Raw genomic sequence first — 72,089 nt, 5'->3', positions numbered from 1 at the left:
GTCCAGATCACGGGAGGTGATGGTACTGCTTTACTCTGCTCTGGTTCGGCCTCACTTGGAGTACTGTGTTCAGTTTTGGGCACCCCAGTTGAAGAGGGATGTTGACAAACTGGAACATGTCCAGAGGAGGGCAACAAAGATGGTGAGGGGTTTGGAGACCAAGACATATGAAGAAAGGCTGGGGGAGCTTGGTCTGTTTAGCCTAGAGAGGAGACGACTAAAAGGGGATCTGATAACCATCTTCAAGTATTTCATAGGGTGCCATATTGGGGATGGAGCAGAATTGTTCTCTTTTGCCCCAGAGGGACAGACCAGCATGAATGGGGTGAAATTAATTCAAAAGAAATTCCATCTAAACATCTGGAAGAAGTTCCTGACAGAGTTTCTCAATGGAACAGTCTTCCTCAGGAGGTGGTGGGTTCTCCATCTTTAGAAATTTTTAAACAGAGGCTAGATAGCCATCTGATGGAGAGGCTGATTCTGTGAAGGCGAAAGGGTGGCAGATTACAGTAGATGAGCAATTGGGATGTGAGTGTCCTCCATAGTGCAGGGGGTTGGACTAGATCAGGGGTAGTTAACCTGTGGTCCTCCAGATATTCATGGACTACAATTCCCATGAGCCCCTGCCAGCAAACGCTGATAGGGGTTCATGGGAATTGTAGTCCATGGACATCTGGAGGACCACAGGTTGACTACCCCTGGACTAGATCACCTATGAGGTACCTTCCAACTCTATGATTCTATGATTCTATGAATGGAGTACCTTTGCAGATGACACTAAACTGGGAGGGGTAGCAAACACACCAGAAGACAGAATCAGAATACAAGATGATCTTGACAGGCTAGAAAACTGGGCTAAAATAAATAAAATGAATTTCAATAGGGATAAATGTAAAGTTCTTTATTTAGGTAGGAAGAATCATATGCATCGCTATAGGATGGGTGAGATTTGTCTTGGCAGTAGTACATGTGAAAAGGATCTGGGGGTCTTAGACCAAATACTGAACATGAGCCAGCAGTGTGCCTCAGTGGCTAAAAAGGCAAAAGGGATTTGGGGCTGTATTAAAAGAAGTATAGTGCCTAGATCACACAAGGACCGTTTATGCACTGGGAACTTCACTGCCCCGGCTCCTGTGCAGGAGCACAAATCGGGGGCGGATGAGGTGCACCAGCCCAATTGCTCCCCGGTGTGGGTACAGGAAGAGGTGGGGCAACCTGCCACGACTAAAACTCCAGCCTGCAGCCCAGCATGAAACCTCCAGTGTATAAACGGTCAAGGTGATGATACGGTTTACTCTGGTAAGACTTCACTTGGAATACTGTGTTCAGTTTTGGGCACCACTACTGAAGCAAGATGCAGAGAAACTTGAGCATTTCCAGAGAAGGGCTTCAAAGATTGTCAGGGGTTTAGAGAGCAAGTCATATGAGGAAAGGTTGAGGGAGCTTGGTCTGTTTAGCCTGGAGAGAAGACGACTAAGTGGTGATATGATAACCATCTTCAAATACTTGAAGGGCTATCATATAAAAGATGGAGCAGAGTTTTTTCTGTTGACCCAGAGGGTCAGACCAGAACCAATGGTTTGAAATTAATTCAAAAGAAATTTCTGATAATAAGAGCAGTTCCCAGTGGAACAGGCTTCTTCAGGAGGAAGAACTTTGGATGTTTTTAAGCAGAGGCTTGATAGTCATCTGACAGAAATGCTAATTGTGAGTGGGTGGGCAGGAAGGGATGTGTGAGGGCCTTTTTGCACGGGGATCTTTGTTGCAAATTGTTTGCGGAATGAAAAATCGCCATTTAAAATAGTGGAATTCGTCGTTATGCATACCTGCCTTTGTAGTGGAATCAGTTGCGTTTTTTAGCGTTTCCCACAGGCTTCCGGTCTCGGCAGAAATCGCTAGAAAGGAAGCGCTATTGCCAAGCTCGTCCCGCCCCTGGCCGTCAAGCAGCCAATGGGCAGCCGTTAGCATGCTCCCAAACAGCCCCTTTCCCTTTAAGGAAGGTTTTTTTAAAAAAAAAAACAGACCCATTGTAACGAATCTGGGTAGATTCGTTGCAACGGAGAGACCCATCCAGCTGCCTGGGGTGTTTGAGCTGTCGTTTGATCGTTTGATCGTTAACACGCTGGCTCAGAGTGAAAAAAAAAAATCCCCCCCCCTCTCACGGGCCCGATTTTCGGCTGAATGGAATGTGTGAAATGTGTGTGCTTAGTGACTGAAGGGGAGGGACTGAAGCCGGGAAGCCTCTGTTTGAGCTGTCATTTGATCGTGGCCACGCTGCCTCCGAGTGGGAAAAAAAAATCCCCCCTCCCCCCCCCTCACGGGCGCGATTTTCAGCCGAAACAGTGTGAAAAATAAAGGGAAAATACATCAGCAAACGGGCTTCTGCGGGCTTCTTGTGCTTAGTGACTGTAAACAGCTCTGAGGAGGGACTGCAGCCTGGGAAGCCTCACTGGCTAAACGGAGGCTCGCCGGTGCGTTGATCTCCACTCGCTCTTGGGAAAAAAAATGGCGATCGCTTCGCCGGAAGTTTGGAGGACAGGCTCAGGAGGAGGGACTTTGAAGAAACCGCAACAATGTTAACGCACAGGTCTTTATCGCTATTGTTGCAGATTGGTTGCAGGAGTGTATCGCTTTCCGGAGGGTGAATCCACTTTTTGGGATTCCCCTGAAAGCGCTACAACGAAGCGCTTTTTGCTGGTCGGTTTCAGGAGTGTTGCAGATTGTCTACGACGTCGTGCGTTAAGGCAAATTAGTAGCGTTTTCAATTAGCAACCATTGTGCTATTTTGAAGCCGTGCAAAAAGCCCCTCAGTATCTGTCTCTTGTGGCCCTTCTTTGCATACCCTGGGAATTACTGATTGCCACTGTGGGATGGTAGGTGAATTTCCTCCAGGCCAGGCTGGATTCTGGAGATTTGGGGGGGGGGGGTCACTTGAGCATGAAATTGTGGTCACTGTGGGTGGGCAGGTAGTTCTGAGTTCCTGCATTCTGCAGGGGGTTGGACTACATGACCCCAGAGTTCCCCTCCAACTGTATGATTCTATGGGACACTCTAATCTTCATAATAAAACATTTCAAACATTAAACATTTCACACTTCAAACATTAAGCCACGTTTCAGAAGATGTTCAGCAATTCTACGTTTGTTAGGGCAGAGATGGAGACACAGCACAGTGGTATTGTTCCCATTTCAATTGGGGGGGGGCTGCTCTGATTTGGAAGTCAAGCAGCTATTGAAAATTGAGTATGGCACCCAACAGTACCTTGTTCCCTAATGACCCAGTACAACATCCTCCAAATGTTGCTAGCCCAAGCTCAAATATGCCCTCACTCAAACAGCAGTTGACAGCAGGTAAAACATTTCTGGTCCCAAAACCCACCCAAAGTTACAGCTTGAAAATATTCAGGTAATAAAAAGAGATTTCCCCTTTTGTTGCAGAAACACGACAGCAACTGAGGTCTTTGCAAACCTAGAAGTTGACTAACATAGAAAAGAAAGCAGAGCACTTGTAGATGTGGTCCAAAAACTATATCATGTACATTTCCTTATTATATCTAGTTCCAACTTCTCAATTAAATGAATTTTAAATGCTAATTTATATCTCTGTATTCTGAATTGAAACTCAACACCAAGAAAACAAATATCATGGCATCCGGCCCTCTCAATTCCTGGCAAATAGATGGGGAAGAAATGGAGGTAGTGACAGATTTTATTTTCCTGGACTCCAAGATCACTGCAGATGAGGACTGCAGCAAAGAAATTAAAAGACGCTTGCTTCTGGGGAGGAAAGCTATGGCAAATCTAGACAGCATCCTAAAAAGCAGAGACATTACCCTGCCAACGAATGTGCGTCTAGTCAAGGCTATGGTCTTCCCAGTTGCAATGTATGGCTGTGAAAGTTGGACCATAAGGAAAGCTGAGCGTCAAAGAATTGAGGCTTTTGAACTCTGGTGCTGGAGAAGACTTGCGAGTCCCGTGGACTGCAAGGCGAACAAACCGGTTGGTCCTAAAGGAGATCAGCCCTGACTGCTCCTTAGAAGGCCAGATCCTGAAGATGAAACTCAAATACTTTGGTCACCTCATGAGAAGGAAGGACTCCCTGGAGAAAAGCCTAATGCTGGGAGCGATTGAGGGCAAAAGAAGAAGGGGATGACAGAGAATGAGGTGGCTGGATGGAGTCACTGAAGCAGTTGGTGCAAACTTAAATGGACTTCGAGGAATGGTAGAGGACAGGAAGGCCTGGAGGATCATTGTCCATGGGGTCGTGATGGGTTGGACACGACTTCGCACCTAACAATAACAACATTCTGAATTGTATCATTTCTGGCAGTCAATAACATTTATTTAACATAGCAGGAAATATTAACTGGCCCGACAGCAACCAGAATGCTAAAACCTAATACTAGTTATTCACATGGTCTTCAGTAGTATAACCCTGCCGCATAAACTGGAATACCCCTACAGTGATCCTAGGCCACAACTCCCATCCCTCATCACATGAAATTATTTTGCCCCGTTGAGCATGATTCCCCTCACAAGAGAAGAATGAGAAGTAGGAATTGAACAGTTCTGTACTCATCCACCTTGAGCCTCAGTGAAAAAGTGACCGTAAATAAATAAATTACTGACCATAAATAAATAAATTACTTACCTAGAATGATATCGACAAAGCAAACATTCTGACACCACTCTATCTTCTCAAAACCTCCTCAGAGTAACTTTGTGATACCACAAGGTCTGGTAAATCCTTCACTTCTTCAACCCTAGTGCCTTCCTTGTCCTAAAAGATGTGACTGATGCTTTGCTAGGGTATTTCATGCCCAGTACACAAAAGGCATAATTATATTATGCCATATAATGTCACTGGTATTGCAAAAAGATATTCTGATGTTAAGTGTTGGTATAATTATCAAGGGGCTTAAGCAGAACAAGCAAAAGTTGTTAATATTTTGTAGCTATATAATGCCGAATTTATTTATGTACTTCCCTTGCCTTTGCTTAGATCAAGCGTAACCTTTTTGTGGGTGAATTTCTACTCATGTAACTCAATTTTGTTTCCTCTCGCTTACTTCTTTAGCAAAACTGGCATGCACAATCCTAATTGCTCCCCCCTGTTTTTTCTAGATTTTACACTGAATCCAAATCAGCTATGTTTATTTCTAATGGCTGGGAGAGAACAGCTTGCATAACGTTTGGAGATTTCTCGTACTCTTAGCCACTATAGCAGCTCTCGAGTGTTTTGTCAACCATCCACACGAAATACTATAAAGTTTCATTTTCCAGAAAATACTCTGAGCCTGCCGCAAAGATGTTTTGCCAGGACAGCAAACTTTTTAATGTGGTAAGGCTGAAAGAGTCTGGCAAGACAAATTGAATAGGTACAGGTCGGAGGTATAATATTCCCTTTCTATTCCATCAGGGCAATGGACACACCTGCTCTGGAAATGTGAGTCACCTTCACCAAAGCACATTCTGTTGGTATTGTCAGGGGGGGAAATGCATATGTCTATTTGCTGAACCTGCTGGAATTAAAATGTAAAGTTTGTTGCCAAGAAAAGTCCCCAAAGTTAAGACATGATTACAATCCCCCCCCCCATTTTGATAGTACCTACCATTCCAGGATTCTGTTCTGTTTCAAATTCTCTCCATGTTTCTGTTCTTCTCTTCAGAGTTTCAAACCTTAATGTTTCCAGTCGCCTAAAATTCCCCAACATTAAGAAACAACACTTAATGCATTGCTTCAGTTACACTCATATGGATTATATGGGTCATTTAAGGACGGTTATAAAATGGTCGATGTATTACTGCCCCCTCCTAAATACAGTACGAACCTAAAACAAGTTACACTATTCTAAGCCCGGTGGCTCCATTGGACTTGGAAGGGTGTAACTGTTCAAAACTGCACTGTCAGTTTCTCATTATGTTCTATTGTCAGGCAACTTTAAGCAATTATCTGGAGCTAGTTTTTATAAGTCAAAAGAGGGCAGTGTGAGGCACTATTTATTTGTTTAAATTGGAACGCTCTGGTTCTTTTTCATTTATGAGGTCTATTTGTGGTTCCAAGGTCTGGAAGATGTTTTTTAAAAACCCACAAATTGTTCTTGCAAGATCTAGTAATTTTTGTATGTCTTTACTCAGATTAGATGATACCTTTTCCCTGTAATAGTTCCATTTGGAATCAATTCAGTGCAAATACTGAATCAAGCTGCTCAGTACTACCAGCCATAATTTCATGAATAAAGAATAATTGAACTGAGCTCATAAAAATCAATACACATAAATGTCCACGCTTGCAGATTTCTGAATCTGTTCCAGCAGATGAACCTAACTAAACACTCGGGACATTAGCACAATGTTGTGTATTTTAAAAATGAGAGTGTGAACCCCCCTTTGCAGAGGATAATTTAGAGCAAAGAGGCAGTGAAGAAGAGGCAGCATTAGCCCTTGCCTTCCACTTCCACTTCTTCCATGGGATTCCAAATATATTTACCACACAAATTGTTTGGAATGCCAACGTTCCTTCCTAAAGTAGTTTTTTAAGGGCTTGGGGAGGGGCTGTCACATGCATTTATAACATTTAGTTAAGCTTTCTGGGTTATTATCTTCCATCCCCTTTTCCAGCGTACACCACCTCTGTGAGTGTGTATAAAATGTATGTCAAAGTACTCTGAAAAGTAAGCTTGCTTTGCTACACTGTACAATTTGAAACAAGTAGCTATCCTGCACCAAAAGTTGCAAATGAAATACAAGTATTGTAGGTGTGCCATATCTTAAGAACACTGCAAAAACAAAAAGGTAACAGAAACCCAACCAGGACAAAGCCAGGAACTCAAAAAGTTGAGCTGCAAAACAATGTTGAAACAATATTTTAAAAATATTTGTTGTTAGATGTTGTTAGTTGCAAAGTCATGTCCGACCCATTGTGACCCCATGGACAATGATCTTCCAGGCCTTCCTGTCTTCTACCATTCCCCGGAGTCCATTTAAGTTTGCACCTACTGCTTCAATGACTCCATCCAGCCACCTCATTCTCTCTCGTCCCCTTCAAGGATTGCTACCTATTCATGGCAAATGGGCTTGCATAGCTCGTTGAAGCTATGAGCTATGCTGTGCAGGGCCACCCAAGATGAGAGCTCTGACAAAAGGTGATCCACTGGAGAAGGAAATGGCAAGCCACTCCAGTATCTTTGCCATGAAAACTTTATGGACAGTACCCCAAAATTATTACAAATGTACAAATGCATAAAGTGCACTAATAATATATGAAAAACAAGGTAAAAACAACACATATCTAACTGCACATGAAGAACAGACCAAATGCATTTCAACCTACAGTGGTCACTATATACTATACAATGCTCTTTTGTCTAAAAACAAATTCTAAAGTTTTGCTGGGTGGTCAAAAGAATCTGTTTGGTGTAGCCCCAACCAACCACTCTGTATCATAAGTGAATTTCATGTATGTCGGTAAAAGCTTTTCATGTGTGTCAGAGTGTATTTCATGTATGTTAGCTTTGGAATCCTATCTAATTTAAATGTTACCAGCTATTCACATTATTCAACATTCAGCTTTTAGCAAAAAGAATGCATAGCATGCCCAGCTTTTGTTATTTTTCTGTGTTGATTTATAAATTCCAAAGTTCTCTGACACACATGAAATGTACTCTTGATACAGACTATAGCTGAGAATGGTAGTCCTAGACAATATATATTTTAAACAGTTGTAAGTAAGGCCTTACACATGCATGTACATCTAGGGTTGCCATCCTCCAGGTGGAGTTCTTCCAGATTACAATGGGAGAATTCCAACTTGGAGGACAAAAGTAATGATGGACTTTTAAATGCTGCAACTTCTTGAATTATTAGACTAACCTGACTAAATATCATCTTTAACCCCCCCCCCGCTCCAGAGGAGTGGGAGGAATAAAAGAGTAAGGGCAAGTGGGGAGGAGTTAGGGCGGGCCCTGTCCGGGATAAAAACTCGGGGGGCCCAATCAGGAGCCGCAAAGCAGCGAAGGGGCGCCTGGGCCCGGCAGAAGCCTCGCCCGCCGCCGCCCTTTTCCCGGCTTCAGCCGGGCCCAGGCGCTTCCTTGCGGCCGCGAGGGTGTGCCTGGCCCCGGAACAAACCACCAACCTTCTTAGGCTTCTGCCAGGCCATGGATTTCCCTGGGCCCGGCAGAAGTCCACCCAACACACACACACACACACTGCTCTTCCCCCTGCCCAACCCACTCACCTCTTCCTTAACCCTCCCTTCCCGACCCACACACACGCACGCACACACACACACCTTTTACCCACACAAATGCGCGCGCACACACACACTGCCATCTCCCTCCCACTTCCCCCCTGCCAACCCGCCCCTTCACATATACCCCTCTCCCATCCCATTCTATCTACCTCCCTGCCTGCCTTCTTCCCTTCCTTCCTTCTTTCCTTCCTCCCTTTCTCCATCTCCTTCTTCTCTCTCTGTCTCTCCCTCTCACTTACTTCCTCTCTTAATTCCTTGATCCCTTCCTGTTCTTCTCCCTTCTATCCATCCCTGCAAAATCCTCTTCCCCTCCTTTCTCCCTCCCATTCCTCCTCCCCTCTTCTACATTCCTTCGCGACATTCTTCCTCCCCATGCACTAGCGCCCGCTGTATTTCCCTTCACAGAGGGCTTTATTTCTAGTTTAGGATAAGTATAGAGTTTAGAGTTCTGAGGGTCACGTGTTTTCACTGTTTCTTTTTATCCCTGCTCAGCCTGATGCTTCAACAGTCCATACATACTCATTTTATTTTGGTTTATTAAACTTCCTTATATGTTGAATGTTTGAAGACTAATTTCTGAAAACATACCACACCTAGAGTCTGCACTTTGCTTTTTATCCTCTCCCAGCTTGAATAAACCCTCCCCTCTGCACTGCATTCCATTTCCATTTTGATTTTGGGCGCTTCAAATTTTCTCTCTGCAACATATATGATTGATCCACAGTGACCCTACCTTTCTCCAGCGATATCCAGGAGTGGATATAAGTCACTATATTTAAAGACCCGGCTTTTAAAAACTCCAGTATAGTTTATATATAAACATATAAGAACCAACTCTTCTTCTTCTCTTCTTCTTAAATCTTCTGTGTTGTGCCAGATCAACTTCCTGCAATGCTGACTTAAAGAAGCAGTCTGTCCCTGATTGGCCAGGATGTCAGTCAAAAGACTTCCTGTTTCCCGGTTGCAAGGCTTCCCTCTCAAGACTTATTTTTTCCCTATTTTAAAGTGACTGTGCTCTGGAAGCCCACACATCTCTCAGCAGAGATTTGCCTTGTTCTCTAAGAGGCTGCTGCTGGCTCCCCCCTCCCCTCCCCACCCTTCATGAAAAGAAAAAAGCAAGTAGCCTCGGCTGCACATGGCTTCTCTCCCAGATTGCTCTGGCTAATAAAGCACTCTTTAATGCCACTGGACTTTACCAAACCACCCCCTCTCAGTCATTCAGGAAAAGAAAAATAAACAAGTAGCTTCATGACCACAGCTCTCCCCCCCCCTCCGAGCTTCCCCAATCAAGTGTAAAACACTTCCGATATAGCCAGGCACACCAATTGTGATAGTGTTTATGCTTGAGACAATCGGGTACCCTGCATTGCCAGGTTTCTGGATTTGGGGTAGAAGATAAAAGGTACCATGTGGACCCCAGCAGATGGTTGCAATGCCACACTGGTCCTCTATGTAGAATGCCATAAATTACTAACATTGACAGTTTTATTTCTCCAAAGTTTTTGTGAGCTACAACTGAACTCAAAAGGACTTATTAGCTGTTTTAATTATCATAGAGCATAATATGGCATAATTTGGATATTATGTCACAGTTTACTAATTTGTCACTAATTTACCTTTGCTTTATATCTGTATTCTTATGATCCTTGTTCCATTTTGTCTGAGGAAGTGTGCATGCTCACAAAAGCTCACACCTTGAATAAATCATTGTTGGTCTTAACGGTGCTACTGGACTCAAATTTTGTTATCATAAGACATATCATATGATACATGACAATATTCCAAAAAAGGCTTTCCTTTTATGCGTAGATTTGCTGCAGCTTAGTACTCCCACTGATGAGCTGTTCCAAGTATCTAGTATGTGTATCACGCCTGCCTGTCATGTTTTATTTGTAAACTCCTCCATTGTTAGAAATGGAATTCTGGACTAGACCAACCTCTGGTTCAAAGCTCTTTTTATATTCTCATCATTTTGGTTTAGGGGGAAAGTCTATGTTCCAGAAAACCTAACAAGGGAACAGTTTTTCGAATTGTGAGTTGGCTAGCTAAGTGGCCAACAGGCTTCCAATTGGCAGAATCAGTTTATGAGTTTGGATGCTACTGCTGTTGCATTGAGACCAATATTGTGGTTAATGTAACACTGCAAGTCCTTGTTTTGAGCTCCTGCAATATCCAACAATAAATGTAGAAGTAATTAGACTATTGCAAAGTCATTGTAACTGTCCAATGCTCTTTCCGCAAGAAGAACAGGACCACATGAGAAAGGAGAAATGCTTTAATTAAATTTAAATATATATATAAGCCGGGGACAAGTGGAGGTGAAGAGGCAATCCTACAGGACAGCTCTGCATGTCCTAATTCCTGTTTCACTGTTAATTAAACTGCAGAAATTCAAAGTACTGCTTTATCACACATTCCTCAGTACTGATACCTTGTCCAGTTCTGTTAGTTATCTCATTCAAGATCTAGCTAATCATCAGTTTCCATTGAGGAGACATCCACAGCCACGAAAGACCATTATAAAACGTCTCTGTTTCCTTTAAGCCACACAATAATGATAGACTCAGTAATCAGACAGGGAAACTACAGTAATTCACAGTAGCCAGACAGCAAATGACTTGGGGATGGGTCTACTCCCAGAGGAAACTGATGGGACAGATAGACATCATTCAAAAACATATCAGTCTCATGAAACAATATCCTCAGAAAAACAATAGTGAACAATGTACTAGGAGTTAAAATAGCCAGCAGTGCACAGTCTAAACTAAACTAAACAGAAGACAAAAAGGAAAGATGAGTAGGAGGAAGCTGGGGAAAACTTTGCTGCCTGCTGGACCAGACAAAGGAAATAAATAAGACAAAGAACTCTAAGAGGAAAGAACATTCAAAATAATTTATATTTCCTCCCTTATGGAGGTAGGTTACACTGACAGTAAGGCTCATGTTCTCCCAGCAAACTTCCATGGTGAGAGTGAGGATTCAAACCTGGTTCTCCCAGATTTATTTATTTATTTATTTATTATGTGATTTATATCCCACCACTTCCATTCCAATGACTTGTGGCAGGTCACAAAGTCCTTGATAAAAACCCATTTATCTCCATTAAATGACATTCCAAATATAATAACATGATAAAAATACAGCAAACAATGTGATAAAACAACTCAATCCCCACGCTCAGAAATCTAATAACCCACTATAGGAAGGGAGGGAGAGAGAGGCCCTAGCTGACAACAATCCAGCACTACAACCTTGTCTGGCTCTTCAGCCCTCATTAAATACCCTCCTTTATAGGAATGAGCCTCTTGTGGCGCAGAGTGGTAAGGCAGCTTTGCCCATAAGGCTGGGAGTTCAATCCCAGCAGCCGGCTCAAGGTTGACTCAGCCTTCCATCCTTCCGAGGTCGGTAAAATGAGTACCCAGATTGCTGCTGGGGGGTAAACGGTAATGACTGGGGAAGGCACTGGCAAACCACCCCGTATTGAGTCTGCCATGAAAACGCTAGAGGGCGTCACCCCAAGGGTCAGACATGACTCGATGCTTGCACAGGGGATACCTTTACCTTTACCTTTATAGGAATAGTCATGAAAACAAGTGTGGTTAGAAAAAGCAGGCTGATTTACTAGTTGCTAATATCATTTGCATAGCCAATTTCATTAGATTTCATTAGATTTCTAAGTCTGCATACTCAAAGCCATACTAGACATGATGGCGTCCTCATAGCAAAAGACTGGCAGGGGTCCAACTGAGCCCACAGTCTGGTACTTTTGTCACCTCTGCCAAAACAACAGGAGGGAATGGCTAATAAGGTACATGGGAGGAGCAACAGTTCCTCAGACCCCCCACACTGTGGGTTGGGCACACACTGGATTTTTAAACCATTTAAAATGGTGGTGTTACCCTGATCTGGATAGCCCAGGCTAGTTTGATATTATCAGATCTTAGAAGTTAAGCAGGGTCAGCCCCAATTAGTATTCAGATGGGAGACCACCATGGAATACCCAGGTAATGACTCAGAGGAAATCAGCAAAAAATAAAATGATGGTGGATCCCTTGTGGAGGCCAGGAGGATGCTCTAATTTTTAGTTCAGCCCTCAGATCACCTCACTGTGGTGTTCTCACAGGAGTTTCCAGTGGGCTTTTGTCTCAAGTGAAGATTTTCAGATAAACACAGCTTACCTTCCACTCCCTTTTAGTCTCAGAACATAACTCCTCTTGCCCAGATATAGCAAGTAGTTCAACAGCAGAAGACAAGCAGAAAGATTCAAAGATAAACTTACAAACACTATATGGGGAGATGCTTACTTACGTGGCCCGGGAATTTAGAAATATAGTCCCTTACTATTCCTATCCATTTCTCCTAGTACACTCTGGATACAGAAAACTTCAGTATAGTTAGAGAGGCAGTGGTAGACATTGTACCTATGTTTACTTTTTTAAATCTTGCACCTGCTTTGCTGATGTTGAAGAACTTTGGAATTTATAAATCAACACAGAAAAATAACAAAACCTGGGCATGCTATGTATTCTTTTTGCTAAAAGCTGAGTGTTGAATAATTGAATAGATGTTCATTGGTCTGCTAAGGCATAGCTGGTAACATTTAAATTAGATAGGATTCCAAAGCTAACACACATGAAATGCACCCTGACACACATGAAAAGCTTTTACTGACACACATGAAATGCACTCTTGATACAGAATAAGACTATAGCTGAGAGTGGTGGTCCTAGACAACACATAGGATTTCCATAGTTAAGAAAATGCAGTTTCTGTTCTAGAGAGGTTCAGGTTAGGTTTCATATATGCAGGTCACCTTTCCATCATCTCTTTCACATGTCAAGACAGAAGCAATGTTGCCATTTTATGCATTGCATCCACCATTTGCTGAATATAGAGATGAACACTTTTTTGTTTTTATGTCAGTTGAATATGAGAATGATCAGTTAACTATGGCCCTCTATGCACTGGGGCTTTCCTTTGCTTTCACCCTGCATTTCCCTTGGGCATATGTTTCTCTTCTGCATGCTGATTCATTTTCACTTTGAAGGAACACTGAGCTCTCTATTTCATTTTCATTCAGTTATTACCCCTTTTCCCTTTTCTTGGCTCACAAGGTGAATGAAATTCACAAACAGAATGATTCCATCATATTGTTGCCCCTACCCAGAAGGCCATGCCTCCACCCCCAGCATTGTGCTGCAGTCTGTGCTCATTGGTCAGTTTCAGGCAGGGGGTGCATTTTGAAATTGTAAGCAAAGACTCTCAAAGAGGTACTCTGCAATTTGGAGGAGAAAAATCAGAGAAAGAAGAAATGCGCAGAGTGTAGGAACAGGATGTGAACAGGATGCGAATTAAAGGGATACCAGCTTCAGTTCAGTGATGATTGAAATTAAGCTGTGCATGCGGAAAGGGTTTTATTGGTTCTTCCCTTCATAAGTATTAATCCTTTTTCAAATATTTTTAAAAGGTGGATATGTTTAATTTAACTCATGGGATTATCTGGCTGTAAAGTCTCTTTTATTAATAATTACTTCATTGTCATGATTTAGATTTCAGCAGCTGATCTTCATTAATTGTCTTGGATCTTTCAACCTAAAGCACTTGATTTGTATGATGCAATGGCATAAAAAGTTGGCTCCCACCAAGCCTCCCACCCACAAAATCTAAATATGGAACATGGCAAATCTCAGCAGATTCCAGAGACAGGCTGTGCTTAAGACGTGCTCCAGTCTTGATTCCCACTTGATCACATCAAACAACAAAAACATGTGCTTCCCCCGCCCTTCACACAAGAATAATAAATATGACTCAGATGCACATGTTAGCTATGTAAGCCCTTCATATTGGCTATTGTTTCATGGCACAATGAGAAAGCCAAAGCAAATAAAAATTGTTTTGAATAAATATTACATTTCTAGAGGATGAATAAGCACTCTCTTACAGCCAGTGTATCACTAATGGGAATAAAAAAATCTGATTCAAAAGAAGGAAGCAATTACCAAATTATTCCTCTCCTTGCAGACAGACTAGAGCCAGAACCGTTGGTTTGGACTCATCAATACAAGTGTTATCAGAGTTAATTCTGAACAGGGTAGAGTAAGGCACAATAGGAATGGAATTAAAATGGAGGTTACAGTTCAAGTAGAATCTGCCCTTTGCTTTTGTGAATGAGACTGCAAACAGGTTAAAAGGTCTAGATTCTAGGCTTTGCTCCAGTCCTGCAAAATCTACACAATGTGATGTGAATTCTCACATGCAAACCTCAGCTCCACACCACTACATTCTACAATAAATTACATTTAGTAGCTTAATGAGATGGGTTCTCTAATTTCCATGTAGTGGTTTCAAATATAGCAGACATCTGTAGCAAACATTAGTACTGTAAATGGCCATGAACAATGAACAGCTCAGACCTGAACCTTGGATGTAAATGCCCATTCAGCATAAGTGCACAATACAGGGATGCCAACTTCCAGGTGGTGGCTGGGGATCTCTTGCTATTACAAGTGACCTCCGGGTGACTAAGATCAGTTCATCTGGAGAAAATGGCAACTTTGGAAGGCAGCTTTATGGCATTATATCCCACCCTCCTCAGGCTTCACTCCCATAATTTCCCAATCCAGGGCTGAATCTGCACTTACTTTGTTTATTCCTTTGTCAATCCTGTTGAATTCAGATCAATTTGAATTCGGGTCTTCCTCTTCCTCCCCCCCCCCCACTGAAACAGAAAAATGTTCTGCATGTGCTTAGGGAGGTTCAAAAGGGGAGGGGGGAGGCAAGCACAGCCTCTTTCTTTGTTTTCTTGAAAGGGGGGAGAGAGAGGATTAGAGGAGCCAATCACAGATGGAGCCTCTTTCTTTCTTTTCTTGAAAGGGGGGGGGAGGATTGCAGACAGCAGAGAAGAGAGAAAAAGACACAAATCTCTAGGCTTCTGCTGAGAAATTAGGGGCTTCCCCTTTAAAGCAAGCTTGTCACCTGGGCAGCCTTGGCCAATCAGGGCTTTTCTACCACGGAGCTCATGCTTTCTCAATTCAAGCATGAGAATATTGAAGGTTATTTCCACTCCTAAATATTCCAGGATAAAGGTAGGGTCACTCCGGATCAATCCTGATTGTTGCAGAGGGGAATTTTAAATCGGACAAAGTCAAAATGGAAATCACATTCAGTGGGGATGGCAGGGACTGGGATTGGAATAAAAGCTCTGTGCAGCTTACACTCAAAGCTGGTAACCCTATCACCGCATGAGCAAGAATAACATGGTGTCAGGCTCAGTTCTCTAAAATGAAAATATTAACCAACCAGTTCAGAAAATGCATACAGGGATGAAAAAATAACTGCTACCAAAAATACTAGATTGTTTGCTGGCTCTCTTTTGTCTCATTTAGTGTTTTTGTTTTTTATTCCCATTTACAAAACAGATATGAAACGCATTGTCATTACGCAAGAGGAATTTACTCAGTAGTGGCAATAAACAAGAGTGATGATGGGTCAGTGATAGGATATGCACCCAAAGCTAAGCAGCGGTTAGCTTAGGACCCAGTGCAAAGCAGATTTCACTTTTTTATCTTGGCAGAAGGACAGTGGAAGGTAAAGACAGCTGCTTGCCTGAGACTTGTGTTTTTATTGTTACTCCACCTTTCTCCCCAGTAGGAACCCAAATGGCTTCCATCATTCTCTTCTCTGTTTTGTCTGCACCCAAAACTTCTGTGAGGGAGGTTAGACTGAGAGGGTGTGACTGGCGCAGGGAGCCTCCAGGGCACAGGAAGGGATTCAAAACGGAGTCTCTCCAGTACTAGTCCACTGCTCTTAACCAACCACACCCCCCTGGCTCCAGACCTGAGGATGTTGTTCTGAGGGGCATGTGAGGTAGCTAGAAAAGGGAACAGCAGGCTGTTATTTCCCTTGCAGGTCACTTTCCCTGCTCGCTCACCTGCCCCTTTGTTACTACTGCTTCTTTCTCTTCCATTCTGGGGAGAAAAAGCAGAAGAGTAAGTGAGTATTCTTCTGCTGCATCTCATCTCAGACACAGGGTCAGCCTCAGTAGAATGACCAGTCAGTGGAAAATAATGGCCATAACAGATTGGCACTTAATTTGTGGATATGCTACAGCCACATATATATTAAAAGAATATTCACAGTACTGCAGGCCTCTCTTTATGTTCAGTTTCACCTTAATAGCATATAAAATCTTACTGGTTTAAAAACATAAACTATGCAGATAAATTACAAAGAAATGCCTTATATAATACCTTATATTCTGCCCGTTCTGGGTTGGGAAATACCTAGAGATTTTAGGGATGGAGAGGTTTAGGGTAAGGTGACCAGATTTTAACATTGGTAAAGTGGGACACCATTGACCCAGGGGGGGGGGGTTCTTGATTAAAATTTTGGTCTATATGGAGCAACTGAAATTTTCATAGAATGCATAGAACGCAAAAATAGTATTGTAATATATTTTTTTACTTGCAACGTAAGTACAATTTGCCAGGTGCCCCCAGATGTCCCTCCAAAAGTGGGACAATCTGGTCACCTTAGTTTAGGACAGGGAGGGACCTCGGTGGAGTATGATACTATGTAATCCACCTCCCAAAGCAACCATTTTCTCCAGGGGAACTGATCTCTGTCACCTGATGAGATATAATTCCAAAGGTTTTCCAAGTGGGACCTGGGGACTGGCATCCTTCTAGCGGACCAACAAACCTCTAGAATCTATACATATATTTGTAAGCATTCAGATCAGACTAAAGCATATTCTGAGGTTCATTGAGTGTGAGACTGAAGAAATGGTTGAGGTTTTCTAGCCATGGCTCCTTTCTGAGGACAGAACATCTCTGCAGGAAGCAGGATAAACTTGATGTCCAAGTGATGCTAGTGTCTGAGAGAGAAAAAATTGTGCTAAGGAAAGTTGTGGCTATATAGAATGGAATTTAATTTATATATTGTGCCGAATTCCCATGTGTGTAATGAACAATAAGGATTTCCCAGCTAGTAAACAGATGTCTTCAAGGGAACAGTAATGGAGACCATGACCATACTTTGTCTCAGTTTGAAGAATCAGGGAAGGATGAATTCTCCATATTTTAGAGACTGCCAACAAGCCCTTTTCCAGTAGAAGAGCTGAAAACTGTAGTAAGAACAAAGTACTCTCTCCTTTTTGTAATGCATTCTACAGTGGTAATATGAGGAAGTGTTTTCAAATAAAATATTAGAATAGCTGGCTAAACTCTCAGCAACCCTTTGGCTAGAGAATAGTTGGTGAAAAGTAACATTGCTAGCCCCGAGCAAATGATATACATGAAAACCTCCTTGTTTAAGAGGTTGCCATATATGGATTGGTGCATCTCTCAAGCTGCATTTCAGTTCTAGTATTTGACTACCATATAACTCAATGAGACCCTGGACTCAAGCCATAGATACACAGCGGACTACTTGGGACATTGCACTTGCTAGAGTTTTATTTCGGTTACTTCTTGAAGATTTATTATTATTATTATTATTTTATTTTTTATTAAATTACACACAATCAACAGACAATCCCCAACAAAAATATATTTTAATGTCTTCTGGTTATAATTTTTGCTGCACACACACATGTACTTGATTCAAAAAACAATTTTCGAAGAAAATGAGGGGGGGAATTGGAAAACCTGGCATGTGAAGCCATTCTAGCTAATATAAGTGCCAGCTATTAGATTCAATGATGTTTTTCCATTGGCAGTACTGTTGGGGAGATATCAGAACATTCCTTACAATCAAAGATTTTGTGCTTGCCATGTCGGTGAACCTGAATCCATCTTTCACATCTTTTTCTAAACGACGTTCTTCCCTGCTAGGTCCTCTCTTGCAGACTAATAAGTCATCTGCTCGTGGCATTCAAAGGTTATTAGCGGACACAGCCTCTACAGTAACAGAACGTGTAGCAGAACTCTTAGCTGTCGTGCTTCAGGAAAAGACAGAAACTGGTACTATTAAGGAACTGGGCATTTTGTTTTCTGATGGCAAGTGAGAGAACACTTGTCTGGGGCATTATGGCCATTATGATAGTGAGTTTGTGCTAAGCAAAGTTTTACATTTAAATTCTTATTCCTGTTCATTGATCTTGTGTTACAACCTTGTATCTTAACATGTGATACTCTCCCTTTCTCCCCTGTATTTTTAATTGTTTTTCTAAATTCTGGTTAGTCAAAATTTCTACTGATTATTTTCATTACTAAGCACAATTTACTGTTAAAAAGATCATAACTATTGCAAAAGATCGAAGTCACTTCATACTAGGGAACAAATCCATGTTGTACTTTCCTTCAGAACTTTGGAGTGGGGGAGAAGTTCTTATTCTGTAGACTGTGTCTGCCATCTAGTGACCAAAACTGCCATCTATTATGAAGCCAATGATCTTAAGCATACCAAGAGGGAATTTCCAAAAAAGTGTATTTAGAATTTTAAAAATGAGGACAGTTTAAACACAACAGCCATTGTTCAGCAGGGATTACCTGTGGACAAAGATGTGAAGGCCTGGGAAAAATCTGGAAAAAAAATTGTGGGAATGGTTTCTCTCACGCATACCTTTCTGAGGCCTTTTTTCAGTTTTTCTTCTGGGAAAATTTGGGATTTGGGGGAGTACTGAAAAAGAATAGCTGTTTTTTTGGTACCCTGCTTTTGTACTACCCAAAGGAGTCTACAATCACCTACCTTTCCTCTCCCCACAACAGACACCCTGTGAGATAGGAGAGAGCTTTGAGAGAACTGTGACTAGCCCAGGTCACCCAGCTGGCTGCATGTGAAGGAGTGGAGAATCAAACCCACTTCTCCAGATTACAGGCTGCCGCTCTTAACCACCACACCAAGCTGACTTCTATGAAATATATTCTCTTTTTGAATGAATGAAATGCTTTTAGAGACAAGGCAGGCATGCTGTAGGCCTAGACAGCTCTTAAATCCATTTTTTTCATGTAGAGAGATACCTAATCTTCATAAGAGAAACATGCAGTGCTCTCATTGATTTTCAGTTGTTGTATAGTTTCTGTTATCCTTTTGACCTGGGTTGAACTTTTCATGCCTCCTTCAAGCCAATGTGACACATATAACCACGGATTGGGTAAAAAGTAGCTTATTGTCCTATCTTGCTGGAGGAAGAAAAAAGATCAGAAGAGATGGGGCAGAAACAACACCAAAGCTTCAGAGGAAAACTGAACATTTCACTAAGAAATTGTGCTAAGATAGCACAAGGTGCATCAACTCAGTGTTCTCTCCAGTAATGAGTATACTTGCTATTTTGCTTGTACAAAACAAGAAGAGGAAGAGAGGGGGGGGGGAGTTGGGTTTTATATGCCACTTTTTTTCTACCCAAAGTGGTCTCAAAGTGGCTTACAATTGCCTTCCCATTCTTCTCCCCACAACAGACACCCTGTGAGGTAAGTGAGGCTGAGAGAGCCCTGGTATTACTGCTCAGTCAGAACCCTTCTATCAGTTCTGTAATAATTCCAAAATCACCAAGCTGGTTGCATGTGGAGGAGCGGGGAATCAAATCCAGCTCACCAGATTAGAAGTCTGTGCTCTTAACCACTACACCAAACAAAGGCATTTATAACTTTTACATTTCATAAATCTGCCAAATATTGCAATTTTACTTGCTAAGTAAGTTATAAATAAGCAATTTATATTGTTAAAGCAGTAAAAAATTGGTTTAGGTTAGGTATGATAGGACAGCAGGTATTGCCTATATTTCAAAGTTGTCCAACATTTCCCTTTTGTCCTAAAAAACATAGGAGTAAAAAAATGGGTTTTTTTCCCCCCATGGCTTTCAAATTTCTGGAAATTTTACCTCTCTGCTTCAGGGTAAAGCAGGGAAAGAGGAAATTGTATTAGGAGGTGTGATTTTAATTTAATTCTTATTGTAAACTGCCATGAACTGGCCGGGCGGTCAACAAATACAATTATAATTCTGTGTGTGTGTGTATATACTAGCTTCAAAGCCCGTTCCTAAGAATGGGCCTTGAAAGGGTCCCCTCCCCCGGCCCCCAGCCTGGCAGCTTAAGGTGGCTTTGGGCCGCAGCTCGCAGCTGGATCAAGTGGGGTGGGCAGGGGCTGGGCAGCTCCTTAGCAAGCAGTCAGCAGGCTGGGAGGCTCTTGTTAGCAGGCCCTGCTTAACAGGCTAAGAGGCCCTTGTTTGTTTGTTTATTTATTTTTATTTATTTGGATTGTTATACCACCCATTCCTTACAGCTCTGGGTGGTTTACATTGAACATTATGTAATTTTACATGGAACATAATAATAATTTAATCTATAACATACAAATTTGCAGGCCTTCCACCACAACCCTTTGCCCAGGGCCCTCTCCCCTTACCTGCTGCTTGCTCCAGGTACTGAGGCACGTCTGAGAGCAAAGAGGCTAGAGACCAGGGACAGAGGGCGGGAGCTGCAGAGGCAGGGCCAATCAGGGTGCAGCCAGGGTGCAGCCAGAGGAACCATGGACAAGGATATATATAGGGATAGAGCTTCTTGTTTAGAGAAGTAATTCCCTGCCCAGTTGAAAAGGAATATAGCTCTAAATAGTGGAGCAATCCCTCATCAGTTTAGAGAGGAGTATTTGGTTGTGTATCCCTGCCTTCTAAGACTGGAAGAGTCAGTTCAACTCAGCAACTTACATTGATGTATTTGAGCAGACACTGAAAATAAAGACTCAAAGACTTTGTGAAAAAGCTTACAACTCTTACTTGCTGGGAATACATTATTTGGAGTTTGTGAAATTGCCAAGTTATCTCAGTGTTATTATCATTTTACTGCAAATTTCACATAAACTTTCCCCCTCGGTGTTGAATAAAATATTTGGGTTATTTTTGAACCTCTAATGTGCCATTTTCAGTGATTTTGTGTCTTCGCTCAAGTCCCTGGGCTGAGCCAACATCAAAATATATTAATGGGCTGGGTAGGTAGGACAGCCATAAACCATCAAATTAAAAAAAATAAGTACAGGGGCTGTTCAACCAGAAAGAAAAAAACGGTGGGAAAATCCTGCATATGAGGGCGGGAAAGGGTGAGATGCCCACAGAGACTAATACCATTATTTGGGTACTCTCAATACTGAGTATCTGAGCTTTCTATGAACCGGCTGACTAAAATACTTCACCTTCAGTATTGTGGTCATCAATCAGCCATTAAAGTTTAACAAAGTTTTTGGTAAAGACAAGGATTTTGGCCTTCTGAAAATTTATTAACTGTCCCCCTTTGCAATATATTTTGAGAGCCCAGGAGGCTTCTCTAAGACATAAGATAATTTAAACATGTCTAGGAGGTTGGAAATCCAAGCTAGCAAAAGTTTGAGCCATTGAATTGATAAAGAAATTAAATAGCAAAGGATTCCAAATGCATCCATTTCTTGTCCTTCCAACAATGACCTTATAAGACAAAACTGTCCTGTAGGTTGTATCTTATTGACAAAAAGTTATTTCATGCAGTGTATGGATAACCACCAGCAATCTATGATCTAGTAAGGATGCCTCTAATTTAGCCTATAATCTGAATCAGGAAATTCTGTCAAATTCAGTTTGTAATCTACAAATTCCACATAAAGTGCTCCATGGGCCCAGTGCTATATATCTCTGCTGGATGGTGCAAGATCAACATTGGTCTAAGGCTGAGTAGCCAGTCCTAAGTCTGCTTGTTTCTCAATAAAAATGTTCTCTTGGTCAAGCCAGTCTAAGAACTTGCAGCATATAGTTTGCCCAGTACATTGAGCAAACTAATAGAAGGATTAGATGTATCCCCCTTTTAATATATTGGGAGGGTTACTTGTGTAAATATCAGCTGATCCATGATCATAACAACTGAAGATTTGATTTCTTCTTTAAAGGCAGAAAAATGTTTCTCATGAATGAAAATGTTAAAGGCTTTATTTTTAACAGTACTTTAGATTCTATTTTCTCACATTTTTCTGTATTCAGAACAGCCTATACCAGTGGTGGCAAACCTATGCCACGCATGCCAGAGGCAGCACTCAAAGCCCTCTCTGTTGGCACATGTGCCGTCACCCCAGCACAGAGTTTGCTGAGTCAGCTCGAACAAGGTCCGGCTTCCTGGCACCCAGAGGTCAGGGAGGACTCTTCCCATGTGTTCCGTGGCCCGGGAAGTGATTGGCTGGCTCGAGTCGCTCAGCTGGTCTGGCATCCGCAAACATTGGTGGGAGCAGGAGGGCTGCACTGAACGGAGACCAGGGAGAACCACTGCCTGCACATGCGCACACCTGGCCTCCCCTCAAGGGAGCAAAGGTGAAGAAGGGAGGGAAGGGGAAGGTGTGTGGTGAAAGGGGGGGGGGACAAAACCTAAAAATAAATGCCCCAACAACAAAAGGCTCCATTGTTGTTTTTCTTTTAAGACAAAAGATGTTAATGTGTGAGTTGTTTTTTCTAAACTAAAATCCCAATATTCTGGTTAAATTGCCGTGTTGGCATTTTGCGATAAATAAGTGGGTTTTGGGTTGCACTTTGGGCACGGTCTCTAAAAGGTTCACCATCACTGGCCTATGCTAATGTTTAAATGTAGTGTGAGGGAAAAATGTGTTTGTTTACCTTAAATGCTGGTGAATTGAAGGGAAACATCTGGAAAGCAGTTTGGGCTAGTTAAACTGAAGTTATAAACCATAACATACTTGTCTCCTAATGGAATTTCAAAATGGGATAAAAGAGGCATGTTTGGATAATCTTCCTTTCCAAGCACAAATCATGTGAAAACCATATTTGCTGTTATTTTTGTTTCATTTTAAATCATTCTGTCTTGCTTTGCTTCATCAATAGCTTTCATGGATATTTTTTGCAAAATAAATCCAATAGCACTGATATGACATTCCACACATTCTCAGTTCGCATTCTTTGTTCTCCTTAACAGAGTGGTTCTGAGACTAATTCAATTTTGTATTAAGATAATATTACTATTCTTAATTACAGTTTGTTGAATGGTGTATTGTGCTGTTCATTTACCCATTAAGTCCAGTACCAGTAGGGGACAGTATAAGACCAGACATGCAGACCTCCTCAAACCGGGGTTCCAGAAATGACAGCTCAGAAATCCTGTCATTGGACAAATTGCACTTCCTCAGATCTAGCCTGCCTTAGAGATTTGTCATGAGAATTCCACACCAATGTAATTGCTGGCAGACATTCAGTCCACAAATCCTGATTTCTGTTAACAGCAGAGCAGGTGGTTTTAGCAAAAGGTCATATCATCTCCCACTAAATAGGTTATAGTACATCAGTAGCAGAACACAAGAAGTTGTTAGGTTGTCTATCCTGTCTAATTGTGAGAGTCGGTGGGTGGGTGCATGCACACACAATTTTCACCTGGCAGGAGTTCCCCAAGGCCCAAGCCAAGGTATTTCCCAGGACTACTTCCTAGAATGCTTTAACTTTATATGCCAGGAATTGAATTTGGAACCTTAGAAAATGTAAAGGAATATGTTCTACATCTGACCTATGATGAACACACACAACTGCCTTCGTTCTGCTAATTAGGAAAAACAAAAAGGAGTTAAGCACTCTACCTCTTGAAAGCATTCAAATACAGAAAAATAAAAGGTATCTGTCAAAGTAAATTCTGACTTATAGAAGCTCATGCTTGAAAAGGAGGTTGAGAGGGGACATGATAGCCCTCTTTAAGTATTTGAAAGGTTGTTACTTGGAGGAGGGCAGGATGCTGTTCCCATTGGCTGCAGAGGAAAGGACACGCAATAATGGGTTTAAACTACAAGTACTACAAATATAGGGTAGATAGCAGGAAAAAATTTTCAGTCAGTGTAGTTCAGCAGTGGAATAGGCTGCCTAAGGAGGTGGTGAGCTTCCCCTCACTGGAAGTCTTCAAGCAAAGGTTGGATACACACTTTTCTTGGATGCTTTAGGAGGCTTTGGGCTGATCCTGCGTTGAGCAGGGGGTTGGACTAGATGGCCTGTATGGCCCCTTCCAACTCTATGATTCTATGATTCTGTGAAAAAAATGTTGGTCTTTAAGGTACCACTGGATTCTTCTTTTATTTTGCTGCTATGGTCTAATATGGCTGCATGTCTGAAACTAAAGAGGGGATGGAAAAGCAATGCAAAAATTCTTCTCCTGGAAATGGTAGAACTGCATGCTGAACTGGAGCTTTCAAGTCTTACACATTTCAAAGTGATGCATCTAATTAAACATATTCCAATGTTGCTGAATTATGGGATACTAGTAAAAGAGCCCATTGTAAACAAAATACAATGGGCGCTAGAATGTGGGGGATAGGGAGGGACAGGCCAGCGCGCGGCAAGGAAGCTGACCTTAGAGAGGGCGGGCGGCAGCAGCGGGGCATCCTCGGCTGCTCGGCGGCCATCTTCGATTCCGGCGGGGTCTTGCGAAGGTCCGTTTTGCACCGTTGATTAAGCCAGATTTTTAAACGGGAGTCCCTGGCAGCGGCGCGCAGGGCGGCTGGCGGGGGCTCCCTGCCCGGCGGTCTGACGCGGCGGGAGGCACTTCGCGCCTCTCGCCGCGTCAGACCGCCAGGCAGGGAGCCCCCGCCAGCCGCCCTGCGCGCCGCTGCCAGGGACTTCCTCGGGCGGCGGCCTGACGCAGCGAGAGGCGGGAGCAACTGTTGCTGCGGCTGGGAATCGGAGCAGTTGCTGCGGCTGGGAATCGGAGGGACCAATCAGCAGGCGCTTCGCGCCTGCCGATTGGTCCCTCCGATTGTCTGTCATGAGGAAGGGTCCAATCCGGACCCTTCCTCATCCCGGACACAGCCCGCCCCAGGTGGGCTTACTGTTTTATTTAGTCCGTGGCACCCGCGGCGCCACGGGCGGTGTACAGATGAGAATGAAAAATTTAAATCAATACGCTTCAGCTACACTTCATATGAGTGTATTGCAAACTGTTATTTGTGCAAGCTTTCTTGATGCGGCAACATAATATGTGATGTTATCCCACAACACAGAGATTAAAGAACGTGGCTACAATGTGTTTGTATTTGAAGGTTACCTTTGTATTTAATAATGCTTTCCACCAACTTCAATATGAAATGAGACAAGATCATATTTTTATTGTTTAATAGAACAATAAAACAAAACAGAACATATGAAAACATGAATCATTGGCAATTGTTTACATTGGTCCAACATACTATGGTGGTTAGCAAGAATATTAAACTAGTTTATCCTACATCTTAACACTACATATTGAATTGGTGTGTTTGGACATCATAAATATTCCCATCTTTTCCCTTGTTATTTTCCAGTGGAGTAAGACAATGTAGTATTGGTAGCTCAAGTAAAATGAGAAATACAACTTTATCCATAACTTTAAAAGAATAATTTACTACAGTGGTCCCCAACCTTTTTATCACCGGGGACCGGTCAACGCTTGACAATTTTACTGAGGCCTGGGGGGAGGTAGTCCTTGCTCCTGCTCCACTTGCTTTCCCGCCAGTGTCCCTGACTTCCCGCCACCCGCTGGGGGGCGCTGCCAGCAGCAGCTGTGCAGTGCCACACTGCGGGGGAGCCCCAGCCATGGCGGCCGCTGAAGAGCACCAAAGGTGAGCCGGTGGCAGAGCTACACGGCAGCCCCCAAGGCAGCAGCCGGGGAGGAGGACAAGGAGGAGCCACGGCCCAATACCGACTGATCCATGGACCAGTACCAGTCCTCAGACCGGAGGTTGGGGACCACTGGTTTACTATATACTAACTGCAAGTTTGAAATACTCATTTATCTAACCATTTAAAAAAATCTTAACAAAAATGTTTCAATTAGTATAAAATGGAATGTAATAGACAGATGTAGTTGATGCTCTTGCATTGTTTCTTATTTGAGAAACTCAAAATCATGGGTCACATTTAAGTCAGCACAGCCCCTATTAATTTCAAGGCAGCAGCTTGCAAGGGTCTCTTGTACTCATCCCACAGAAATGCTAAAGGAGAACTGACTGGCTGAACTGCACCTATAATTTCAAGAACAATGAAAATATTTCAAGGCTCTAAAGTTTTAGTCCAGTTATATTAAGGCTAAGAATTCAGAAATACTATTCTATCTTATGAAAATGTCATAAACTTAATATATCTGACATTTATCTGCAAAATAATTACCAAGTATTAGCTGCATTATTCATACCATACGTTAAAAGGACCATGTGGTAGGTGATATGAAAGACCTTGACCTGAGACTATGGAGAGCCACTGCCAGTAAGAGCAGATGATACTGACCATACCAGGCCAATGGTTTGATTTTGTCAAAGGCAGCTAGCTCCATGGTAAGTCATTTGATGACTGAAGCAGAAAATCCAAATACTGCCTTATTTATGCCCATAGCTGCCATTGTCAATGCTTCAGTTTCCTTCCATTCCAATTATTTTATACAGATTACAAGCAGTACAGCAGGAATTTTACCCCAAATACATACAAGCTTTCTGAAAACAAGTTAATTGATTTTAAGGTTCAGATGTGCATATTATTATTGGGTTATGCATTCCTAAATCTTCCAAGAAATAGAATATGCAATCTCACACTAAATTTCTTGGAATTTCAGATAGCCCCCCCCCCCCCAGTGTCTGTATTGCCCAATACTGCATACAGTTATTGCTAAAAGATCATAATTCATCAGAGGCTGGATGCTACGTAAATAAACAAACCCTTCCTCATATTTTCCCTTATACCCTTCAGGGTGTCTCAGACAGTCCAAACTCAGATATTGGTATTTTGGGACTCTTTTTCTCATCAAATACCCCCATCTACATGAGCAAGGAATTCCAGGATATTTCCATCACACCATTGTCTCTGAGACAATGAATTCTCTTGCTGAGAGATTGCAATATTGCTACAGTTTATTTCTGTATGAAATACAGTTTATCACTTCCTCTTCAATACTGTTGAATTTGTGGTTTATTAATTAGGATATCTCATCTTCTATAGAACTCCATGAATTCCAGTCTTCCTGCCCATAAACTCACTCAATTCCAAATTATACTAAACGATAGAGAAATCAGAACGTCGTATGTGTGCGATTTTTTTTTAGATACCAGTTTCTGCAGACTTTTACTAGCTAGCCCTCTTCACTTCCACTTAGCCATAATATAGGCTATTACATTCAACTTATGGATCCCATCTTGTTGACTAAAAAAACCTTGAAATAATTTACATTTTAAAAAATAAACTGGTTTGGATTATTTTGTCTTTCTCACAAAGTATTTCAGCCTTTGTCACTGGTCAGGAGAGCTCCTTTTCCCCTTCCAGCTCTTCTCTCTTTGCTCAAGTTCTGCTTCAGTGAAGGCTGCTGTGCCCCAGTTTGTGACCAACTGAGGCTTCTTGGAACCTAAAAGACAGCATACTGTAAATAAATCTGTCCCAAACCTCCTGTAGACTCTGTGGCTGAGACACACAGTGGATGGGATGTGCATCACTTTAAAAACAGTGATTGCCAAAACATGACAGCTGTATTTAGATGTATATCATCAGAGGTAAATAAAAGGCTTTTCCAAACATCACAAGAAGTGGGTTTTGAATCTAGGGCTTCTAGGTCCATGTCAGTATTGCAAGACCAGTGTAAATATTAGATCAGTAGTAAAGCACTACTGTATTCAAGCATAAAATATCAAAAGAAAGCCCAATCACTGAACTGTGCAACATTTATACAATTACTAGTAAATAAAAGGTGGCTAATGTAGCCATCTCTGTTAACCACAATGCATCATTGCCATTCCATAAATGTCCAAGTCTTCCATCTTCAGATCAATCTTACAATAATGTTAGTGTGCTTGAGTCCCAATAATAATTGGATCCCTGAAGTCAGAGGTAGGCAGCTTCTACTATGTATTATTTAAGAAATGTTGAAACATTTCCTTAACAGGCACAATATTTATCTAAACGGAGTGCCAATTCTGACAGCTGCCGGCAGTGATCACAAAAGAAACAGAACAATTTTTCAAGAATCATTAAAATTCCTTCTCTGCACGCTACTGCTCATACTGGGGAATGATTGTGGAGTCAGTTCTGCCTGTCACATGTGGCTATACTCAGTTTTTATTTGTTTGTTTGTTTTTATTTATTTATATACCACCCTCCCCCGAAGGCAGGGTGGTTTACAGGGAACAGAAAACAGATACAGATAACATGAGGTAATGCATGTGATTCGAGTAGGGGGGGGGGTCTGAGGGCCAACTGGAAGCGATGGTCTGGGTCAACTTCAACCAAATGCCTGGTGGAGGAGCTCCCTTTTGCAGGCCCTGCAGAACTGTTTGGGTTCTGTCAGGGCCCTGATCTCCTCTGGGAGCTCATTCCACCAGGAGGGGGCCAGGATGGAGTAAGCTCTGGCCCTGGTTGAGGTCAAGTGGGCTTCCTTGGGGCCAGGGACCACCAGGAGGTTGGAGGTAGTAGAGCGCAAGGCTCTTTGAGGGGTGTACGTGGAGAGGCGATCCCTCAGGTATACTGGGCCCAGACCCCGTATGGCCTTAAAGGTGATAACCAAAACCTTAAGCCTGATCCAGAATTCAATTGGGAGCCAGCGCAGCTGCTGAAGGATGGGCTGGATGTGGGACCTCCGAGGTGTTGCTGTGTGGATCCTGGCAGCCGCATTTCCAGATTGCAGTTTCCACATCAAGGATAAGGGCAGGCCAGTGTAGAGCGAGTTACAGAAGTCCAGCCTAGAGGTGACCGTCACGTGGATCACTGTGGCAAGGTGTTCCAGGGCCAAGTAAGGCACTAGTAGTTTGGCTTGGCAAAGGTGATAAAATGCCAGCCGTGCTACCATTGTGATCTGAGCCTCCATAGAGAAGGAGGCATCAAGTATCACTCCCAGGTTCTGGCGGAGTGAGCCACTGTTAACTGCATTCCATCCAGATTGGGTAGGTATGCGCTTCCCCGCTTGGACCTTTCCTGCCCAGCCACAACACCTCCATCTTTGAAGGATTGAGCTTCAGATGACTCTGCTTGAGCCACCCCATCACCACTTCCACGCAGCTGGCTAATGTTTCTGAGGGAGAGTCAGGGTGGCCATCTATTAGGGGGAAGAGCTGAGTGTCATCAGCATATTGGTGACAGCCCAGCCCAAACCTCCGCACCAGTTGTGCAAGAGGGTGCATAAAGATGTTAAACAGAGTTGGAGAGAGAATTGCCCCTTGGAGGACTCCACAAGCCAGTTGGTGACGGCTTGATGAGCTCTCTCCTAATGCTACCCTCTGTCCGCGATTCTGGAGAAAGGAGATCAGCCACTGAAGGGCAGTCCCTCTGATCCTGGCATCGGCGAGGTGGTGAGCTAAAAGCTCATGATCTACTGTGTCGAACGCTGCTGAGAGATCTAATAATATAAGCAGCGCTGACTTACCCCAGTCCAGCTGGCGACAGAGGCCATCTATCAGAGTGACTAGCACTGTCTCTACCCCATCGCCAGGCCGGAAACCAGACTGGGATGGGTCTAGGACCGAAGCTTCTTCCAAGTATGCTGACAATTGGTCCATGACCACTTTTTCAAGCAATTTCCCCAGAAATGCTAAGTGCGAGACAGAGCTATAGTTGGGTGGCTGTTGTAGATCCAGAGAAGATTTTTTTAGTAGCGGGCGAACCACTGCCTCTTTTAGTCCCTCTGGGAATTTTCCTGTTGTGTGTGTGTTTTCATACAGGCACACAGATACATGTGATGCTCAGGTTGGGGAGGTCAGCCCTCAACCCACACACGCACCTTTCATTCCAACAATCACTCCAGGGGAGAAAAGAGGTTGTTTTCCCCCCAAAATTAACACCATAATTAATTTAATGCCATTATCAGCCTGGATAAGGTCAATAGCTCCCCCCCCAATTATTTATCCTAAGATTTTGTACATCAGATTTTTCTGCTATGGGACACTTACATGTATGAACAGCAATCCCAAAAGACTTTCTAGCACTCTGCAGTCCCTCAATTTGTTTCCAAGAGCTGATCAACAATAAACCTGAGGGACTATATTGCAACTGAGGGACTACTTGTCAATTTGATTTAGGACTTGTAAGTACTGGGAAAGCAATGCTACTGTTGTTGCTATTACTTATTTCTCCAGAAGAAATTAGAAGACAACTAGAGCTTTAAGGACTTGCAATTTTGCCAATGGCCATCCATGTCCGACTCAAAGAAAAGGAAACGCAAACAAACAGAACTATATGCATGTGCCCATAATTCTCAGAAGTGCCTTTTCTGCCATATATTAAGTAGTTAATGGGGAATGTAGATATAGGAATGTCTATTGCTTTTATTGCCTGTTCTGTCTTCACACCATCCCCCACCTATCTTCCGAGAGTGTTCCAGGGAGGGCAGGCTCGTGTCCTTGATAAGAACCTGTTGATTTCACACTGCTCTATTTGTCTTAGCTCCCACCAAAACCTGGATTCCAATGGGGGAGGGGTGGAGTACTGGGATAAAAACCGAAGCCTTATTGTTATAGGCCAGTTCTGGCAAATAATTGATTTGATTTACTTGCATTACTTTCAATACATTGATCTTTTGCATCAAGTCAAGGATTCGTTATTGGAGCAATCTGTAGAAACCTCATAATAATACATGCTGATGCCATCTTCTCTCAAATATTGCTAGGAACACTACTATTTGTTTGGTCAATATAAAGAACAATGGCGATAGTGTGACACTGTCATAAGCTTTGTTCTCCAAGTTATTTACAATTTTCACACAATTATGTCATAACACCTTATGAGGAATCAGCCATGTAGCGACTAAAATCTCAACTGGTGCTGTTTGCAGCACAAACCTCTAGCTATTCAAGGCTAATTGTAATCATGTTTTCCAGATTGTAGTATTTCCCAATGCACTAACAGGAAGCATAGACTAGGCTGACTCAGTAAAGAATTCAGACTTCTTGGAAACCTCAAAATGTTACTCTAGATAAAAATAGCAGCAACTACGTTGATTCACAAGTTTAGATGTTGCTTCCTACCTGGTTCAATTAATCGAATCAATCCCTCGTGATGAGCTACTTTATCTTTCCAGCTTTTGGTATTGTTTGCTGCCAACTCTAGCTTCTTTTTCACTCCCTAAAACAAGATTCAAAGACATTAAAGGATGGCAGTAAATAAATAATTCTGATAAATCTAGAGACAAAAAAATCTAGTTTGCAAATCAGAAGATTTCAAGGGCTCTTTAAATGTCAGCCATAATGAGGACAATAACCTGCTTGTGTTGATGTCCAGAATGTCTGCTTGTAATAATGCAGTCATATGTGTAGCATCAAATAAAACATTATTTACATTGGGTAAGATGAATCCTGTGCATACTGTCAGATCTCTGCAATAGTTTCTCTACAGGATGGTCAACTGTGATGAAAACTGCATATATCTGAATTATTCAAACAAGCCATCTTTGCAGAGGAACTTCAATTCAAATTTCCGAAATCTAGGTTCAAATTCTCAACCATTGTACTGTACCGGCTTCAGTTTTTATTACTGTCTATATGCAGGATAACTTGGACACAGTGCAAACAAGAACTATCAGAACAAGGACAATAATCTCATACTGGCTCACCTCATATTGTTCAAGAGCTTGTTTCCTTTCCAGTTCCAGTTGTTCTAACTGTTGCATGGCAACTTGAAGAGCATGCTCCTTGATCATTCTCTCGTTTTCCAGTTCCTGCTTCTCTGCTTCTGTCATCTGAAGAGTTTGCTGCTGTTTTAAGTGCCATTTCTCCAGTTCTGCCCTCTTGGCTGATTCCTCCTCCAATAGCCTAAAAAGAGTTTATCATTTTTGAGCTGTACGCCTTACACAGTATGCTATCTATGTAAAGGTCTCATCCAATGGACACCACATCTCTGGTTAGGCAAGGTAGTCATGGAAGATTTGTCTAGAGTAAGTTCACTGGGATGGTTTTCTGCTCTCAAACACAAAGCATAGAAGCCTACAACAGTGTTGGACTTCTCCCAGGGCTGAAACAGGTGGGAGGCTGGGAGTTCCAAACAGGCAACGCTACTTGGCTATTTCAATGAGATTTAGGTCCCCTTACAATTGATAAGCGCATTATCAAAAGACCTGGGAACTCTGATCATAGAACTCCCAGAATGTCATCTAGTTTGGCTCCCACAGATCGGATTAGCAGTAACTTTGAGGGCTTTCCTGCGGTTTTCCTTTCGTAGGGTTACTTGCTTGCCCCGCCTGTTTCACAAAATCTATTGTGCGAATGGTACACAACTCTGGCCTGACAGGATTTGCTGCCCAGTTATGTAAACTGTGGAATATCAGAAACAAATGCTGAGGAATATTCTGTTAACAAGTACATGAGGATCCACAGGGGTGGTATTCCGGATGTTTGTTGACTTGCAGTTTCAAACCTCTTCAAGCTTTCCATTCTGTCAATCCTTCACATCCTAAGATTTAATCTTACAGCTACAGAGCAACAGACTGACCTGGCTTGAAGCCTCCTGACGGTCTCCTCATCTTGACGCGCCTGTTTCTCTTCCTCCAAAGCTTCCTGTAGCTGCTTATACATTTCCTCAAGTTCCCGGACTCTCTGTAAATACTGTTCCAGCTCAGATGACTTCTGGGCAACCTGCTCCTCCATTTCCTGCCTTACCTAGGAACATGAAGTGAAAAGCACACTTCATTGTCCTTCAGTACCAAAGACAGCATTCATCTTGCCATGAAAAGAGAGAGAAGTCATTCTGTTTTATCCATCAAGCATCAAGTTCTACATGCACTATGGATGACTGTCTGAGCCTGGTTTGTTGTCATATTTGCATGTGTGGCTCAGTTTCCTGATTGATAAGGAAGAAATTAACCCCATCTTATCCAGATATCTGCATTCAAACATCATGACAAATTACATTTGGACTGAAGCATTCAAGAAGAAAAAGAGTTGGGTTTTATACCTCACTTTTCACTGCCCAAAGGGGTCTCAGTGTGGCTTAAAATCACGTTTCCTTCTTCTCCCCGCAACAGACAACTTCGAGTAGGTGGGACTGAAAGCTCTGACAGAACTGCTCTGTGAGAACTTGAGACTGTGACTAGTCCAAGTTCACCCAGCTGACTGCAAGTGAAGGAGTGGGGAATCAAACCAGAGAATCTTCCATTGCACCCTCTGCATGAGGGCATGATCACAAGAAGTAAAGTTATGCCTGCACAAGGAGCAGTTTGTTCATGACACACCTGATGGAAGCCTTGGACTTGCAGGGGTTTTGTCAACACACACTAACTTGCTAAAGTTTTCTTAATCCCAGTGATTACTAACTTAAAACTTTATCTAACTGAAAAGCACATGCTTATTTTTAGCCACTATGGCTCTAGTGTAGTGTTACAATAAGGGGGAAAAGGACAGAAATATTGAAGATGGTGATTCCTACTAGCAACAAGCAGTAGCTTTTGTTAAACTGTAAATTTAGCTCAGGTTGGAAATTTCAACAAATCGGAGAAGCAAGAAACTAAAAAGATGTCATTAGTGAATTGTACTGAACAGCTGATGTCTTCACTACATTACCACCCTTCAGTAGAGTCAGGGATGCTTCTGTTAAGCTCCTCCCTTCTGCTAATGGGTTCTCACCTCTCTCCTCATATGTTTCCACCACTTACCTATCCTCTTCAAGCATCAATTCCTTTTCAAAGCTTTCTACTTCTACCTTCCAACAGTATACCTTTGTTCATCTCCTGTTACTCTCCTTCTTGGTCTCTCCATTTTGGATGAGTTAACTGGCTACTGTCACTGCCTGTCTTCTCTTTCTCAGCACTACTGCTGCATATCACTCTCAGGCATTTACCATTTTTTCTTTCTCCAGCTCAAGACAGAATCGATCCTGCAATTCCATTTGAGTCTTCAGGCGCTTCTTCTCCTCTTCTGAAGCTCGAGTTGCTGCTTCTTCAAGTTGCTGTGCAAGGGAGATAGAGTGCAGTCAATATCTCCCGGGAACTCATTTATATCCAAAGATTTTTTTTAAATTCCAGATGGACTGGAGTAATTCCAAGGTTCTAGAACCAGGGCATGTAAAGTTTGGAGAGATAGAATGTCATGTAGTCCAGCATCCTGCAAAATCCACTAGACTCTGACGTTACTTGCGGATTTACCTGTATCAACTAAAATACAGTGCCCATGCATACACTATTTATAGATAGTTGTAAAGTAGGGCATATGATTAGTAAAATATAACCCAGTTTGTGGTATAATTCATATGCTAAAAGAGGGCAAAGAATAATATGAGCACTATGTGCAGCCCAGATCTCACACACTGTCAGCATAAACAAAGAAGGCATTGGTAAGCAATTCTTTGCTTCTTAATGCTACTCTTATAATTTAACCCATAAATGCTAAAACTAGAAATATAAGAAGTTGTATTGAGCAGAACCTGACCAACATTGGCCTATGAATAGCGGGGCACATTCCATCTCCATTATTTTCTCAGACTGCTGAATAAACTAGCATTGTGTGTTTTTTGGGGGGGAGAAAGGGGTAGAAAGGACTTGCATGTACTAGAGGAATTGAGGCAGCACTATCTTTCAGTAAATAAATTATATTAACAACTCAATTGTCCATCTGAATTAAGCCCCAGAAGTGCTTAATGCATACCTGTTTCAATTAAATGGTGAAATGGCGATCACTCACAAAGCCTTGTGGACCCTGACTGGGTGGAAAGGTGGCACAAAAATGTTTTCAATAAAGAAAATCCATTGTTGTATATAATCTCCGGGGGACCTGGTGGGATGCCTGGCATGGGCTTTTGCTGTCAGCTGCTATTGTATCGTTCATTAGTGCCACCTTATCCTGGAGTACAGCAACAACAGTCTGCATCCTTACCATGCAAGGACTACTCTCCACACCACTGAGGGCACAGAGAGGTCCAGTCTGGGATGGTTCAAGCCATTTTGTTGCCTGAAGCAGAACACAAAAAGGTACTTCCATCTTGATTGGAAGGGGGAGCCAGCTTGGTGTAGTGGTTAGGGGTGCAGACTTCTAATCTGGAGAGCTGCGTTTGATTCCACACTCCCCCACATGCAACCAGCTGGGTGACCTTGGGCTTGCTGTTTCATGTAGGAAAACCCAGATGCAAAAGCACATTAAAAGTGCATTGTCCAAGATGTGTGCAATTAGCCTAAATATGTACCTTCAGGAATGATATAGCAAAGAAAGGGGTCTGGACCCTTTCTGGTACCCACCTTTCTGACAGTCTCCAGTTCTTTCTGTTTGTTTTCATTTGCCACCTGAAGTTCTCTCATTTGCCTCTCTAGTTCCTCTTGTTCAGCCTGCAATTTCTGGCGCAATGCTTTACGTTTCTGGCGAGCCTCTTTGTGAAGTGGAGGTTTACCTAGTTTTAGCAGATGTACAGTTGTCTGAATGGCTGTTTGACAGAAATAAGAAGACACCAGTAGTCAGAACAAACATAAATAACAGCCCCGCATTAATCATTCTGGCTACACAAATCCCTTTAACCACAACTGCTAAAGCAAAATTTCATGCCTGGAATCCTGGCAATGAAGCATACTCCACTTGAAAAATAGGTTTTCTACTTGTTCCATGTCCATTCTCCAGCTAGCAGTTTTCAGAAATTAGAATTACATTATGTTGCTGTGAATCCCAGACTCTTTATATGTGGTCATGCTACAGTAAAAGCCAACAAGACCTGACAATAAAGGTTTTATAGTTACAGAGCCATTTTACTTTGGCATGGACAGGCATTGCATACAGAACAGAAGCCAGTTTGCTCACCACCTTGCTCGCACTCTCTCTCATACTCTCCATTTGAAAAAGTTTTGTCTTCACAAACAGTATTGCGAGCAAACCTATACCTAGTTTAAAATCTCATAGGGCATCTCAGGATTAGAAATGCAGACCACAAGGGTAACAGGCTATCAGTGACATCCTATGTACAGTCCATTGGCATTTTAAGACCAACTAACTTTTATTCAAGGTACTAGAAATTAAACCCACTGTACCCAGCTTGCTGGGGGGTAAACGGTAATGACTGGGGAAGGCACTGGCAAACCACCCCGTATTGAGTCTGCCATGAAAACGCTAGAGGGCGTCACCCCAAGGGTCAGACATGACTCGGTGCTTGCACAGGGGATACCTTTACCTTTTAAATAAAATACAGTGGGCACTAGCCCCCCCCCCAGGTTGCAGCCATTCCCAGACGGGCAGGCGGGGCAATCGGCGGCTCTCTGGGAAGGGGTTTCTCCCCGCTGAGCCAGCGGCGAATGGTGGCGGTAGGGAGAATGCTGTGCACGGCGGGGAGTGGGCAGGTTAGGTCTGGGGCCAGTGGCCAATCACCAGCCACGCTATGCACAGCTGGCAATTGGTGGCTTGTTGTCAGAGTGACACGCGGAGGGCCCAATTGGCAGGCGCTTTGCGCCTGCCAATTGGGCACCCCGCGTGTCACTCAGGTAGAAGGGGCTAATGGCCACCCTTCCCCATCCCGGACAGGGCCCTCCTCGAGGGCCCTTACTGCTTTATTTATACTGCTCCCGCGGAGCGGTTACAGATGAGCACACACACTTCCTCAGAGACAAGGTCTTGGAATGTCATGGAGGTGTGAGCAATGTCTGAGGAAGTGTGTATGCACATGAAAGCTCATACCTTGAATAAAAGTTAGTTGGTTTTAAAGGTGCCACTGGATTCAAATTCTGTTCTGCTGATACAGACCCACTTGAATCCATCCTATGTACAGTTACCTTTCTAAAGCTGCTAAAATTAATGGATTTAGAAGGGTATAAATCTGTATAGGCTGGCAGTCTAAGTGCCCCTAATTCCAAGGAAGTTCCATGGGACAGAATGAAACTCTCAAATGAACGTATTTATGTGGGGAGGGAGCACTATGGCTGAATGACAATGGCCATGCTTTGCAAGCAAAATGAATCACTGACATTTCCAGTTGCAGACTCTCAGGTAGCAGAAGTGGGAAAGTCAGGGGCACTATCACACTGGGCTGAATGAAATAAATAAGGCAGCTTTATATGCAGATTAGTGTTACAGAATCTATATTACTCATACTCATTAGCATAGGAGGCAAGAGCCAGGAAGCTTCAATACAGGAATAGGTACAATAAGACAGTTTGAAACCTACAAAATGGAATCGTCTGAATCAGAAAAGTATTAATTCAGAAACCACATGCCAGGTCATGCTGGCAGCTCAGAATGGGTTGCTGAACACATCAGTCTTGGGACTGAGCTCAGGTTTTGACCACAGGTCTCAGACCCAGATGTCCTAACCTCTGGCTCATCCCAGCTCTCCCCTTGTCATGCTGTCACTTGGGGGGGGGGGAAATACGAGGGCACTTACAGCCTGTTTCTCTCAGGCTTATTTGAAATGTTAAACTACCATTGAAATGTTAAAATTAAAAACAGTAAACACATACATTTCTGGTAGTCTTCCAATGCTATTTGACATCATCCATTTTAGGTCTGAAGCCCATAATTGTCCAAATTTGCATTATAAATGTCTGCCCTTGTTACTATAGAAAGAAAGACTTTACTCTTCCAGTAAGCAAAAAGGTTAAGCTATGAACTGATATAATTATAGCTGAAGCAGCTTTTGCACCACAAATGGCAGATGCTAGTTTATTTATGTACTTTATAGTTTCCATTATGAGTGAATGAGAGAGAGAGAGAGAGAGAGAGAGAGAGAGAGAGAGAGAAATCCAAAATGTAATACTGTTCACTTGTCATGCTGTAATTATTAATGTTTGGTACTTATGCACTTTCTATTATATTCAAAGCTTGACTTCTCACTAAATGAAAATAGATAGTAGTGGTCATATGCTATAATGTTGTCTCGTATGTGCCAGACTACCATTGAACTTCTGTTACCCTGTTGTTAAAGGCCTATATCCAGAACAATTCATAAAATTATTTTACAATTGCAGCACACACTGCATGTTTTGTACACTGTACAAAAACCAGACTAAAATCCTATAAAACCCCCTTTCCAGACTGCATCAGAAAAATGGTACATCTATTAAAGTTTTGTGCATGGGAGAAAAAGAGCTGTAGTTTAGTGACAAACTTTTGCATGCAAAAGATCCCAGGTTCAATCTTCAGCATTTCCAACTGAAAGGATCAAGTAACCAGTGATACAAAAGCAACACTGTATCCCTAGATCTTCCTATTTTTTTTTTTAGAAAACTTATTTTAAATGTTTCTTTTTTTGAACAAGACTTCTGTTTAGCAAACTGTCTTTTGATATGCTACTGTTATGGATGCGTTTATACAATTTTATCACAGAATCATAGAGTTGGCAGGGGCCATACAGGCCATCTAGTCCAACCCCCTTCTCAACGCAGGATCAGCCCAAAGCATCCTAAAGCATCCAAGAAAAGTGTGTATCCAGCCTTTGCTTGGAGACTGCCAGTGAGGGGGAGCTCAGCACCTCCTTAGGCAGCCTATTCCACTGTTGAACACCAGCGCCGCACCTCCCCCGTAGCCTGAAGCATCGTGCCTAGGCCGCGGCCGCCACGCCGCTGCACATAGCTGCCCGCCTCTGACGGCCTCACCATCCATCCACTGTCGCTCCGGAGCCGCTGCCCAACAACGCTGGTAGGATGCCTTACTTCTTTCTACCCCCGGCCACGCTGAAGCCTTTGCGCTTCGGTGGGGGGGGCCCTTCTAGCGCCCATTTTATTTCTTGATAAAATGGGCTTTCAATCTAGTTGCATATAAATCGGTTATAAATTGTATATAAATTGGTGGCCGTCTTCTGGAGGAGAGGCAACAGTGGCGGCGCCCCCCCCCAAACTGCTTGCCCTGCTGCGACCCCTGTGAAAGGGTTGTTCAACCCCTAAGGGGTCCCAACCCCCAGGTTGCGAACCACTGGCCTAAAGCATCCATGACAATAAGTATCTGTCCAGTCTTTGCTTAAAGACAGTGAGGGGAACCTCCTTAAGCAGCCTATTCCAGTAATGAACTACCTTGATATGAAAAAAAAAATCTTGATATCTAGCCAATACCATTCTTTATGTAGTTTAAACCAATTACTACAGGTCCCATCCTCTGCTGCCAATAGAAACCTTTCCCTGCCTCTAAGTGACAACCTTTCAAATACTTAAATACAGCAATCATGTCCCCTCTCAACCTCTTCTTCTTCAGGCTGAACATTCCCAAGTCCCTCAGCCTTTCCTCAGACAATGGCGATGTATAAACCAAACAACCAAGATCAGGGAGTGTATAGGTAGGCCTGAAAGAGTTCTTTCCTGACAACTGCTATTGTTGATGGTCTGAACATTATTGTTTCTGCTATTTCAGAACTACCAAAAGTTATTGTTTTTTCACTACCCAAATGTACATGTGATTGAATTCCTGAAGTATTACATATTTTAGGGCATATCACAGTCTTAATAACACAATAATACACGAAAAGTTGCAAAAATGTGCATCCAACAGGAGGCAGGATGGGACCAAACAAGAACAGGATCCACATGCAAGCAAACTTGCTCTGTTTACTGTTGTCTCTTGCTCCACTTCACACGTGCAACACTGTGTGGAGCAACACTGATCACAATGACTCTTTTCCCATTCGCCCAGCTCAGAAGCCCCTGCCCCCCATATTCCCTTTCTGAGCACAGTCAGGCGATAGTAGTGCAATTTAAAGGATTGCAGCTACTTGGTTCTGAAATCAGAGTTTAGCTCCCCATATTCCCTCTCCAAAAGGATGCTCCACCCAAATCCATCCTTCAGTTTCCCCTTTGAACCTGGTCAGAGATAATTAATTATTTTCCTCTGGTTCAAAAGGAAAAGCCCATAAGTCATGCCTTAAAAGAGCACAATATCACGTGGGCACTCCCTTTAAATTTGGAGGCTTCCCTCTCTCCATGTAAGCAAATAATTTCACAAAGTGAAATTTAGAACCTTACCTTGAATCCACTCTTGCTTCTTCTTCTTATCAGAAGCACTAATCTCAAAACATTTTTCTAAACTTTTTATAAGGAAAAGGCATTTCTTTCCATCTTTGTCAGACAAGGCCTAAAAACAACAAAATGAGTATCCTATTAAAAACACTAATTTACACCACTGATGGAGGTATTAGCAAAGATGTTGCTCTTGGTATTTCAAAAAATATGGAATGAAGAAAACTGCAAACAGCCAGAATCTCTCTCTCTCTCTCTCTCTATGAAAATGTCCCCCACTAAAGCTGTTAAGGTAATGCCTTCAAACAAGCTAATAATAGAATTATAAAATTTCAAAATTCTTCTCCATTTCCGGGTACAGATGCTGGAATCTCAGTGCTATTTGTTGAGGCATGACTTGTTTATTCCTGAGTTACTCAGGATCTTTGATTCATAAAAATGAAAGGGATTAAACATCTGCTGAGGAAACTGCGTAACTAGAATGGAGTGACAAGGGCATCTGCTCTAACCACAACCTGGACAGAGGTGAATATTGGGTTCCAAAAGGCTATAGTATATTTACAGCTGTGAACATAATGCTTTCTTCTGGTTTGGAATACTGAAAACATGTTTTCAAATGAAAGATATGAATTTGATGGGATATTTAATAAGAGCAATAAGCAAAGTCAGTAGCACTTTTGCACTCTCTTGTTGACATTTCCTCAGCAGGCTAACATGGCAAAGCACATTAGCTACTGAATACTGCTGCTGAAAAAGATAAGAAGTGGAGATAAGCAGACTCAAGCAACTTACTGCTGCCTGAACAACAGCAAAGTGGCTGGCAAGAACTTAGGGTTTTAGCAGCAGCAGCAGCAGCAGCAGCAGCAGCAGCAGCAGCACTCTTAAAGAGGTATGCACCATTCTGAACTCACCTAAGTGTACTCCAGCCACATACTCTCCTATACACATATAGACTGTGTGCAATCTTCCAGACTGTAAATATCCCCCTTGTGAATGCATGGGACTATTGGAATGCACCAAGAAACTGGGAGCCTCCTCTAAGCACAAATGGATTCTCTCTACTTTAACGGATTGCTTTTTCAATCTTTTGTTCACATTACATAAATGTATTATTATTTAATTGGTTTCTATACTGCCCCTCTCCACAGCAGGCTTGGGGCAGTTTCCAATAACAAAACCATAGTAACACAATAACACAAAAACACAATTAAAACCCAGTCCCCCTTGCTTCACTTTCTTATACATAGCACACCTCTGACTGAAAGTCCCTGTATACCAGTCCCAAATATGACCCAAAGACCTCATTAAATAACCAAGCAGCACAACAGGATAAAATTTGTTACACTGCGAATCACTTATATGAAACCTCTTTTAACAGAAATCTGCTGCAATGCAAAAATCCAGCTTTTCACATAACATTCACAAAAGAACTCATTCTATCCACTTCATTTTTTTCCCAAGCACTGGAGTAAGTGTGGACAGAGATATCATGGAGAAAGCGTTCTTATTTTCTTTGTGCTACAAATTCTGTTGGAATTATGGGAGCAGCCTGCATAAGCAAGCCATGTATCCACTGCACTTATATGGCTCTCTATACTGTGATATATGAACACAATGTTAATGTTATACTATGTTCTTGGTGAGGATGAGAAATCCATGAACAGTCCTATAGGCTGAAAAACTTTTTTTCTTTGAAGGAGTTATCTGTCTGTCCTTTAGAAAAACATTCCAGTTACTGCGTCACAGTCCCACTGCTGTTTTACCTCTACACTACAGTTGTCATTCAGGGTAATGTCTCCTCTTTTGTCCTTTAAATCTTCACTCACATAGTATGAAATAACATTGGGTTTTAACACAAACCAGCGTTCTGTCCAGTTTTTCCTTCTATGTCCCTTTTTCCACATGTAGCCCTGTAAAATATAAAATGATTCAACTGAAGCCTTTCCATTTAAATTTATGTTAACATTAGAGTTTCTCGCTTACAGGTTGAAGAGCAAATCCAAGTAGAGTTAATGGAAGTGTTTCAATTAATTTCAATGAATAGAGATCTTTAACAACATCTTTATAAGTGTTTGGAGTAAAACATGAAAAGTCACAAAAGATGACAAAGCATCAAGGTCATTCCATTTTCCTCCCTGATGTGGGGGAGAAGTTTTAGAATTACCTTGGTATGAAAGATGTTCATAAGACACGCAATTTGGAATTTTAAAAATGGCAAAACATTAATTAGGATGACAAACTTGTGAATATGAACAGACATGGGTGGTACTAAGCTTGTAATATTACATATTAAAATACAATATGTAATATTACAATATGCAGATATATGAACAACTGCACAGAATCCTCCACATTCTTAGAAAAGGAAAATGTCAAGAAGAGTGTATTTTCTTCCTGTTTTCTCTACAGGATGTTCATTTAATAGCATCAGTTTTTAAACAGCATGTAAGAATTTGACACACTACCTTGCTCATATTTCATTTGGATGCAAATAATGAATGCAAATGTTAAAACTGGACTGCTAAACATTTTAAAAGACAAGAGTACCTACCTACTTGGTATATCCAGTTTGGGTTAAGCTATTGAAAATAATATTGCACAAAAAAAGAGAAATGAGAGTTTAAAAATAGGCCATTCTATTATTTATACAAATTCATGATTGGTGGATTTTTAAATGGTATTAAAATCCCTTATTCACTATTGGTATTGAGTGCTGCAGTAATACTCTTGTTCCTTGCCCTTACCTTCCTGCCACCATCAAATTGTTGCTTGCAAGGGGGATCAAAGTAGACACTGCTAATGCACAGAGTCCACAAGGCACTCAAAGCTTAGCCAATCAAGTTGAAGAGAGAGAAGAATGTTTTGTCCTAAGAAGCTAACCCGTTCCAGTTAATATCTAACTGAAGAACCACTGGAAGAATTTAGACAGATGTTTGCTTTTCTTCTTTGAAACCTTAACTATGGAATTCTGTAAATCACAGACTAAAACAAGTTTTCTTAAACTTACTCCGATTTTTAAACCCACATTTTTGACATTGGTTTGTAGTTTTAAGCTTGTTATATTGTAATCTATATTTTTTTAAATGCTGTAAACTGCCATGTGCCAGTATTTCAGGAGATGTAGGCTAAAAATGGAAACAAACGAACAGATAATAGGTGACCATTTTCACAAAAACCACATCTGAGTTAGGGATGCCTTCTGATCTGTATGTACAGAGAGGCAGGTATTAATTTTTATGACAGGTAGCAGTTTTTTAAAATGTGGGTTTTTTGAAAATGGTCATCTATTATCTGTTCGTTTGTTTCCATTTTTAGCCTACATCTCCTGACAAATACTGGCACATGACAGTTTACAGCATTTAAAATATATAGATTACAATATAACAAGCTTAAAACTACAAACCAATGTCAATAATAATTAAAACCATTAGCACTAATAATTAAAACAATCTAAATCATAAATCAACAGCCTTGAAAACAACAATCTGCAACCAGATAGATGTACTTTGGTGGTGGTGGAAGGAATTAGATGTAAATTCTGGATTCTGGTTTTGAAGTTTCAAGGAGGGGCGCAAGGTGACCCAAGTCATTATCCTGGCCTCAACCAAATGCTTGGTGGAAGAGCTCTGTCTTACAGGCCCTGTGGAACTGAGATCTTCTGGGAGTTCATTCCACCAGGCAGGGGGCCAGGACCAAAAATGCCCTGGTTGAGGCGAGGCAGACTTCACTCAGGCCAGGGACCACCAACCTATCGGTGTTTGAAGAGCGGAGTGCTCTCCAGGGGGCGTAAGCAGACAAGCAGTCCCCTAGATATGCTGAACCCAGATCGCAGAAGGCCTTAAAGGTCAAAATCCGAACCATGAAGCAGATCCGGAATTCAACTAAGTAATGAATGAAGTGGCAGAACGTCAGCCTGTCTGCCTAGGAGTTGATTTTTTGTGTTCTTGTTGTTGTTGCCAAGTAGCAGAAGTACAGGGAGGGCACAACAGCATCACAACACTTTCAGGCTGGAGCTCCTGTCATCCAAAAACAGTATTGAAGGCATAGCCAAACATCACCACCTTTGCTTTGCTATTCACCTGCTCCACTAAAACCAGCATTGCTCATTTTGGGCCACTAACAATAAACCTGAATGACATTTTATTATTTCATGATGATGATGATATCTAAAGAAGTATGCATACACATGAAAGCTTATACCCCGAATAAAACTTGGTTGGTCTTAAAGGTGCCATTGGACTCAAATTTTGTTCTGCTGCTTCCAACTTACATAGCTACCCACTTGAATCTCCATTTTATTAAAATGCAGACTGAGCCTTAAGCAGAATTACGTACATAGGAAATGTATCTGGAACAAAGGGATTATGAAAAAATACCAATAGCCATTTCTGACAATGCATCCTTTTCCTTTGTTCCTATAAGTCTGGATTTTGTTGTAGGGCAGAAGAATTTCAAGTCTGGACCAATTCACTTATTCTGGAGGTTAACCCACTCATCTAGTTCATTCCATTCACAACATAGTACTTCCTGGCTAGACTGAAAACTTCCACTGAAAAAAATACTTTTATTCAGGGCAGTATTTAATTGTTTCTATTTATTGCCGGCCTTAAACTTTGTTTTTAAATGTGGGGGGTTATGTATTTTTATAGTTACTATTTCGCTTACATCACATGATGCCTTGAGTGCCATAAGGTAGAAAGGCAACTAATAAATGTTTCAAATAAACAAATAAGCTGCTAATGAAAGGTAGGTTAGGAATTTAGAAATGAGGCTTTAGGCACAGACTATCTTGAATCTTTGAGCAGGAATAAAATTTGGCTATCCACTGGATTCTATTCAACACTGCAATTCTACCTTATTGCTAAATGAGCTACTCTCATGTGAATTAATCAAAGGGCATTTCGTCTTGACACAGAAACTAAATTTCCCTCTGGAAATGCCCACACATCATCTGATAATGGTTCACTGTGCAGCGAAGTGTAACAATTCTGATCATGGTACAGTTAACCACCGCTTAAACTGTCTCTCTCACTTGTGCACCTGGGCCTGAGGCAGCTTCTGGTTCCTCTTTATCTGCCACAGGGGTGCAGGCTCCTAGTCATATTAAAATCTGCTTCCTCCAGTTGGGGAGGAGCTGTGGACTTTACTGAGCAGCTGTGGACTTTAAGAAGCACTGCACACTTTTTGTAGAATGTATGTATTACTCAATGAGAGTCATGGGAAATTCTGCAGAATTGAAAGCTGACTAATTTTTTATCATTCCATATATTAAAGATCATCACTGTATTATACACCAGTTAAAGGTAAACTCTCACATTGAACTGAAAGTGATGAAAAAGACTTTGTGAACTTTCCAATTTGTTTGATGCACTGTGCACTTCAATAATCATTTGGGACAGGAGGATGTAATTAGAGAGCCCATGTACAAATATTGTGAGCCACTTCAGTGCATATGATGATGTTCACAAAGTTCCTGATGATGTTCACAAAGTTCCTGCGTTGAGCAGGGGGTTGGACTAGGTGGCCTGTATGGCCCCTTCCAACTCTATGATTCTATGATTCTATATATTGGCTTTTAATTTTGGGGCCAAACAGAGCTATTTTGATCTCTGACAGTGCTTGCTTGTTTTTTGTGTATGGCACTTTCCAACACCGTTCCATTGTGTTTTGAATCACATGAAATAAACATGGCATGCTTCAGTTTTGTTAAGTAAATATAAATCAAATGTAAAATCAATAAGATATCAGAAAACATTTTAAATTAAATTTTTCCAGAAAATCTATATACCGGGAGATTGCACAATTCAACTTTTTTTAGTGTAAATTTAATTGCCTTTGTGCAGAATTCTGAAGGTATTTTTAAGCAAACAGATAAGATATGCACAAATTGTATTTATGTTAGTATTTTCAGGAGCCATGTAGGACACTCATACCTGTTTCAACACATCTAATATAAGTTCATTGAAGACTTCATTAATTGCCATAGATACTGTTTGTCTATCCATTCCTTTACTAAACCGGCCACTTCCAATGAGCTCAATCAGTTCCCAGGCAGAAAGGCCTTCCCGATTGGCATCCAGGCTGATCTTGTAATGTTCAAACTGCTCTTGGTGCCACCCTGATCCCATAGCTTCAGCAAGCTTCTTAAGCAGGTATTCAATCTGTAACGAGATAGATAACATGCACATTAAGCAAACAACCATCAGGCTCATTAAAATAATAGGATACTAACCAACTAGCCCAAAATCCCCCATCAACAGTGCTTGTGAAACAATAGTGCCCTTTTTATAAAACTATAATTATTAATTACAACTATTAGATCATATTTCTAAAATTATTAGAAACCTAGCTTCAGCCTTAGGGCACCAGCTCTTCCAGGTCCATATTGCCCTACCTGTGTACAAAGTTTAAAGAAGCAATCAAGAATTGTGCATTACAGCAAACAAATGATCCCAGTGATCCTGGGACATGCTAATGAACATGCTAATGATCCTATTGTTTAGTTGGCAAAGTAATTATAAGAACCACAAACAAATACAAAAGATATGGAAAATACTGATATTTGCTGGTGAATTTTAATACTTTTAAGAGGCTAAAAATTAAAGGTCAGAATGTTTTTTTTTTAACAGTAATCCAAGGGCCATATGCAAATGTCAGAAACAAGTCTTAGGACATGAAGATTTCTCATGTTTTCCACTGGCCCTCCTAAAATCATATGAATTGCTTCCTTGGGTGAAAGGATTTCTACATGCTGATCTCATTGCAAATTTCTCTGCCATTCTTCCAGGGTGCAGTTTGGGCTGCATCAGGAAGACGAGACAAGGAAATCAAGTAGGATTATAAATGATCTAAACAATGCAAATAATAAAAACCTTGTTTATGTTATCAAGTTAATTCTGATTTGTTTATATATTCAGAAGCCAATAGAACCCAAAAGCTGGGGGGGGGAGCTACAATTAGGAGGACAGCATCTATTTTTGAGCTATGCATGTCATCTCTGGACCTGAGACAACTAATCATTTGGACAACACTGTTGTCGTGTCCCAAGTGGACCAAAAATACATATCACGCATTTAACAGTAGTAACCCAAAGAAGGAGGGTTACAAATGTTATGCCTAAGAACAAACCTAAGAGAAGACTATTAATCCAAACTAACACTTGGTTCAGACTGTGAAAAAAGGTGGGCTATAAGTAAAATTAAATAAATAAATAATATAGTTATAGATGGGAGACAAATAAAATGTAGCACTACATAACTGGGTCACAGTTTTCCTAGACAGAGGCTGATGGGGGTGGGGAACAAAACTTAAGATAAAGGTTAATTGGCTGATGGGTGTGAAGAAGTTAGGGTTGCCTACTCCAAGCTGGTCAATTCCTAAATATTTTGGGAGTAGAGTCCAGAGAGGATGAAGTCTGAGGAGGGGAGGTAATTCAGAGGGTACAATGTCATAGACTCTATCCTCCAAAGCAGCCATTTCCTTCAGGGGAACTAGGGTTGCCAGCTTCCAGGTAGGGGCTGAAGATCACTCAGAGTTACAACTGAGTGACAGTCAGAGCGGTTTCTCAGTGGAACAGGTTTCCTCAGGAGATGGTGAGTTCTCCATCTTTGGAAACTTTTAAACAGAGGCTGGATAGCCATCTCGCAGAGAGGCTGATTCTGTGAAGGTTCAAGGGGGTGGCAGGTTACAGTGGATGAGTGATAGGGTTGTGAGTGTCCTGCAAAATGCAGGGAGTTGGACTAGATCTCTTCCAACTCTATGATTCTATGATTTTATGCTCTCCAGATGACAGAAATCTGTTTCCCTGAAGAAAGTGGCTGTTTTGGAGGGTGGATTCTATGGAATTATATCCTGCTGAGGTTACTTCACTCCTCCAACCTCACCCTCCTAAGTTTCTTTCCAGGAACTTCCCAACTTGAAGCGGGCAACTCAAAGGGGAACTAATTACTGTAATTGAGAGACCCACTGGAATTTCAATATATCTCCAGGTTGGCAACTCTAGGAAGAAGGAAGCATGAAAAGTGAAGAAGCTATGGGGGCTTTCAGGAAAGGTAAAGAAAAAATACTGGAGGAGAGGGAAATGAATTGTCTCCCACAAGTCATTGTGGGTTCCCAATAGAAGAACCTGGTTTTTGTACCCCACTTTTTACTAATCAAAGGAGCCACAAAGTGGTTTGCAATCACCTTCCCTTTCTCTCCCCACAACAGACACACTGTTAGGACAGTCGGGCTGAGAGAACTCTGAGAGAACTGTGATTGGCCCAAGGTCACCCAGCTGCCTGTACCATTCTAGTATCATTCTGTTTTGAACAGCTTCAAAATTAGGCTTCTGTAGCACTGTATATGAATATATGCATTTATAATTGAATTGGTTGGTTTCTCTACTTCAGGGCCAGTTACTGAAAAATCTCTACAAACCTCTATGTTTTTTGCAAACCTCCAAACTTTATGCAACCATTTTATGATGCTCTCCAGTCATCATTAAGGAGAAACAACAATGTGTTGTAATTTTATCACAGGTAATTTGACCTACACAAAAGGATCTCTGCCACGTTTTTGTCTTGTGTAGAAATGCTAGTAAGGACAGAAACAGTATAGCTGACACCTACATTGTGGTTACAAAATATGCCACAACAGTATTAGTAGAGAACTGCCAAGAGCTTAAGCTCTCTCTCACCCTCTCTCTCAAGTAGTTGCTTGAAAGCTGAGGGGAATTGAAATAGAATTAACCCTGTGCAGGTCTTAGACCTAAGCAGTACTTTTTATTTTAAAAGTGAATAAAACTGCCAGCCATTGCACAATACATTGAGTTTTAAAAATGATAAAACCTGCCATTACACAATGATGAAAAAATAAAGTTGATGCACCTTATATAGTGTGGGAGCCTCTCCATTCATTACCCTAAGTATTTATAAAGGTAAAGGTAAAGGTATCCCCTGTGCAAGCACCGGGTCATGTCTGACCCTTGGGGTGACGCCCTCCAGCGTTTTCATGGCAGACTCAATACGGGGTGGTTTGCCAGTGCCTTCCCCAGTCATGACCGTTTACCCCCCAGCAAGCTGGGTACTCATTTTACCGACCTCGGAAGGATGGAAGGCTGAGTCAACCTTGAGCCGGCTGCTGGGATTGAACTCCCAGCCTCATGGGCAAAGCTTTCAGATGGCTGCCTTACCACTCTGCGCCACAAGAGGCTCTATTAAGTATTTATACACATATAAAAAGTTCATAGATTTTTATTGCATAACAATGCTCTTAATACATTTTAATCTATTTCAGATTGTTTACTACCTTATAGTCTCCATTATTCATCACATGAGTGCACTTAAATATTAGACCACTGAAGAAGACCCCAAGGGTTGAAACATGTTTGATTACCTGTTTCTTGTCATTTTATCCATGAGGATTTGTGCAATGGTGCTTGATATATGTTGATGTTTTTAAGTTTTATATGTGCACATGTATTGAAATAAATATTTGCATTTTAATATTTAATACCTATTCTGCTGCTGTTCAACCTTTTAGGTTCCTAGCTTGGAACTGGAATAAGCATTGTTTGTCTTTAAGGTACCACTGGACTACTAGTTTAGTTTGAAGGTATCTCGAGTTCTTTCTCTTCTCTGTTGTTGTTGTTGTTGTTGTTGTTAGGTGCGAAGTAGTGTCCGACCCATCGCGACCCCATGTACAATGATCCTCCAGGCCTTCCTGTCCTCTGCCATTCCCCAGAGTCCATTTAATCTCACATTCTCTTCTCTAGGGCATCCATTAACCTAAACCTGTCTTCTCATTCCATATACCAGATAATATATTGTTGCAAGAGATATTACTCCCTCTTCTATTACAGGTTCTAGCCTTCAAAAGCTACAAAAGCCAAGCTAAGCTACTAGTGCACTACCTGGCCCTGGAATACCAAGCCACAGTGATCCATGCAACAGTCACCTCTAGACTGGACTTCTTGATCCAGAAACTACAGCTGGTCCAAAATGCAGTGGCCAACTTAAAAAGAAAGTACAAGACAGGAAAAATACAATCATTCTAGGCAAATCTAGAAGACAGATCTTTGGATCATCAGAATTTTGACTGCTTACCTCTTCTGGTACAATAGTTAGTGGATATTTGTCCTCAGATAGGAAATTGAAGATGACCCACACTTTAAAAGCATCATCATCAGTAAGAAACAAAGTACTCCTTGGGAGGTTCTTTTTGGCACACAGTGTCCAACACATTTTATTAAATTCAACTTTGTCAAAGTTTCCTTGAACCTAGACAAAAAAAAAACCCGACATAACTTCATATACTAGTAAACGTAGCATGAATACACCTGTGGAAACAGAACAGTTTACACAAAATGAAAGATAAAGTTTATTTTAGGCCTCTCTAGATAAGATGTTCCAAGTTGTAGCACCAAGGCCCTACATCTTTGCCACTCACTTTCTGCCCCACTGTAAGTAACAATTGCTGCGTTATGTGCACTTGAGTGAGAGTGATCTCTCCCTCTCTCTTCTATACTTAAAATGCTACTAGTACTTTAAGACTACAAGCAGGAGGCAAAAACCATGCATGTAGTCAGCACTGCTCTGTGCTTAACACAAATGACTGAAGAGAGAAGGTACCTGCAAAGGCTGTGTTAAATCCATGAGTTCAGGAACACAGAGACACTGGAATAGTTGCAGCTCTTTATTGGTGAAGGCACATGATAGAAGTGGTACAAGTGACACCAAGACTTCACTGAGTTACCCCCTCAAAAACTTTATAATATATACAGACACATAACAATGAATCCACCCACGGCTGCGGGTGATCGGACACAGGACAGTTTGAATGGACTGCATCTCTAAAGCAGTGGTCTCCAACCCCTGGGCCGTGGCTATCAAGCTGCATGTTGTTGACAACAGTGGCAGCAGAGCGGGCAATGGATGAGATGTCATAGTTAGACAAGGGCATCATCAGCTGCAAGCACAACTAGAGTGGTATTTTTTGCTTCCCTAAACAGCCAGCAAGAGTTTGGGCAATCGGAGGCACTGGGGGCGTGACTGGCACAGCAGGCTTTGGCGATGTGCCCTTTTCCCACAAGCTTTGCACAGCATATCTCAGAAACAGCATGTGCAATGCATGTGCAGCCCACCACAGCTGGTGTAGGAGTTTATGGCATGTGAGCCGGTACAGCGAGGCTTTACACCAGCCATGTTAGTGTTGTCGACTTGTCTTCCTTGCTGGACTCAGTGGACAAGATAACCTTGTGGTGTACAGTGGCCGGATGAGGGCAGTGATGCAACCATTGACTGTGGCCACAGACCTCCTTTGTGTTGCAGATGACTGTTTCAGCAGAGAAAGCCTCAGCCAGCGCCACCTGGAACTCAGTGCTGGATGCACTCATCTCTGAGGCCACAGACTAGCTGGTCCTGAAGCATCTCTTCCATGTCATCGAAGGTGCAAAATCTGGCCACACTCCGGAGGGCCGCTGTGAACTCAACACCGTGAACTGCCTTCATTCTAGACACGCTGGTAGAATGTGTAGGGGCTCACAACAATTCACAGCTTTGGGCTGAGGTACTTGTCCAGCTTCGCAATAACTTCGCTGAAGGTGATAGTCTCAAGGCTAGCGAGCGCACACAGATCCCACGTGAGCTCCAAGGTAGCCGTACCACACATGCTCAAGAACGTATTGCGCTGGATTTGCTGGTCCATGACAGAATTAGCAGGGAAGTGGCACTTAATCACCTGGACATAAGCCTCCCACTTGGCTGGTTGGCTCAGGTCAAAGGGTTCAAGGTGAGCCTTGCCGGCCATGTCAATTTCCATGATACTGAACCTGGCTCCTTCCCTGAAGGTCAAGCACTGAGCCAAAAGTGATTTCAGCCGCTTGTCTGAAGACAGGCCTCTTTAGTGAGTGATTTCAGCAGTTTGTCTCCCCTTGGAAGGCAGGGCTCCGCAGCAGCAGGGATTGCAGGAGATGGTCACTTACTAGCACAGCATGCCTAGGGTTGCAATCCCACCTTCATCTGCAGTGTTAGATCGGTGGGTTCAAAGGAAGCCATGGCACGCTGGGAGTTCAATTTGGATCAGTTCCTACTATGCTAAGATTACAATAAAGAACTGATTGAACTCCCAGTGTGCCATGGCTTCCTTTGAACCCACCGATCTAACACTGGCTTCAGACACAGCCCTGCCTAACTTCCTTAGGCCTACAGGAGACTGATCTTTTAAGTATAAAAAGCAAGCTATGCAAAGATGCTAATGTGGCCGTGAAAGGTCTGCATCCCACTGCTATATCCCTTGTGCTCCCAGTACCAGGCTATGTTCATTTCTGGAAAGTCTCTAACTCAGTCCTGTGCATGATCCTTTAAACAGGAATAAAACCATGCACTTTTAGGCCATTACTTGATTTATGACAACTAAGTTTTAATCAAGGGTATTAGCAATTCAAAATCCATAAAAATAAAAGAGAAGTTTGCAGCTATTCGCTTCCTTGGCCAAGCTGCCAAGGAATTGGGCACAATTCCATGTTCTTTCAGTTCATCAATGCAGACTTTGTGGCAGGGCAACTCACTCTCCCTCTATGCTAGATAAATAATTCATTTGCAGTCAGGAGCACAAGAGGAACTATTCTGGAAGCTTGACCAATTTGGTCAGTGAGATTTACATAGGAGAAATGAAGCAGGATAAGAGATTTCCTGTTGAGCCAAGAGCACATTGTTTTCTTGCACAGATTGTCACTATTACTCACAGGAAAACAACTGGTGCCCTTTTCACAAATTACTCCCAGTTTGAAATAAAAACAATGCATTGAACACAGGCAGGAAAAGTTTCTAGTCTTCAACCCCCAAAAAAGCAGCGAGAAGAATATCTCCAACACTTGGCAAAGTGTTACTTCAATTTGCTTTACAAATTGTCACCTTTCAGTATTTGAGAAATGCTAACAAAAGGATTAATTCTAAAATTACTGGCATGCAAGTGGTCCCACTAACAAAAATAGCTTTCAGACAAGTGCCCAATGCACCAAGTAGCTCATGTACAGAAAGCAGTTTGTGAACGCTAATCATGAAGAGGGGCAAAGCTCAGTGAAGGAGCACGTGCCTTGCATGCAGAAGGTCTCAGGTTCATCCTCAGCATCACTCGTTAATAAGAGGGCATTGTTAGCAAGGCTGAGAAAGACATTCACCTGAGACTTGAAAAGAAAAATAGATGGGAAGAGAGCATAGCTTTGCAGTGTATATTCTTTGTACACAGAATGTCCCAGAATTAGTCCCTGGCAATTACAACTATTTTTTAACTAGAGGATCTCAGGCAGCAAAGTAGAAAATACTGAACTAAATGGACCAGTGACTGGGCTAAGAAGGTGGCAACTTTATACCCTCAATCACTATTGGGCAAAGGGGAAACCCATTTATTTCCCATGATGCATCATCAGTTGACACCAACTGTGTGGGAGAAGAGATGTTGTGAAAAGACAATACTACTTCTCTTTTCTTGAAATCTAAGATAAGAAATCCATGATAATTAAGGCCACCAAACTGGCTGTACTCACCACATTCATCACTATGCTTCACAACAGCCAGAAAATACTCAAGCAACACAGATAAAATTAAGCATGCAAGCCTGAACTATAAGTCATGTTGCAAAACAAGGAAGCTCACTGTTGTTGGGCTTTCCCCCTCATAACCTGTAGCTTTTCTGAGAAAAATAAGTTTCGGTGCCAGTAAATGGTAATTAATCCATTTGTATCTTACTCCCCAAACTGTGCTATGCATATTGGGGGGGGGGAGGGTTTGTAAAGAGATATTCATTTTCTTCTTAGGTATCAAATTAGTAATAAAAGTTTCAACATCAGACCATCAGGTAGTTGTCGCCTGTCTCAGATCCTTTTCTCTGGGCTACAATAAATTCATGGGATAGATTCCAACTAGAATTTCCACCTGCACAAAGGAGAAAGCAATTTTCAACCATTCCCCTCTCCCCCGGAAAATCTGACCCCCCCCCACACACACACACACACAATCTATTCCTGGGAGTCCTCCATCCCCCAGAGCTGTGCTTCTGTGGACACTTCAGGATGCAGCAGGAGAAGAAGCTAAAGAAGGCACACTTCTGCAGGTGGAAGCCCTTCTGTCCATACATGCAGCAGCCGACCTCCATTTTAAGGACTGCCTTGTACACTGAAGAACTTAATTAGTACCTTCTTGTGCAGCAGCACCACTCCCTGATTCATCAAGGAAGTCCATGCTTACATTCTGGAATTGAGAATCAATGCCTCTGCAACAGACAGTGGCTTTAAAAAAGCAGCAGCCAAAGGTTGGGCTGCCTGCACCATTTTGCTCCCACATATAATTTCATCTCGGCCTACAACTGCTATATAATTTTAACAAACCACAGAATATATAGGTAAATGAAAAGGGTACCTTTTCCAAGATGAATCTGTTTAAATAAGGCATATAACCCTGATTGGAAACAGGCCCTTCATCATCATCTCTAAAATGCTCTTCCAGAGCTACTGGGTCATGTGGAACGTTCAGCAGGGTACACAAGTTATGAGAAAGGACCTAAAAATTGAAAGACAAAAGGTCAATGAGAATGCAACAACATTTAGTAAAATCATGTAAGATATTGTTGGTTACCATAAAGTCACATAAATCAGGTAATTTGAAAAGTATCATAGAATCACAGAATCATAGAGTTGGAAGGGGCCATACAGGCCATCTAGTCCAACCCCCTGCTCAATGCAGGATTAGCCCTAAGCATCCTAAAGCATCCAAGAAAAGTGTGCATCCAACCTTTGCTTGAAGGCTGCCAGTGAGGGGGAGCTCACCACCTCCTTAGGCAGCCTATTCCACTGCTGAACTACTCTGACTGTGAAAAATTTTTCTTGATATCTAGCCTACAACAACAACAACTCTTTGAGTGCGGTTCTCTAACCAATTCCCTATCCACCCAACTATCTGAAAATCCAGATTGCAGTCCTTCAACTTATCCATCAGAACATCATGGGGAACCTTGTCAAAAGCTTTACTAAAATCCAAGTAAATGACATCAACCGAATTTCCCTGATCCAGCAAACCTGTTACTTGGTCAAAAAAGGAAACTAGGTTGGTCTGGCAGGACCTGTTGGAGACAAATCCATGCTGACTTCCTTGGATCACCAAATTGTCCTCCAGATGTTTGCAGATCGCTCCCTTTAATATCTGCTCCATTATCTTCCCCACAACAGAGGTCAGACTCACTGGTCTGTAGTTTCCTGGGTCATCCTTCCTCCCTTTTTTGAAGATCGGAATAACGTTTGCTCTTTTCCAGATTTATGATTTATTTTGGTAAAGAAAATGTGCATTTGCAATGTCACTTCCAAAAGCATATAGAAAAAAATCAAAGCTAAGTGGATGTCATCACTTTTGTATAGAAAAAGTGATATAAGAAGGGAAGTTTGGGTCCCTGGCTACTCTCTCAGGAAGATCAGCAACATTCACAAGTTGGGACATGCAATGGAAGAATAAGAGGGTTTGCTTTATGCTCTGAATCTAATGCTACTTGCAGTACATGACCTGAACTTTAAACATTTTGGTGTTCATGCAGGGAAAGCTGCAGCACTGCACACAGGACTAGTCTAAAGGTGAGCAAGTCCACTCATATCCCTGCTTGAAAGTGAAACACGGTTGCAAAAGTAGAGCATCATTTGGACTTCATTTACCTCATCCCAAGCTAGTTACCCTTCCTTTGTTCTCTGCTTCCTAGACATCACTACCTTTTTTTAAATGGAAGTTTGCATTTTAATTTATTTCTCCATTTAACAAGGTCCGATACAAATGTATGTATTTATCAATACAACAGCAAATGATACTGATCACAGCCCCCCAATGTTGTCAACTCATTGAGCCCCCTCCAAATGACATTGACACTCGGATGCTGTACTGCAATTAAGGTTGGGCTCTTTGGCGCCCAAAGTGCCCAACCCTAATTGTGATGCAGCCATTTTTAAAGTGTGATGTGGTAAATCCAGAAAACTGGATTTACCACCTTCTATTGTGTGAATAAGAGGTAAGTGGTGAGCAAACAGGGGTAAGAACACATGGAGGAGGAAACGTGCTATAGTCTCCTGAGCGCTGTCCTGCCCTCTCTGCTTGCTTACCATCTCCTGCCATCTTCATCTCCAGTCATCCTAAGTAACCGCTGCCGCTATGGACATTTTGCTACCCAAGCTGCCAGAACCCCTTCTGCTTCTCTTCTCCCCACCCCACCGGTCCGTCCACCTGCCACTCAGCCTTCCCCATTTGCCTTGTCCTCTTCCTCCACGAGCATTTCTGAAGCGTGGGCACCACCTCCACTGCCTCCCCGCCCGCAACACATGCATACATGATTCCCCGCAAGACCTCACCGCTGCTGCTGCCACCTCCCCTACATGCTTCCCTGCAAGGTGTGTGTGTAGGAGAGGCGGCGGCAGTGAGGCCTCATAGGGAAGTGTGTGTGTGCATGTTCAGGGGGAAGCAGTAGTGCCCATACTTAAGGAGTGCTTATGAAGGAAGAGGCCAAGGCGAGTTGGGAAGGCTGAGTGGCAGGCAGACGGAACTGGTGGGGGGGGGAGAAGAGGAGCAGAATGGGTCGGGGTTTGACAGCTTGGGCGGTGAGATGGTGGTTACTTAGGACAACTGGAGATAAAGATGCCAGTTGAACTAATGCAGGGTTGGGAATCTGCCTCCCTCACCCTGCTGTTGTTGTTGTTGCTGTCCTTTCTCTTGCGTGGCAATGCATATTAATTGCCACACAGAGGTTTCAATTTTTAAAAAAAATCATGCTCAGGGGGACTTTGGAGGCACCCAAACCTCTGATTGTTTGCCTCCATTGATTGACAGGCTGAGGAGCAGTGACTAAAAGAGATTGTTGCTCTGGCTAATGCATTTTTCCCTGCCTGTCAGAAGGGGGAAACTCAAGAAGCTGTGGCAGGGTATGGAGGGGAGAAATGGCTGAATATATTATAACACAATTAAGGGTAGGAGACATCACGAGATTTTGCCCCCACGTGCGGAACTGGTTCTGGTGCCTCTACCTCAAACTCCCACCTCCTCAAACCGTGGAATATATGGAAAGGGAAAATTCTGGTCCCTTTACATTGCATGACTGAATTGCTCCGAGATTGCAGTTTGGTCATTCAGCCAAAGCTGATTCGGGCAGTTTTAGAGTGGAAGGTTGATTCAGACCAGATTAGTCCAAAAATCTGTCCTAATAAAAACAGAGATGTGGGTACTACCCAAATCGATTTTCACATAGCTATTGGTACCACACTTTCACTCATATTGGTTGTAGACACATTTTCCCCTATAAACTTGAAGGAGCCAAAACAGTTATCAGAGATCAAGAAATATCCTTTCAGAATGATTTTATATTCCACCCCCTTTCACTGAGCTGGTTCTCACAAACATAATTACAGTGGTATACCTTTGCCTCAATAATATCACATCAGATGAAGACTCAATTGACTGCTCCCCATGACAAAATCATATTCTGTTTAAAATAGTGATTTTTTCCCAGAGCAAGGCCATTTATATATACGATTTGTGGATGCAGAGAGGCAGTAAAGGTGCTAAAATAACCAGTTCAGTTACAGTCTGATCTAACCAGTGTTGTTGTTGTGCAAGCTCACCTGAGTCAATGGGTTTAGATTGGAGTAACTCTGCACAATCAGTGAATTTCTTCACTAGCACTCCAGAACAATCTGACCGAGGTGCCTCATAACAATATCAAAACAAACTAAAACCATATTGAATCATTAGATTAGCAATCCCCCATTAAAACCCACAGCCGCACATACATAATGAAATCAGCACAGTGATCAACCTAAGTCTATAAGAAGCTACTTTGCTACTAACCAGTGAACAAAGACCTTATGACATCCAAAGTGGTACATCCTCAAAGGAGCTAGTTCTGTCTCTGAGAAGCCACTTTTTCCCATGTATGGAACTTTTCTAGAATTTATTAGCACAGCACCTGCTAGGTAATACCTAAGATCCATTTCCTTTCTCTCACCAAAATTATTTTGGTGAGATTTTCTGGCCACAGGAACTTGACCTGAAGAAACTTCTGAAGCTGAAAACTAGGTAAAAACTGTACAACCCCACAGATTTATCCCTGGATTACCAAACACTGCTGGATTCACAATATAACAGGATGGGTTTTGATGTTCAGTGAATGTACTTGCTAGGATTAAAGTTACAGAAACACATCCAGTATTTGTTCATTTCATGGCAAACCTTTCATTTAGTTAATAAATGATCATAAGAAAACAAGTTTCTTACACAAGAAAATTAACTATTCTTTCTTAAACCAGAGAGCATAAGAAATGTACAATTGATTTCAAGAATTAACATACTTCCTTTGACCTACAAGGGCTTTAGGGAAAGGCTCAGTTTGGGTCAGATGCCAACTTATCAAAATGACATGCTTTGTATCAAAGTTACCAAGAATTAGGATCTTAATTAAGAGGTACATTCCTACTTAATGTAGCAAATTATACATCCTAAAACTGCCATAGTACTAAGGGAAAGCGGAAGTTTTCAGACTGTAGTTCATAAACTGAATTCGATATCCATGAGGAGTTCTATGAACATGAGCAGGAAAGTGACAAAGAGAGTCACAACTAGTAGCATTTAAACCATGTGACTCAGAACTGCTACAAAGGATCGTGGCACTGACAGCAGTGAAGGAAGGAGCAGCAGCATTTACAGGTAAACAAACAGCAGGTGGGCACTTCTGCCCTGAATAAAATTGGTAAGAGAGTGAAAGAGATTCCATATGTATGTGCCGTCAAGTAACACAACTCATAATCGATTTATGACAAAATCAGAAGAGGAGCTTCTAAGGCAAGAGAGAAGCAATGGTGGTTTGCCACTGCCATCCTCTGCAGAGTCTTCCTTGGAGGTCTCCCTTCCAAAGACAGACCCTGCATAGCTACCAAGATCTGACAAGATTGGGCCAAAATATGCCACCTTTTCTCTCCAAAATAGGTCAAACAAGATTAAATGAAAGCTGCATATTTCAATACTCTGCCAATCGTTTCACTAAAACTGCCAAGGACTTATGGCCCAGGAATCAACAGACTTTTATAAAATTTACTTTGAGTATTCATTTGATTTTTAAAAAGCAGTTGATCCAGACTTTAAAAGGCTCCTTGTAGTACAGAGCTACTGTCAAACATGAAGCAGCTTTTTACCAATTACTATCACTCTAGCATTCACACAGTTGCTAAGCAGTTGCTTAGCATAAAAGCTTTTGCAGGCACATTTCACAAATCTAGCTTTGTGTCAGAACCAGTCTTTTTCCAACATGCTGCATCCAGTTAAAGAGTCTCTAGTTGCAACTAGTGAAACTGGGAGATTCTGTCTTCCCAGTCAATCACCAGTTGCACCTCAAGTCTTCCCCCACACACATACATACAGATTGGTCTCCCCTTCTAATCTCTCCTTCCTAAATCACTAAGAAGAAGAGTTGGTTCTTATATGCCACTTTTCTCTACCCAAAGGAGGCTCAAAGCAGTTTACAGTAGCCTTCCCTTTCCTCTCCCCACAACAGACACCCTGTGAGGTAGGTGAGGCTGAGAGAGCCCTGATATCACTGCTCGGCCAGAACAGCCTTATCAGTGCTGTGGTGAGCCCAAGGTGGTTGCATGTGGGAGAGTGCAGAATCGAACCTGGCATGCCAGATTAGAAGTCTGCATTCCTAACTACTACGCCAAACTGGCCAGCTCCCTATTTCACTGTTCCTCTCTCCACAAAGGACTCTCTGAGGCTCCACTCTATGGCAACAGGGGAACATGGACCAGACATAACCACAACATTCCTACTGCAAGAAGCAAATAGTACATTAAAGCACAGAAAGTCTTTATTTCACCCCCATAGTTCTCATACATACTATGATACTGGCCATACTGACATCACAGTAACTTATTTTTGGAGATGGAAGGACTCCAGTTTGAAAAGCCTTAAAAATCAGTAACATGACTTACCCGGGATTGAAACGAATGCTGTCCTTAACAGGTCAAATGGACAGCCAACCCCCAAAGGGGGAATTATATGTTTTAGAAAATACATTCTGTAATCTTCAGTCAAAGAATCTCACAAAACAATTTCATTTCTAACCATTTCATTCATTCCATGAACTGCTGTCATAATGACAAATCTCCCATAAACCTAATGCATTGAAAGATGTATTGTCTTAAAATAACTCTGCTTGCATGACAGAGTCATCAACCGTCCAACATTTTATCACTGTCCAACTTCCTCCTCTTTGTCTGGAAAGCCTTACCTCATTGGCTGTAGTTCCAGCCTGATGAGCAGGAGCTAAGAGGGAGAGTGGAGGGTCTGGGACCATGGGCTGGTGTGGGGAAGGAGCCCCTGCCAGGGGGAGGGAGCCCCAGCCAGCACTCCCACCACCCCGAGCAGCTCCAGTCACAGCCTTGCCATGCCTTGGTAGAGCTGCCAGGGCAGTGGGAGAAAGAACGGACTGCACCCCAACACCTCCCCCCTGCCCATTGCAGGCCTTGATGGGCCTTTTGGGGACAGTGAGGGAATGAGAGAAGTCCCCCCCCCAGTGCTCCTCGCCTCACCCCAAGAAGGCCCACTGAGGCTTCTCCAGGCCTTGCCTGACCTGCCCAGGGTGGCAGGGGGGGGGGGGGGCTAGCATCCATTGTATTCAGAGACAATTGACTTTTCTGCTAGTAATTATTTTGACCCATATCTCTGTGAGAGTTTGAAACTTTTACATGCAACATAAATGTTTACAAAGAAAAGGCAACATTTTTTTATACAAGGTAGCTATGAAGTCTATAATAAGCAAGCTATAATCACATCCAGAAATAGATGCACTGTGATTCTGCTGTTCTGCAAGTTTTGCATTGCAGCAGAAAGACAATAGCTAACACAATATTTATTCTAAAGGTATTATTAAAGAAAAAAACTAAACAGATCTGGAACAGTGTAACCTTGACCAAGAAACCCCTCAACCCTCACTAAATATCTAGGAGTCAATAAACTGCAGGATTTTTTCTTTAAGGGCTATCAATATAAAAAGCAGGGAGCAGACCGACACTGCAGTTGCAAGACGTGCCTCCTGCTCACCATGCTATTCAGAGTGGCTTTGAACATGAAGCATGCAGAGAAAAGAGGAAGCTATTGCACATGCTACACCATAATGCCCACATGCTCCCCCCCCCCCTCTCTCTGCAAACAGGCCAAATTGTGCACTGTACTGCTGAAGGGCAGAAGGAAAAAGAAATATAAGAATCTATTTTGGACATTTCCAAGAAATAGAAGGCATTATTCCATAATCCCCCTTAGTTTCCATTACAAGAACCACAGTTTTTGAATCAGGATTAAACGTTGCTAAAATCGTGTTGCCTCTCTATCTCTGTCACCCTTGCCTTAAGAAGTTCTTTTGCCTTGTTGTATCCCAAGGCCAAAACAAATTGATAAGAGATGTCATAAGAGCCCAACATTTAGTCAGTGCGGTTTGCCATGGTGCAGTATAAGAATCTATTAATATTAAGTTTGTCAGACCCTTCTGATGGAAAAAGAGTTTAACCAGAAATTGAATGCGGTTAGCCAAAGCCTAGACTGGACACTGATTATTCCTGTCTCAATCCTAACCATTATGTTTGAGATGTTATTTGGTAGCTGCAGGATTGCTCTCAGAAATTTACATCAAACTTTTTCTGCACAGTCCAAATTACTTGATATACTTATTGGTGCTTGAAAGAACAGTTGTTGTCAAGGCCTTGGCCTTAAAGATGTTTATTGCAGCTGGGATATAACATCCTCCTTTCTGCCAAAAAATGTTTGAACTGCACCCAAGCTTTTCTGGGCACTTTAAGTTTTTAATATGAGCAGATCTTGCCTGTATTGCCTAGAATATAAAACCAATATATTTCTACTGTTGGACCTGCTCTATCATGGTTCCATTTAGCCTCCATATAGGGAGTTTTGGTTTCCTGGCACACACCGTAACTTTGGTATTTTCATTGTTAATCACTAGGCAACAGAAGTTCTATTCTCAGGACTATGGGTGTCCTAGAAAATATGGATAGGTCATCAGCATAAACTAACCCTGGAATATGTTTATCCCCAATTTTTGTCTGATGGAAATTTAGGCTCTTGTCATTACAAGCGATACAATTTATAAAGAAATTAAATAACAAATAATAGGGAGGCCAGGATACAGTTTGACTCCATTTCCTGACTTTATTGTGTTTGTAACATTGTAAGGCCTTGGGGACTGCATTTGACTCTGATGGTCATATTTCTATACAGAGCTTTTACTTTTTTTAAGTAGTTGCGTATCAATAGATGACTTATCTAATGTAGCTCAAAACTAATTTCCGTTTATGGAATCAAACACAGATTTGAAATTGATAAAGGCAATGTAAAGGGAAGTCTCTGAGTTTGAGGAATGTTTTGCCATCAGATGCCATACTTAATTCACATTATGAACCTTGAATATAGAAGATCTTTTACCCTGCTTTGGCATAACACCCTACCCTTGGCTGATTTGATTTATTTGGCTACCAACTGCAGACTGTGAATCTGAGAAGGAGCATGTCTTGTTTGAGTGTAAATTTTAATAACCAAATTTGACCAGGAGTATTAACAACAAGGCTTACTGAGTGTGCTTGAGGAAACAACAGCTTCAACTTTTACTATTTAAACACAAATAAAGATCTTACATTAAATATTGATATATTTGCCTGGCTGGCTACTGTGATCAGGAAGAAATGGTTTATTAGTCTGTAAGCACTGAAACAAGAAAAATCTGTATGATCTTAAAATGGTTCCTTTTAGCCTATGATAGATAAGACTGAGAGATGTTATTTTATAAAGTCTTAACCTCCTTTTAGTCATTTTTATTAATACTTTATAAATGTTACATCTCATGATGATAAAGTTAGATTCCTTCTATTTGTAAATGTTCTGTTTGTTATCTGTATTATGCTTCTACTATGACTACAGGCCTATGACTGCGAATAAATGACTGACTGATTAAACATTGCCACCGCAAATCACGAACAACCTCTAGCAAGAAATACAATCAAGTAGATCAAAGTACATCTCAGGAACACCTGGAAGGGTATGAAAACGCATGAATTCTACAGAGAAAAGTTTGTAAGCATTCATGTTCCCTCTTGTCTCTCCTCAGCAGAACCAGGATCCACAAACTGTGTGTGTGCAATGTTAAGACCACTCCTCAGAGCATATGCACAAAAAAAAAGAAGAAATGCAGCATCTTGACTACTACTCCTGTTTATACCCCAATACAAGAGCAGTATAGGATTTCTGTCTCCCGTTGGCAGGATTTACACTGAGATGGAATAGAGCCAGTTCTTTTGTTGTTGTTTTTCTTTTTTGCATGCTTGAGTGTTGTAGACCACTAGAGTAGCTGAAAGCACCAGGCCTGACAAATAAGTGAGAGGTGCCAAGACTGATACATTTGTTCATGGTGCAATAGATTGTCTGGTTTCTTACATACAAAATATAAATATGGAAGAATTGCTGCAGCAAAATGTATTAATTAGCTCCATTACAATTGTGCCTGACAGCCCCAGTCATGGCCTGGGATAATCCAGATGACATTCTGTACATCTACAGAGAGGAAAGAGACTGACCCTCACAATGGGCAATTATGGTTCATCTGAAGAGACACCACAGCAGAATCCTATGTCCAACTACAGGCTAGTTTTGACACTGCATCCTTGGAGCTGATGTGGAATATGTGCCCTGCACAAAACAATCACATTACTGTGCAGTTACACAGAGCTAACACCAATTTACAGTCAACAAACCAGCTGGGTCTCACCTTGTCCCCCCCCCTCCCCAAGTACCCACAGAAATGTACATCGTTTTATCAATTCTTTTCAATTCTCTAAGGATCCATCCAAACACAGACTGAGACATAACTTCAACAGCACCAACTAAGAAAAATACCGAGACAAGATTCTGTCTACTTAAATCGACAGTCTCATAAGGGTGTAACTGTTTAGAACTGCGCGGTCAGCAGAGAAATCCCCCTTCTCTGTTACCATGAGCTGTTACTGTCCATTCCCCAGAAACCTCCTTGAACTAATAAGAAGCGGGTTTTCTATGTCTAGGCCCGGGAAGCAGGAAACAGCCCAGATCCCCTAACTGCAAGAGCTGAACTGAATGTCTCCTGGTCCGAGGAGAATCACAACCTCCCCCACCCCTCTCGTTCATTCGAAATCCGTCCGCTGGGTTTCTCTGAGCTCGAGAGGGGGGCGAGAAAATCAGCCCGCTGAGGCGAACTTTCCGCCTTCCCCCGCAGCTCTTGAAGGCGCCAGGGCTCTTCAGCGGGTCCCTAGCCCGGACCAGACACCCCTGCTCGACGAGGAAGTCTGCGCCCCGCCAGCCTCCTAAGCCTTCCTCCTCCGACTCGTCGGCGCGCCCGGACTGGAAGGAGTTTCCAGCGCGCTCCTCCAGAAAGGAGAAGCGTCTCCACCAGGAGGGGGAAGGGGAGGCGGCAGAAGCAGCCGCTGGGGGTCCTTCCCGAGGGAGCGCTGCGGCACTTGCCTTGAGCTGGGACTTGGACACTTTCCCGCTCTTGTCCAGGTCGAGGGCGGTGAAGGCGTGCCAGATGGGCTTCAGCAGCTCTTCCTTCAGGCTCCCCATGACCCTCCAGCTGCAGCTCCGCTGTGCCGCCGCCGCCGCCGTCGCCGCTTCAATCTCTGCCTCCCCGTGAGGTGGCAGCGACAGCCGCAGCTGTGTGACCCAGGCCTCGCTCGGCCTTTCCAGCCCAGAAGACCACGCCCAGCAGACGGCGCGGCGCTTCGGGCCCGGCCTCCCGTAGGAAGCTAGCGCCCGGCAGCCTGTAGGCTGCGCTGCTCGTTACCAGCGGCCCGGCTCTCCACCTCGAGCTGCGGCTTTCTCCCGAGTCTCCCTGCCTAGGCTGAAGGGAGCGGGATGTCGGGTGGCTTCGACAGAGAAGGGACTAAAATCTGGAACTGCAATGCTAACAAGAAATCGAGGATTAGCCTAGTAACGAGAGAGAATATCTCTCCTCAATCCTGAGCTTTTTTCCTGATCAAATGCACTTGGAAGTAGGTCCTATTGATTTCAGTGAGACTTAAATCCTTGTTACTACGCTTAAAATTTCCCCTTACAACAGCAAACTCAGGACATGAAGCCCATGTGATCTAGGTTTTTCATATTACCTGATTCTTACAAGTGGGGATTGAACCTGGGACCTTCTGAATGGATAGTGGATGAGCTAGGACCCTCTACAAAGATGCAAAAGGAACTTCCGTGAGATTAAATTAAAGTCTGCACAGAAGTATTATTCTACTGGGGGGGGGGGGGAGCTGAATCTACACTGATCCTCTAGTTTTGATCACCAAATACCATTCAGTATCAAATGACATCTCAAAGCCAGGCTCCTCATGAATTCATATGGCTTTTGCATTAGCACAAAATTAAACTACCTTCATTAGTAGATCATTTTGTGGCACCATGGTGGCACAAAACATAGTTCCAAATTATAGATCCTCATGGATGCTCATGATTTTCACCCCAAATTTTTATTGCCCTCCCCAGAGGCTCAGGGACTATCAAATCATGTATCACATCCATAGTCAAATATTACACCAGAAAAATCACAGATCCATTGCTTCATGTTGCTACCACAGTGCAAAATTGTGATCCTGAAGAACAAAAACTCATGCATCCTCAATTTTTACATTGCCCCAATTACACACCATGTTCATGGCCACAGACTACATGACAAAAAATAATGCATCCACTGCTTCATGGCACTGCCATGGTGCAAAAATATGGTTCCAAAACACAGATCCTCAGGGATGCTCAGGATTTTCTATGTTTGGGCATCCCAAATTCATTATCCAATCACATACATAGATAACACAGATAACACAACAAAAATCACAAATCTGTTGCTTCAACATCAAATCATATAACGACCTTTTGTGTCACAAAAAAGACATGAGTCTACCTTTTCATGGTACTACAATGGATCTAAAACATTGGTCTAAAGTACCAGATGTTCATGTTGGTTGTTCCCAGCCTCAGAGAAGTGAGCCTGGCCTCAACCAGAGCCAGGGCCTTTTCAACCCTGGCTCCAGCCTGGTGGAATGAGCTACCGACAGAGATCAAGGACCTTTCGGAGATCCCAAAGTTCTGAACGGTCTGCAAACCAGCATTCTTCCGCCAGGCATTTGGTTGAGGCCAAGGCTGTACTCTTACCATCTGAACAGGGACCCTTGCCTAACACCCTGCCTGGGCTTCTGCCTGAGCCATTTTCCTCTCATTAAAACCAAGCCAATTATTTTTATACCTTAAACAGCTTTAACATCAGATGTTTTAACTGATGGGGCAACTGTAATAGTATTTTAGTTTAATTTTAAGATTTTAAATGTTTTATTGTACAAAATTATTCCTCTTGTTGTAAGCTGCCCCAAGACCTTTCTTGGAGAGGGGCAACCTAGAAATCCATCCAAGGAATAAATTGGGGTTTACCCCAAACTCATTAGGAAATCTCATACCACTTCCATGTCCACAGAATGAGTCACAAAGAACACAAATCCTAGTCTTTGTGGTACTCCCATGGTACAAGCACTGCATCAGATATTTGGATCCTTACGATTATTAAGTAGACCTTATTACACACTGCATTTTGGAATGTAAAGATTGTGAGGACCAACAGTTTTTCTACAAATTTCTGTGGTTTGGTAATACCATAATATTCCAAATAATGTTTTCCCAGTGGCAGGAGGCAACATCAAGGGAAGGCATCTGTGTTCTGTTATTGGATCTCCAGGGAAATTGTTTTTTGCACTGTATTAGAAAGGAAGCTGGTCCTTGGTCTGATTCAGCAGAGCTTTACTTAGGTTCTAGTTTTGTATTTATTATGTATTCTTAAGGTTAAAAATGAAATAAGCTGGACAAGAAGGCAGTTACTATAGCAACCCACACTCCCACCAAAAATGGCATTCCCATGGCCCATTCATATTCTAATGGTTTGCCTTTCTCCCTGAGATTTATGGTGGATTACAAAATTGTGTATGTGAAGAGGGAAATCAATAAGGATGAAACAGTCAAGGTAAAGGTAAAGGTATCCCCTGTGCAAGCACCGAGTCATGTCTGACCCTTGGGGTGACGCCCTCTAGCGTTTTCATGGCAGACTCAATACGGGGTGGTTTGCCAGTGCCTTCCCCAGTCATTACCGTTTACCCCCCAGCAAGCTGGGTACTCATTTTACCGACCTCAGAAGGATGGAAGGCTGAGTCAACCCTGAGCCGGCTGCTGGGATCAAACTCCCAGCCTCATGGGCAAAGCTTTCAGACGGCTGCCTTACCACTCTGCGCCACAAGAGGCTCAAACAGTCAAAGAGATACCATAAATGTGACAACTGGAGTAAAAGAAATTAGAAAACAATGTCGTACAAGCAAGATAGTACATACTCTAAGCAGCACAATAAATCCTAACACTATTCCCTTTATAAAAGTTCCCTCTTGACCAGTCTCATTTATTAATCTTATTTCCTTTAAACAAAATAACCTCTTGTGAGCACAAAGGGTTCAGTCAGCTATCATGGCTAAGAGATGCTAATGGGCTATAGATAGAGCAGCTCTTGCACATGAGGTTGAAGTTGGCCTAGAATATAAATGTGAACCTGCTCAGTTTCTCTTCTGCATCCTGCCCTGTATAATTAGCATGCTTGTAGTGCAAGCAGTGCAAAAGAAGATCAGATGTGTGTTTTTAGTGTCAAATATTAAAATAGTCCATATTTCCTGGGAGTGCTCTATGTCTGTTGAGATGGACAGGCATCCTTAGTCTTCATGAAGTACTTTCACAAGGTGCTTTAAAGCTGATGGTGATTACTACTTCAGTGGCAATTATTACTGTGAATTCATTAATACAGTGAATTACTGTGAATTCATTAATACAAATCACTATCTAATAGTTAAGCATTGGGTACCAAGGTAAATGATGAAAGGCAGCATAAGCTAAGGTTACTAGATGGACTCTTTTTAGAGGACGTGGCGTCTCTTTTGATGCCTATCCTCTTTTGGGCTCTTTTTAAGTTGGGAGGCTGAGCCTGTTTTGCCTGGTAGTCCCCCAGTGGAAGCCAGCTTCAGCTTAAATAGTTAGGTCAGCTGTAAGAGGACCCTTGAGGGGGAAGACTGATAATTTAGAACTTATTATTGCCCCCCAAGTTTGGGTTGATCATTTTTCTGCTCTATTTAATGTCCCAGCAGCTCCAGAAAATCTGCTGAATGACTCCATCCCAACTAATGTCCCTAGATGGTCCCCAGTTTTGCCTGACGAAGTAGAGGAACTAATTCTGAGCCTTAAGATAGGCAAAGCCCCAGGCCAGGATGCCCTTTCAGCTGAACTTCTAAAAAACAACCCTAAATGGTGGGCTCCTCCCTTGGCCAACTTATTTACCTTAATTGACTTACATGGGATTGTCCAAGTTCTTGGTTGAATTCAATCAATATTCCCATGTTTAAAAAGGGTGACCATAATGACCCTAATAATTTTAGACCTATTAGTTTATTATCAATTATAGGTAAGATTTATGCAAAACATCTCGAACGGCGCCTAACTGATTGGGCTCGCTCTCAAAGAATTATAGGTCCTGAACAGATTGGTTTCTTGCAGGGTAACTCTACTATAGATCATTGTTTAACTCTCTCATGCCTGGCCGAGAAATATACGTCCCAAAATGGTAAGAGGCTATACACAGCTTTTATAGATCTTAAAAGTGCCTTTGATAAGATAGATAGGGATATGCTCTGGAATAAATTGCGATCAATGGGTATGGAACCGAGACTTGTGTTTCTCATTAAAAACTTTATGTGTCCACCTCCTGCCAAGTCCGGTATTCTTCAAAGGGAGACTTAACCTCTAAGATTTCAATGACCATTGGAGTTAAGCAAGGCTGTATTCTGGCCCCCTTGTTGTTCAATTTATTCATTAATGATTTAGCGTTAAAACTGGAACCAATTAATGGTCATCCCCCAAAACTTGGTTCCCAGCATATTCCTTTGTTGTTGTATGCCGACGATACTACAATACTCTCATATACAAGGGTTGGCTTACAACGATACCTATCCACCTTTTACCAATATTGCCAAGATAATGTTAGTAATTAACTATGGTAAAACAAAAGTTTTGGTTTTCTCTAAGAGCTGGCATGCAATGACTTGGTCTATTGGAGGCACTTCAATAGAACAAGTCAAAACATTTAAGTATCTAGGTGTTACCTTCCAGTATAACCAGAAATGGAGCTCCCACTGCCAACGAGCTATCAATCTGGCCAAATCCTCATCTTCTTTGATAAAACAGTTCTTTTTCTCTGCGAAAGGTAACCAATTTATCCCTGCAGCAATTAAAATTTTTAATGCCAAAGTAATGTCCCAGCTCCTGTTTGGATGCCCCTTATGGGTTCCTGCCTTTAATAAATCTATTGAGGGTGCTCAATCTGCTTTCTATAGGCAAATTGCAGGGGTTCCCAACTGTGTCTCCTACCATGCCATTTGCGCAGAATTTGGCCAAATTAGGGTAGAGACAAGGGCCTGGATAGCTACTTTTAAATTTTGGGTCAGACTGTTTTTTATAATAGAAACTGGCAGCCTTTTAACTTGTCTAAAAAGTGACCCTCTTAAATTTCAATGGTTCCAGGCTATTGAACAAAAATTAGTCTCCATTGGCATCGATCTGAACTCCCTTCTACCTATGGAAGAAAAATGTATCTTCCGGATTATTAAACAGAGAATTTTAGACCATGAGCAGCAGGAACTCATACCTACCCAGCCTCGAGTCTGCTCACCAGCATTCTTTGGCATCATTATGCAGAGAAATATTATGCCTACATATTTGCATCTCCTTGATGTCCCACCCCTGAGAAGAGCTTTTCTCCTCGCACGAATGAATGCTTTCCCCTCAAAGGTCTTAGAGGGAAGATTCCACCATATCCCATACCATGCGAGACTCTGTCCGTGTGGTTCTGGTTGCCCTGACTCTGTCTCACACATTTTGTTAGATTGCCCCTTATATGAGCAGTGTTGGGATGACAGCTTTGTTGCTTTGCTGGGAAACAAGCCTTCTGTAAGTAAATCTATGACCTTGCAATTTCTGCTCTCTGACAAAGACCCAGAGATAACCATTTTAGTTGCCAGAGTTTTAACTAAGATGCTTTTATAATATGCTGCCTACCTTGTATTTTATCTCTTATAGTTTATTTAATCATTTTAAGATCTGTTTGGTCATGTAACCCCATTTTATTATTTTGTTGAAATTTTAAACCCTATTTTTATATGTCTTATACATTTTATGCCAATAAAAGGTTACTGACTGACTGACTGACTGAAATAGTTAGGATATTTAAAATGAGATTCGTCTTAGTGGTCAGTTGTTTGAAGAAGTCTGTTGGAAAATATGTCCACATTTTTGCTTTTCAAATAAAAGCATAAACAGGCGAACTACAAACTAGGAATCTCTGTCTAATTGGGAGATTCTCTGCATGCGCAGACTTAAAAAGCAGTGGAGCAGCAAAGACTTGCTGGAAGGACCATAATAAAATTGTGCTTCTTCAGACCAACAAGGTTACCCATTTGAATCTATCGTTATGGAAGGAGCATTTCATTTTCACCTCCTCCACATTTTGTCTTTCCTTGTTGAACATTTCCATAGATTTTCTATATGTTCAGTGTTGCCACCTAGTGTCTTAGTTTAGTCATTGTTAGGCAAGTCAAAGGGGAATGGGAATAAAATCAGAGACCAACACGGCTACCCATTTGAATCTATCATTAGGGAATGGGAATAGTTCCAGTTACTGGGCTGTTCCAAGTTGAACGCCTCCTTGAGGCCTTATGATGTACACCAGCAATAAATATTTTATATCCACTCTGGTTGGCTCATCCAGGCTTCATAAATTACACTGGTGACAAAGATTGGACCAGACACTGTCTTCATACTCTCTAAGTACAAATTCAGCTTGAGACACAAAATTCCTATGTGATCATTAAAAAATCTGACTTGGATGCAGAGGATTGGGTCCAGTATGCAGACACACTCTCCCAGTACTTCATTGCCAGTGATGTGACTGCTGAAAATAAAAAGGGAGCGATTTTCGTGGGTGTGAGCCACCTAGGGGAATGGGAAGAGCCCCTGATGTCAAAGCAATTCCCGTCCTTTATTTTAAAAAGATTTACACACTCCCTGATTTTGCAGAGTCAATGCTCCAGGTCCCGGCCATTGATGGACCTATGGCTGCCTTGCAGTCTTCTGGGTTAGTCTACAAAGATGGAGAAGGGTACTTAAAGGACATCTTAGATAGGAAATCTGATTCTGCCTTGTGGAAGGCTCACAAAGCCATGGCTATGGCCATTAGGGCCTCAAACACAGCTGCAGTGGTATCCAGAGTAGCTGTGACATGGTGGAGGAAGCTCATACACACATTCCTGAAATGGAAAACAAAATAATCCAAGGCACTAATAGACTTCTGAAGGCCCCTGCATTTACTGCAGATGCTGCCCTAGGCAATGTGGTGTTTGATGCCAGGGCCAGGGCATCCAACACTGTGGCACATCATCTCCTCTGGCTGCGGGTGTGGCAGACCCATATGATAACAACATACCCTTTTCAGAAAGAGAAACTGGCGATGCCTTAGATAGGGTCTTGGTGGAAACTTGGGACAAAAAGAAGGCCCTTCCTAGATGTATTAGAAAGGATGGCAAACCCTTTCTTTCCTCCTTCTGGCACACCAATCCAACCCTAGATTTTGGTTGGAAGGGAAGAGGGGATCTTGGGGCCAATCCAGAAAAGGCTTCCAAAGAGGGAGCTACTATAATAAATTCCAGTGCAATCGCCAAGGTAGAGCAGAATATGCTGAGGGATGCAGCTGACAAGCCTACTGGGACTACTAATCTCCAGTGTGGAGGCAATGCAGTGGGGGCAGCTGCATGCACATACCCTGCAACAATTCCTTCAATTCTTCCAGGACTAGATTTCACAGAAGGTGGACTTTCCTCTGGTGGTGCCTGCAAATATAAAGTTC

At 42.2% G+C, this 72,089-nt stretch overlaps 1 protein-coding gene across 1 annotated transcript; it reads right to left on the bottom strand.

Moving 5' to 3' along the window:
* Window positions 1-25,271: 25,271 nt before the first annotated feature.
* On the bottom strand, window positions 25,272-64,814 carry SWAP70 (switching B cell complex subunit SWAP70). Its single transcript, XM_077321781.1, has 12 exons — window positions 64,583-64,814; window positions 54,431-54,571; window positions 50,120-50,293; window positions 45,968-46,195; window positions 41,798-41,944; window positions 40,041-40,149; window positions 35,355-35,536; window positions 33,965-34,072; window positions 32,621-32,787; window positions 31,746-31,944; window positions 31,162-31,258; window positions 25,272-27,557 (listed from the first exon to the last, which is right to left on the bottom strand). Exons 1-12 carry the CDS (start codon window positions 64,679-64,681, stop codon window positions 27,445-27,447), a joined length of 1,764 nt encoding a protein of 587 aa, XP_077177896.1. The 5' UTR covers window positions 64,682-64,814; the 3' UTR covers window positions 25,272-27,444.
* Window positions 64,815-72,089: the final 7,275 nt, after the last annotated feature.

Source organism: Paroedura picta, chromosome 2 (assembly GCF_049243985.1).
Source record: "Paroedura picta isolate Pp20150507F chromosome 2, Ppicta_v3.0, whole genome shotgun sequence".
NCBI classification, from domain to species: domain Eukaryota; kingdom Metazoa; phylum Chordata; class Lepidosauria; order Squamata; family Gekkonidae; genus Paroedura; species Paroedura picta.
The sequence above is the reverse complement of the archived record's forward strand: the minus strand, read 5'-3'. Positions and strand labels throughout refer to the sequence as shown.

What these genes read in the sequence shown, in the direction of transcription:
- SWAP70 (XM_077321781.1), bottom strand. Translation starts at nt 64,681, where the DNA reads ATGGGGAGCCTGAAGGAAGAGCTGCTGAAGCCCATCTGGCACGCCTTC. An exon ending in GTCAGGAGGCTTCAAGCCAG is followed by an intron (nt 31,945 to 32,620) that starts GTCAGTCTGTTG and finishes AACTCTTTTTAG; the next exon opens with GCTATTGGAGGAGGAATCAG. An exon ending in GATTCGATTAATTGAACCAG is followed by an intron (nt 27,558 to 31,161) that starts GTAGGAAGCAAC and finishes GCTGTCTTTTAG; the next exon opens with GTTCCAAGAAGCCTCAGTTG.